Here is a 54,954-nt window from a genome sequence, read left to right as displayed (position 1 = left end):
AGGGCACATGCTATGCCTGAAGCATTATGGAAGATTGGAAGCACCAGCTTCTCCTGCTCTTAAATGCTGAGCAGGTTTCTAGTTCTCATGGGGAAGCTCCCAATTGGGGAATGGAAGCAAGAGTCCTGATTCCCCAGGTTTTGTGCCAGTCGTAATTCACTCCTTAGACCACCCTCGCTTGCCACCCTTAGTAAGTGGGAACTAAAGGTTACTTTGTCCGTCTGTTAGTTATCTGTTCCTTACAAAAGAAGAACCAATTTCTGGAAAGGAACCTCATATTTTGCATCCACAATAAAGTATTCAGGCTACATTTATGTGTGGTAGATAACATGTTTTAAAGGGTGGTTTGTGATGCTCTGATATTACTTGGGAAAGGTTTTCATATGGGAGACTTCTCCTTCCCACCGAATAATACTGGGCCCCTCTTTGGCCCCAGAAAGCATGGGAGAACCTCAGTGAAATAATCTCTTCCTCTGGCCTGAAATAGGATGAGGTTACTTGCACAGAGCTCTTAATTTAACTCGCAATTGCTGGGTCAAACCACGTGTCCACATAACACAGCATCTTGGTTTTTTTATATTATATGTGGCTGCCGAGACCACATAACACCGGTCTTGAAAGACCTACATTGGCTCCCAGTACGTTTCCAAGGACAATTCAAAGTGCTGGTGCTGACCTTTAAAGCCCTAAACAGTCTTTGCCCAGTATACCTGAAGGAGCGTCTCCACCCCCATCGTTCAGCCCGGACGCTGAGGTCCAGCACCGAGGGCCTTCTGGTGGTTCCCTCATTGCGAGAAGCAAAGCTGCAGGGAACCAGGCAGAGGGCCTTCTCGGTAGTGGCGCCCGCCCTGTGGAACGCCCACCAGATGTCAAAGAGAAAAACAATACAGTGGTACTTGGGGTTACATACGCTTCAGGTTACAGACTCCGCTAACCCAGAAATATTACCTCGGGTTAAGAACTTTGCTTCAGGATGAGAACAGAAATCACGCAGCAGTGCCACAGCGGCAGCAGGAGACCCCATTAGTTAAAGTGGTGCTTCAGGTTAAGAACAGTTTCAGGTTAAGAATGGACCTCCGGAACGAATTAAGTACGTAACCAGAGGTACCACTATACCAGACTTTTAGAAGATATCTGAAGGCAGCCCTGTTTAGGGAAGTTTTTAATGTGTGACATTTTAATGTATTTTTCATCTTTGTGGGAAGCCGCCCAGAGTGGCTGGGGAAACCCAGCCAGATGGGTGGGGTACAAATAATAAATTATTATTATTATTATTATTATTATTATTATTATTATTATTATTATTAATAATAATTATTATTGGCCAGCCACTTCTGGGAAGCACATAGGCAAGGTGGAAAGGAACAACACCCCGCCCCTCACAGCAGCTGACTTTCAGAGATACACTGCGGCTGCACATGGAAGTTCCATTCATGTACCTCGGCCGTTGAAAAACCTACCCTCCACAGGAATGAGGCCCTGCTGAGATGTTCCACAAGGGGGTGGGGAGTGGAGCACACTTCTGGTCTCATCTACCTGCCGCTGGTACTTTTGCTTTTCATTTTTTTGGTTTTGAAAAGCAGCGTGCAGTTGGGCGATGCGGGCAGGAAGCCGGCTCTGCCACAGGGCGCATGTGGCCTCCGCTCAGAGGCAGCCACCCACCCTGGGAAAGTCAGCCGTGCGACCGAGCTGCTTGCAGCCACCCAGAAAGCTGGGACCTGACCTTTTATTCTAGAAGACGGTGAGGCCAAGCCGAACGATCAAGGGATTCCGATCGCTGGGGCCTATTCAAGAGATGCCCTTTGCCCGCCTCTGTCCCCCCCACTGCTAAAGTAAGTAACCCGAACTGTGGCGGTTCTCCGCGCCTCTAAAAGTTGTCTTAAGGCTGTGATCCTGGGCACGCTTGGCTTGGGATGAGCATCCCAGGAGATTTATTTCCAAGGAAACGTGCTGAAATGCTGCTGCCCCCAGCACCCGTCCCGTTAGGGGCCAGGCAATGCATTGAGCACGTTCCGTTTTCAGAGGTGGCTCTCTGCCTCGTAAGCTGGACTTGGCAGCGGAGGGAGTGAAAGGCTCAGCCGATTCAGGAGAGCCAGTGTGGTGTATCAGAGTGCTGGTCTAGGACCTGGGAGACCAGGGTTCAAATTCCCACTCGGCCATGAAGCTCAGTGGGTGACCTTGGGGTGGGGGCTGGTCCCTTCCTCTCTGCCTAGCCTACCTCACAGGGTTGTTGTGGGGAGCAAATGAGGAGGGCAGGAGCTATGTTGCCATCTTACGTTCCTTGTTGGGGGGGATATAATTGCCATTGATGTATACGACATCGGTGGCAATGCTTTAGAGCATCCTCCAACATCCCCCAGATGTTTTGGGCTTTCAGTGCTCCCCAGCCATGACAACCCCGTGATTGAGGGTGACAGGAGTTGCAATCCAAAAACATCTGGAGGACACCAGGTTGGCGAGAGCTGCTTTAGAGTGAGAGAAGCGCCCTAAATTTATGCTCTTTGAAGCTTAAAATCCTGCTGTGAGACTAGAAGGAGGGGAAGAATCACATATGTCCCACTAGCTTTTTTATAAGAGGAGGGGTACCCTGGAACTATAGAATTATAGTTGGAAGGCTCAACTAGTCCAATCTGCTGCAATGCAGGAATCTTTCACCCAGTGCTGGGCTCGAACCCACAGCCTTGCGATTAAGCCCTAAACGGCCTTGGTCCAGTATACCTGAAGGAGCATCTCCACCCCCATCGTTCTGCCTGGACCTTGAGATCCAGCTCCGAGGGCCTTCTGGCGGTTCCCTCCCTGCGAGAAGCCAAGTTACAGGAAACCAGGCAGAGGGCCTTCTCGGTAGTGGCACCCACCCTGTGGAACGCCCTCCCACCAGATGTCAAAGAAAAGAACAACTACCAAACTTTTAGAAGACATCTGAAGGCAGCCCTGTTTAGGGAAGCTTTTAATATTTAATAGACTATTGTATTTTAATATTTTGTTAGAAGCTGCCCAGAGTGGCTGGGGAAACCCAGCCAGATGGGTGGGGTATAAATAATAAATTATTATTATTATTATAAGAGCCTTGTGCTCTACCGACTAAGCTATCACACAATTCCAATCAATAAATGTTTCTTGATCTTTAGTCTCTATGGACGAGAGGTTGGGTTATCCAGTCTGTTTTAATGTCAGAATTGTAGAGTTAGAAGGGATTCAATGAGTCATCTAGTCCAACCCCAGCATCTTCACGAGGGGCAGCGACTGTGACTTCGTTTAGTTAGGAGGAGATGAGTTGATGGGACCATGGGCTGCTTTAGGCATAAGCTTTGGGGCATCAATATCCTGCGATGCTAGCCCTCTAACTGCATTTTAAAAATTCATTTGACTTCATCTCCCTTTCCTTTTACAAAAGTAGTTTCTGAGCTGCTCACAGCAACAAAAAAACAAGGTCAAGAAAATAAAATATATGTGTTGTTCAGTTTAAAAAAAGGCTTCCCAGTAGTTTTCAAAGTGTAAAAACCAGTTGCACAAACATTAAATAGAAGCACCTGCAATTAGATCATACAGTAAGACAATCCCTTTAAAACACAGCAATTAAAACACGAGACTGGTTGAGAGAGCAAGGGAATTTCCATAAGCAGGTAAGTCTTCAAAACCCATCAAAACGCCCAAACCGATGGAGCAGGGATTGCATTTTGTAACGCTGGGGCAAACACTGAAAAATTCCGCCTCTGTGTCACCGCAAGCTGATAAGCATCAGGCTGTGGCGAGACTTGAGTGGGTTTGTTTTAGGTAACAGGGCCCAGGTTAGTTATGGCAGTGGTTTTCAACCCATGTACCATGGCACCTTGGGGTGCCTTGAAGGATGGTCAGGGGTGCTGTGGGCGACACTGGCCTCTGTCCCTCTTTCCTTCCCTCCTTCCTCTGATGTCCTCTCGCATCTCTGCCTCCCAAAGGCTTGCACAGCTGTTTGTTGCAGCAGTAGCCCTGACTGCAAACTCCCCAGGCGAATGGTGCCTTTGGGGTTGGCCAGGGAGTGCTGGTTGCCGGGTACTGAGGCAGCCTTGGAATAAGCAAGCAAGCAAGCAAGCAAGCGGGTGAGGGAGCCCAGCCGGCCAGCCCTTGCTGTTGGGAATGTACAAAACAGCAACAACAAAGCTCTGGTTACGTGAAACATATTCAATAAACACACAAGACGTAACCGGCTGTACGTTTGAAAAAAATAATATATACTATTCATTGTATTGAATTGTAGATTTCAACAAAAGTAGGTCATAAAGGTCAATGAAAAATGTAGAAGACCCAGTGGTTCATTCTCTAAGTTTATGCCTAAGGTCCATATATGTGAAAATGTCTATTCCACCTGTCTGTTCATAGAGTCCAACGATCCATGCGAAAGGTTGCAGTTCCACAGAATCCTTTCACAAAGACAAGGATTTCTGGAATACAGTGGTACCTCGGGTTACATGGCGCTTTAGGTTACATTCGCTTCAGGTTACAGACTCCGCTAACCCAGAAATAGTGCTTCAGGTTAAGAACTTTGCTTCAAGATGAGAACAGAAATCGTGCTCCAGCGGCGCAGCAGCAGCGGGAGGCCGCATTAGCTCAAGTGGTGCTTCAGGTTAAGAACAGTTTCAGGTTAAGAACGGACATCCGGAATGAATTAAGTACTTAACCCGAGGTACCACTGTATTAGCTTTGTTTTGCCGTCCTAGGCTTCATCAGTAGTACAAACTCATATATGATACAGGACAGTGGATCTTATAGCATAGTAGTAGCAAGAACTTTATGAACTTTATGAGCTACTTCTGTTGAAATTCTGTTGTTGTTGTGAATTTTATATTTATACCCTTCCTATCTTACTGGGTTGACCCAGACACTCTGGGAAGCTTCCAACATATATGAAAACATAATAAAAACATTAAACATTTTAAAACTTCCCCATAGAGGGCTACCTTCAGATGGCTTGTGGGGGTCAGATAACTCCATCCCCTCCAACATTTCTCCAATGAAAACACGGACGCCGTAAGGAAAAGGGGGACATTCAGGAATCAAATAAAAAACCGAGATGGATTCTGTGAATCCGGAACCGTCCCTGGAAAACAAGGGCACTTGGAGGGTCTGTAGACTAGGAGAAGAAAAGAGAAGGAAGAGGCGACATGCTAGAAATTTATGAGGTTATAAATGGCATAATCGAACTGGTACTTGTGGACAGTGAAGCTGAATGATGTAAGATCCAGGACAGATAAAATAAAGGCCTCCTTGCAGTGCATACAAAAAACCACACACATCTACAAATAAAACCATATCATCATTTTAATCTAGTCATTACATACATATACACATATTGACTTCCTTCCTTTGTTCTAAGACCTCAAAATTTTTACTCTTTCTAAGTTGTTGTGTCTAATGTAGATTACTTCTGTTACTTCTATCTTTATACTTTTTACACCATTTTTCTCTTTCTTTAACCCTGCAAAGCTTCGTTCATTACATACCGATATGCTTACTCCAGAACAATGTTTTTTCATATACTCTTTAGCACATCCCCATTCTTTTAATAATTTTTGGTCTGATTGTCCCCTTATGAATGTTGTGAGTCTTGCCAGATTTATATATTCACAAATTTTAATTTGCCATTCTTTCATGGATGGAATTTTTTTCCTTTCCAATTTTTTCTATGAGCGTCCTGGCTGTTAAATTGTGGGTGAATATATCAGACGACACAGCGATTCTTCAAACAGCTCTTGTTTATTCACAGGCCAGGACAGAACTGAACTGAAGAATTCTGACAGCCTGCTTATATAGAGCTCCAGTACAACGTAACTGTAACAACTTTTTAAAACTATCCAATCACTGAACGTCACTTTCGATCCCTTATTTGCATAACTATCTACAGTATCTGCTGGCCCAGGGTGAGAACTTCAGTACTTAAGACTGGCAGCTGTTGTCGCATAGAGGAATACTTTCCTTTGATTTCCAGGAATATCGTTTGTGATTTTAGGTATAATCACAAATGAGGCGGAGAGGGTTCTCGATGGCTCTCTTCTGCTTCCACAGTTGGAGGCAGCGATGCTTCTGAATATTGCTTTCTGGAAACGGCAGGAGGGGCAAGAGTGCTCCTGAGTTCGAATCCTGCTTGCGAATTTCCTACAGTCATCTGGTTGGCCTCTGTGAAAACAGGATGCTGGCCCATTGGCCTGATCCAGCCGGCTCCTTTTATGTTCTTATCAGGGGCAGAGCCTGGCAATATGGCGCCCTGTGCATATAAATTAATGATAAGAAATAAGGAAAGGATGATAAGGATAATACAGAATAAATGGGAGCGGGAAGGGCTGTTTCATTTGAATACGGTCCAAGAGATGATGAGGAGTACAGATAAAATAAAAATGGATAAATGTAAAGAATTAAGTAAGAAATTCCTATTGAAAAGGTATAGAACCCCGGCACAACTGGCATACATAGTTAAAGGATTGAGTCCTAAGTGCTGGCACTGCGGTCAAGAGTTAGGGGTATATGCACATATGTGGTGGGAGTGCATTTGGGTAAAGGAATATTGGCAAAAGATTATAAAGGTTATTTCTGATGTATTTCAGGTTAAGACAGAAGTCAATAGAGAAATGCTTATCTCAGGAATACTGGGGAATAGTAAAATAGAAAGAAAAGAGCAAGATTGGTATAAAATTATGATCTTAGCTGGTATGCTTGTTATTGCATCAGGATGGAAAGAAAAGGATAAATGGACAATAGAAAAATAGAACGACTATGTTTTTGAATATATACAATCTGATATATTTGAACGGGTAATGGCGGAAGATACATGGGAAAACAAATGTCAAAAGATTTTGAATAAATGGACAAGTTATAGGAATTGGATAGCACGGGGGGAAGCCAACCCAAGCATCCAAATTAGAATGAATAATCTGTGCACATGGTTAAAGATCAGAAGAGAGAACAATTTTTGGGGGGAGGGGTTAAAGGGGAGGGAGGGAGGGGGGAAAATTAGGATAAATGAGTAGGGACAAAAGTATACACTGTTATGTATAACTAATAGGATGATTTTGATGTATGTTATAGTTTTTTTAAAGAATACATTGACTTTTCCATAAGGCTCACCATCGCCATCTAGTGTCACATTGTATACTGCACTTAAAACACACTTAAAACCTTTTATTTGCAGCTGTATAGCCCAGGACTTAACTAGGCTTTGGGACGGAAGTGGGAAGGTGTGTCCTTGGCCCCCGCGATGCCCTAAATCTGCCTCTGTTCTTACGGTACTGGAAACAAAGAGAGTCACGTTAGGGAGAGCCTGACGGCGAATGTCACACTCAGCTTCCTGTGTGCCGTTTGACCTTTGAGCGCATGAACATAGCAGGTCGTCCTTGTTTGCAACACGGGGAGCAGCAGAGACCACAGCTCAGCGGTGGTTGACAGTTTGGCGATACAGCGACAGCTCCTTCGGGTTTGCAGGCCCTGTGGCTCAGAGGCACAGGAAACCCCTTGCCAACCAGAGTGCAACCTGCAAGAGGCCCGTGATATTTTGCATGCTTCGTTAAGAGCCTGCAAGAAGGAACCTTTCTTTTTATATATATATAAATTTTATTAGCTTTTTAACATATCATTTTCAACAGTAATTAAACACACTTTTACATCTTATACAATTTTTTTTACTTCCATCAATCCTGTCTGAAAATTTTCCAATCTAATCTCTTAATATACATTTCTTACTTTCCCTATTACACTTAAATCTCATAACTGATATCTCTTTTCTTTTTCTACTTTGCCACATTTCATATTTTTCTCTTTACATAACTTCCTGTAGTCCTACTAGTGTAATTTGTTGGTTACAATTGCCCTTCAAATAGTTCGCATACTTCTTCCAATCTTCTGTAAATCTCTAGTCCCGCATGTTTCGAATCCTTCCTGTCATTTTATCCAAATCTGCGTAGTCCGTTAATTTTATCTGCCATTCTACTTTCATCGGAATTTCTTCTTGCTTCCATTCCTGATCTAACAACACTTTTGCCACTGTTGTTGCATATAAAAACAATTTAACATCCTGCCTATTAATGTCCTGACCTATAATACCAAGTAAATCTAGCCCCCCGGAGGACCTTAAGGTCCACAAATGACAACACTTTGGAGATCCCGAGCCTCAAGGAGGTTAGATTGGTTTCAACTAGGGCCAGGGCCTTTTCAGTACTGGCCCCGACTTGGTGGAATGCTCTGTCACAAGAGACCAGGGCCCTGCGGGACTTGACATCTTTCCTCAGGGCCTGCAAGACAGAGCTGTTCCGCCTGGCCTTTGGTTTGGACTCAGTCTGACCCTTATGTTGCCCTCCCCTTATGGTCTTGATTTATTGGCTACTTTAAAACGAGGCTGCATTTTAAATTGCATTTTAACCTGTATTTTAAATTGGTTCCTCCTCCTTCTCTTTTCCCCCTATTATGTTTTTCCTTTGATTTTATTGGTGTTAGCCGCCGTGAGCCCGGCTCTGGCCAGGGAGGGCGAGGTATAAATAAAAATTTATTATTGTTGTTATTATTGCAGTACTGAGCCAGGTGGACCAATGGTCTGATTCTGTATAAGGCAGAATGAATGAATGAGGCAAACTGCAACCCGGGAGTCTGATGGTCCTTTTTGCATCCTCTCCTCCACAGCATCCTATGCCAAGTGCGTCTCGCAGGGGAATCCACTGATGGCTCCATCCCTGGAGGAAGCGGGCGCTGATGGCTTCTTCCCTTCGTTCCTTGTCATCTCCCTGGTTGGCCTAACCGCCTGTCTCTTGGCCCTCTGTGCACTCTGCAGGAGGTAAGCATCTGAGCTGCTCTCACCCTTAAGTGGCAAGCCTTCTCCAGACAGAGTGCCTGGGGCCTCCAGGTTCTGCAAAATCCCATTCATTTCGTTCATACAATTTACCTGCCTCTTGATTGGAAAATGAACAAACCTCAAAGCATATAAAAAAAAAAAAAAAAAATTGTCCAGTGGCACCTTAGAGACCAACTAAGTTTGTTCTTGGTATAAGCTTTTGTAACAAACTTAGTTGGTCTCATATATATATATATATATATATATATATGCTTTCGTAGATTTTCACGGGTATAGGTATGCAGGTTTTGGTGTCCTCGGGTGTCTTCCCGTGTAAAAGTTGGGGTGTCTAGGCGACGTTTCGACGAGGTCTCACTCGTCATCTTCAGGCTGGTGCTTTCGGCTTCTTGTTACTGGAACAGAGCAGGATCTCAGTGTTTGAGTTCCTATAAATACTGTTGAGGGGTGTGGTGTATAGCCTCCAATGTTCTGGGCCGAGAGGAAGTTCCCAGGCTAGTGTGCCTTTTCTTCTTTTGTTCCTTAGTTGCTTGAGGGATATCTTGAGTGATTTCTTGAGTGATATCCTGAGTACCACTTAGGTGGGTCATTAGGTGTGGATTAGTTGCTAAAGCCTTTGTGTCTTGACCTCTTGAACTTTGTGAAGAGTTTTTCTGAGAAGATGGCTGTAGTTGTGCTCTGGCTTGGCTTCGTGTATAGGGGCGAGCTGTGGTTTTGTGGCCTGTGCCAGCCAGATCTGTGTAGGGATTGCAGGGGGGTGCAGCATCCGGAGGTGCCATCATGGTTTGGCTACTGGATGGTGTCTGTAATTTATCTGTGGAGAGGGTCTGGGTTTGGGTCTGGTGTGGTTGATTGGTGATGGCGTTCTGTGTGCCTCTGGATCTGGTGTCAGTTTTTGTGGGGAGGGCTAATTTCCAGATGTCTGGCAAGCGGGATGTGTCGTCACGCTTGTTCATGTTGTGAGGGTGTTTCTCTATCTCGATGGCTTCCATGATTATTCTCTTGTGGTGATGTTCCATGTTAGAGAGCAATTTGGAATCTGCAAAATTAATTTCGTGTCCTGTTTCTTTCATGTGTTGGAAAAGAGAGGAAGTTTTTTCTTCTTTTTTGACGGCATTCTTGTGTTCTGCGATACGTGCATTTATTCGTCTGTTTGTTTGTCCAATGTACGTACATTGGACAAACAAACAGACGAATAAATGCACGTATCGCAGAACACAAGAATGCCGTCAAAAAAGAAGAAAAAACTTCCTCTCTTTTCCAACACATGAAAGAAACAGGACACGAAATTAATTTTGCAGATTCCAAATTGCTCTCTAACATGGAACATCACCACAAGAGAATAATCATGGAAGCCATCGAGATAGAGAAACACCCTCACAACATGAACAAGCGTGACGACACATCCCGCTTGCCAGACATCTGGAAATTAGCCCTCCCCACAAAAACTGACACCAGATCCAGAGGCACACAGAACGCCATCACCAATCAACCACACCAGACCCAAACCCAGACCCTCTCCACAGATAAATTACAGACACCATCCAGTAGCCAAACCATGATGGCACCTCCGGATGCTGCACCCCCCTGCAATCCCTACACAGATCTGGCTGGCACAGGCCACAAAACCACAGCTCGCCCCTATACACGAAGCCAAGCCAGAGCACAACTACAGCCATCTTCTCAGAAAAACTCTTCACAAAGTTCAAGAGGTCAAGACACAAAGGCTTTAGCAACTAATCCACACCTAATGACCCACCTAAGTGGTACTCAGGATATCACTCAAGAAATCACTCAAGATATCCCTCAAGCAACTAAGGAACAAAAGAAGAAAAGGCACACTAGCCTGGGAACTTCCTCTCGGCCCAGAACATTGGAGGCTATACACCACACCCCTCAACAGTATTTATAGGAACTCAAACACTGAGATCCTGCTCTGTTCCAGTAACAAGAAGCCGAAAGCACCAGCCTGAAGATGACGAGTGAGACCTCGTCGAAACGTCGCCTAGACACCCCAACTTTTACACGGGAAGACACCCGAGGACACCAAAACCTGCATATATATATATATATATATATATATATCTCAACTGGGACGCGGGTGGCGCTGTGGATTAAACCACAGAGCCTAGGACTTGCCAATCAGAAGGTCGGCGGTTCGAATCCCCGCGACAGGGTGAGCTCCCGTTGCTCGGTCCCTGCTCCTGCCAACCTAGCAGTTTGAAAGCACATCAAAGTGCAAGTAGATAAATAGGTACCGCTCCAGCGGGAAGGTAAACGGTGTTTCCGTGCGCTGCTCTGGTTCGCCAGAAGCGGCTTAGTCATGCTGGCCACATGACCCGGAAGCTGTACGCCAGCTCCCTCGGCCAACAAAGCGAGATGAGCGCCGCAACCCCAGAGTCTGGTGAACCAGAGCAGCTAATGGGGCCTCCCGCTGCCGCCGGAGCACGATTTCTGTTCTCATCCTGAAGCAAAGTTCTTAACTCAAGGTACTATTTCTGGATTAGCGGAGTCTGTAACCTGAAGCATATGTAACCTGAGGTACCACTGTACTGTGGCTTCCCACGCAGCGAGGCGCCCAATGTCATTGCACCAGTTGTGCACCCTGAAAACCGCCTCTGAGCTGTAGTGCCAAGGGGAGCTCCACGCAGAATGCATTGCAGTAATCCAATCTATAGAATCACATTGGACCAGTTGGGTTCATAGCTGGGCCAAATAGGGTCCTGGTCCCGTCCCCGTCCCCCCAAAATGCCCGTGCAAAGCCCTCTCTGCCAAACGGCACTTTGCAGGCTCCAACTTCTGGCAGAGGCAGCTCTTATCTGGTGAATTTTTTAACGGTTCATCCTTCAGGGTCTGGACGGCTTGGTACGTTGAACAGTTACTTCTTGTTCTTTAGTCGTTTAGTCGTGTCTGACTCTTCGTGACCTCCTGGACCAGAGCACGCCAGGCACTCCTCTCTTCCACTGCCTCCTGCAGTTTGGTCAAACTCATGCTGGTAACCTCGAAAACACTGTCCCACCATCTCATCCTCTGTCGTCCCCTTCTTCTTGTGCCCTCCATCTTTCCCAGCATCAGGGTCTTTTCCAGGGAGTCTTCTCTTCTCATGAGGTGGCCAAAGTATTGGAGCCTCAGCTTCAGGATCTGTCCTTCCAGTGAGCACTCAGGGCTGATTTCCTTCAGAATGGAGAGGTTTGATCTTCTTGCAGTCCATGGGACTCTCAAGAGTCTCCTCCAGCACCAGAATTCAAAAGCATCAATTCTTCAGCGATCAGCCTTCCTTATGGTCCAGCTCTCACTTCCATACATCACTGCTGGAAAACCATAGCTTTAACTATACAGACCTTTGTTGGCAAGGTGATGTCTCTGCTTTTTAAGATGCTGTCTAGGTTACTACTAGTTATTACTAGTTGCTACTAGTTACTAGAGGGACGTGGGTGGCGCTGTGGGTAAAAGCCTCAGCGCCTAGGGCTTGCCGATCGCTGTGGATTAAACCACAGAGCCTAGGACTTGCCGATCAGAAGGTCGGCGGTTCGAATCCCCACGGCGGGGTGTGCTCCCGTTGCTCGGTCCCCGCGCCTGCCAACCTAGCAGTTCGAAAGCACGTCAAAGTGCAAGTAGATAAATAGGTACCACTCCGGTGGGAAGGAAAACGGCGTTTCCGTGTGCGGCTCTGGCTCGCCAGATGCAGCTTTGTCACGCTGGCCACGTGACCCGGAAGTGTCTCCGGACAGCGCTGGCTCCCGGCCTCTAGAGTGAGATGAGCGCACAACCCTAGAGTCTGTCAAGACTGGCCCGTACGGGCAGGGGTACCTTTACCTTTACCTTTACTAGTTACTAGTTACAGTTACTACTAGTTGCTAAAGGAGAAGAGCGAGGAAGAAAAATTAATGCCTTCGGAGGCAAGGAGCCCCTTTGCTGGACGGAACACGTGACAGGAAGGAAGCAAGCAGTTTCCCCAGCCGCTCTGGGCGGCTTCCAACAAAACACTAAAATACAATAACCTATTAGACATTAAAAGTTTCCCTAAAGAGGGCTGCCTTCAGATGTCTTATAAAAGGTTGGTAGTTATTTTTCTTTTTGGCATCTGGTGGGTGGGCGTTCCACAGGGCGGGTGCCACTACAGAGAAGGCCCTCTGCCTGGTTCCCTGTAACTTGGCTTCTCGTAGTGAGGGAACCACCAGAAGGCCCTCGGCGCTGGACCTCAGTGTCCGGGCAGAACAATGGAGGTGGAGGTTTAGTGCACAGGAGCCAACTCACAGCAGCCAAGAGGTCTGGCCCTCCCAAAATTTGATGGGCATTGTCATAAATGATGTCCATTCACTGCGTCATGTGATCAGTTATGCAGAGTAGGGCTTACTTGGCCCCCTCCCCCAAAATTTTATTCAATTTGTCACCCCTGGTTTAGTGTGCATGGAAATGGAAGGTATATAATGTGTCTGTACTATATACTGTGAAGCATGGTTGGGAATTTCTTGCCAATTATGTAATTTTTTATTCATTTCCCACATTCATAAAACATCTGTGCCAAATTAAAACAAATTCAATACAAGTTCCCCTCCAAAACTCAATATTTTATTCAAGTTGTCGCCCCTGGTTTTAATGTGCATTTAAATGGAAGGTATATAATGTGTCTATATACTATATACTGTGAAGCATGCTTGGAAATTTCTTGCCAATTAGTTTTTATTCATTTCCCACATTTATAACACAATAGTGCCAAATTAAAACTAATTCAGCACATTTTTTTCCAAAAACTGGCTCCACACTCTCTCAGATATTTCCATTTCTTCCCCTATTACATGCTGCTTGTATTACAAGTTTGTTTCCAATTAACATCTAGTTTCATGAAGTTAGAGAAAAGCCTACATTAAGCATTTGAGGGGCTGTATTTCTGTGGCTTAGTCACAGGATGAGCTCATAGTTGCAGAAAAACAGAGCATTTCCAGTCTATGCATGTGCTAATCTGCAGGCATGTTGGGTGTGGTGCCTTTTTGTTCTAAGGCACTGAAGAGAATGGATGTGTTTGTCTCTCTCTCCAGCAAAAAGCTAAAAGAGGCTGCAGCGGAGAAGGGTTTTTAGCTCAGAATGCAAGTTATGTTCAGTTTCTGTTAATTGGTTCTCGTGGGAAACTTGCAGATTCTAGCTTCTCACAATTAACTCAAGCTGGTGTCAATTTACTCTTGGCAGAAAGCCCAGGTCTGCTTGACCTAGAAACTACTTACTCTGATTGGTTAACGACCAGCACTCAACTCTGTTATCAAGGGTTTGCTAGCTCAGTTTGATGTGAGGTGTTGTTAGGAGTAGAAGTGCTGTGTATGGTTTTGAGAGAGAGAAAGAGAGGATTTATTTTGCTTTGTTTTGTATGCAGAAACTCTGCTGGTTTTATTTTCTCCTTTTAATAAATCCTGTAAATAGTTATTCTGAGTCTAGCTGACTTGTCATTACTGCCGCAACTAGCTTCTTCGCTGTGCAGGAAAACTCTGCTACGTTTGGGCTAAAGCCAATAGGGCTATGCCTGACACTACAAAGTTCCATGAGGTTATGGGCATTGTGCTGCCAGCCTGAGTTGCGGTGGTGTCAGCATCAACGGCGTTGGTTCCAGTAGTTCCAGAGGTTGTTGTCTCTGGCTGGTTCCTGACCGTGGTGAGCTGGTGACGCAGCGGACACAAGGACAACAGCTGCAGCGTGTGAGTGCTGGGTGCTGTGGTTCCTGTTTTCTCTCTCGGTGGTCGTGAGTAGCTGGTTCCGGGTTCCAGGGACATCGCTCTCAAGATGGCCTCACAACCAGGTCAGATGGCTTTTGAGCGTCTGAATGACTCCAATTACTTGCTGTGGTCGGAACGCATGCAGGCAGTGCTGCAGAGGGATCGTCTCTGGCAAGTGGTGAGTAAGTTTCCTGCGAAGCCTGATGATGAAGACCTCGATAAAGACCAAAGAGCAAGGGCCACAATTGTCTTGGGGCTGGAAGATTCCCAGTTGCCGTATGTGAGGGGAATCAAGACAGCTAGAGGTGTGTGGCAAGCACTTAAAGAACTCCATGTGCGTGAGACAGCGGTTTCCAAGCTGTTCATTCGCAAGGCATTGTACAAGGCAATGTTACAGCCTGGGGTTACAATGCAGGAACACCTACACAGTTTACAGTTAAAGTTTACTGCGCTACAGGAAAGAGACTGTGCGTTAGACCAGCAGGAGAAGGTGGCTATTATTTTGAGTTCTCTCCCGGAAAGCTGGGATAATTTAGTTTTGTCTCTAGAAGGCATGCAGGAGCATGATTTATCAGTCAGTTACGTTACTGGGCGTTTGATTGAAGAATGGCAGAAGAGGCAAGAAAGGTCGTTGGCTGCAGAGGCTTCTACAGGCGGGCGGTTTGGAAGGAGTTCTCATGCCGTGCCAGAGGTGATGCAAAAGCAGCGTACCGGTGAGGAGTCAGCGTTTGTTGTTAGGCGTTGTTTCCGATGTGGGTCTTCAGCGCATCTAAAACGACAATGTCCGGAGTTGGTCAAGTCTCAGTTGCCGGTGCAGGAGCAGAGACGAGATCAGCAGCAGCAGCAGCGTAAAAAGAAATTCTTCAAACGAAAACAGTCGGCTCAGCTGGTGACCGGCGAGGTCAAGATTGCTGATGAGAAACAAGCGGTCTGGGTGGTCGATTCGGGAGCGTCTCGCCACATCGTAAATACAGATGAATTGTTTGTTTCCAAGAACTCAGCACAACGCAGCCAGGTGGCTCTAGCAGACGGAAGTACTTCCGAAGTGATTTCAGGGGGTGCAGTTTTTGTTCCTTGTCTTCGTGAATGTCTGCAAAATGTACTGTGTGTGCCTTCATTAAGGAGCAATCTGATGTCTGTAGATTGTTTGCTAAAAGCTGGGTTTAAAGTGTATTTTGAAGGAGACAGTTGCATTATTAAGAAGGCTGGTGAGATTTTAGGCACTGCTAAGTCAGAGGGAGGCTTGTTTTGGCTTAAAGCAGGATCTCAAGTTGCAGCAGTAGTCAGTAAATCTCAGCCTGCAGTGAATAACAAAGCTATACATGACAACTGTGTGCACTTATTGCATAGGAAAATGGGGCATGCTTGCTGGAAAAGTGTACTAAAAATGTCTGAATTGGCTGATGGGGGTAATTTAAAGCGTTGTAACAAGTACCTTGATTGCAATGTTTGTAAAAAGGTTAAAACCCACAGAGTCTCTTACCCCAGAAGTGACAGAGTTAGTGAGTCACCGCTACAGCTGGTTCACATGGACGTAATTGGTCCATTTGCTGTAAGCAGGGGTGGATCGCGCTTTTCACTAACAATCGTGGATGACGCCACGCGTTACTCCTGGGTTTTTCCCATGAAGAATAAGGGTGACGTGTTCACTAAGTTTAAAGGCTGGGTGGCATCTGTGGAAAGATTTCTGTCCATTAAACTCAAAAGGATTCAGACGGACAGAGGTGGCGAATTTATGTCAAATGCTTTTAAAGATTGGTTACAAAAGCGTGGCATTGGGCATAGAAAAACGAACGTTTTTTCCCCAGAGGAGAATGGCGTTGCAGAGCGAAAAAACAGATCTTTACAAGATATGATGTTTGCCATGCTTGATGATGCTGATTTGCCCATGTCTTATTGGGGGGAGAGCATGCTCACCGCGTGTTATCTCCAAAACAGGCTCTTTCATCAAACAATAGGTACAACCCCGTACTTTAAATTGTTTCAGAAAAAACCCAAAATTGACCATTTGCATGTGTTTGGATCAAAAGCCTGGGTATTAATTCCAAAACAAATGAGGAAGAAGGGAGATCCTAAGACCAAACAGTTAGTGTTTGTGGGTTACCAGGAGCTGGGAAAAGGTTTCCGTTTTGCTGAAGGGACAAATGGCATTGTGATCTCCAGGAATGCCAGTTTTTGTGAACATAGTGGCTGGGAGAGACTACATGCCAATACTGAGGTTTGGTTTGAACCTTCCCAGGAGCTTCATGACTCTGAAAGTAGACACAGAGAATCAGAGTCTGAGGGGGAGGAAAGTTCAGATAAGAGCTCTCAAGAAAGTGGAGTTAGCCAAAGACCAGTTGCTAAGCAACAAAAGAGAGGTCGTAGTTCTGAGGAGGAAAGTGGGTCAGAAGAAAAATTTTCTCCCAGAAGATCTAAAAGACAAAACAAAGGAGTGCCTCCGGTGCGTTTTTCTCCAGATACTGCAAATGTGTTTAGTGTAAGTGCAGAACCCAAGAGTTTTCAGGAGGTGTTAAAGTTACCAAAAGAGGAGGCAGAGCGCTGGAAACAGGCAATGGAGGAAGAGATGTCCTCTCTGAATGAGCACAAGGTCTTTACACCAGTAGCAGCGCCTGAGGGGGCAAAGATTGTAGGCTGCAGGTGGGTAAACAAACTAAAAGGTTTGCCAAACGATTGTCCAGTAAGTTCAAAGTGAAAGACTTAGGCCCGGTTAGGACATATCTAGGGTTGGAAGTGTGCTGGGCCCAAGATGGCAGCTGCTTAATTAGTCAGCAGAACAAAGTTAAACAACTACTGACTACATACAGGATGCAGGATTGCAAAGGGGCAGTGGTGCCTATGGATCCAGGTTTCATAAAAACACTTCATATAGATGAGAGTCCTGAATTTGAACATCCTGATGTATATCACTCTGTAATTGGAAGTTTATTGTATATAGCACAGTGGTCCAGACCTGATATTAGCTATGCAGTAGGCATATTAAGTAGATTGGTCTCAAAACCTACACTAAATGCCTGGAAAGGGGTAAAACAAGTTCTGAGGTACCTGAAACAGACAATTGGCTATATGTTACAATTAAATTCTTCAGAGGATGAAATGTTGAGTTGCTACTGTGATAGTGACTGGGGAAATTTGCCGGATAGAAAATCTGTCACAGGACTAGTCATAATGGTCGGTGGAGCTTTAATCAGCTGGCGGTCACGCAAGCAAGACGTTGTAAGTGTGTCATCAACGGAATCAGAGTACGCCGCATTGAGTGAATTGTGCAACGAGGTGATTTATTTCAAGCATTTGTTAGCAGATTTAAATGTAAATTGTGGAGAACCAGTACAAGTTTACATTGATAATCAAGCTTGTATAACATTAAGTAAAACAGAGGGTTTCAAATCGCGTTCCAAACATATCTCTGTAAAATACCAAAATGTACGTTGCTGTGTACAAGACAATGTAATCACCTGTACTTATGTATCAAGTGAAGAAAATGTAGCAGATGTATTAACTAAACCACTGGCAAAGATAAAGAACAAGCGAATGTGCAAGGGTTTAGGTTTGCTGGAAAAATGATCTCCTACATAGGTGTATTTGGTGTTAATTGTTCAGCAGAATCTGTGAGGGGGTGTTCAGTTTCTGTTAATTGGTTCTCGTGGGAAACTTGCAGATTCTAGCTTCTCACAATTAACTCAAGCTGGTGTCAATTTACTCTTGGCAGAAAGCCCAGGTCTGCTTGACCTAGAAACTACTTACTCTGATTGGTTAACGACCAGCACTCAACTCTGTTATCAAGGGTTTGCTAGCTCAGTTTGATGTGAGGTGTTGTTAGGAGTAGAAGTGCTGTGTATGGTTTTGAGAGAGAGAAAGAGAGGATTTATTTTGCTTTGTTTTGTATGCAGAAACTCTGCTGGTTTTATTTTCTCCTTTTAATAAATCCTGTAAATAGTTATTCTGAGTCTAGCTGACTTGTCATTACTGCCGCAACTAGCTTCTTCGCTGTGCAGGAAAACTCTGCTACGTTTGGGCTAAAGCCAATAGGGCTATGCCTGACACTACAAAGTTCCATGAAGTTATTTGTAAACTAAGTTCAATCAATCAATCATTTATTGTATTTGACTAAAACCATTACCAATTCAGTTACAAAACCAGCATATCCAACAAAACCTATGAAGAAAAATCCAGAAACAAGCAGCCATTTACAATAAATCAAATTAACTGAGTCCTCTGCATAATCTGCAGCGTTGTCTTTTATGTGACTAGCACAAATACTTTTAGCGGCTTTTGCAAATAAAGCTCTTTTATATGTGACAATATGTAAGCTAAGTTTAGATACCTTATGCTGGGAGCAGTATTTGAAATGTGCAACTGAGTGAATGTAATTTTATTTGTTTTTCAGCTGAGTTCTGTAAGTGAAGCTTTTTGAACCATATTTTGGGACTGGAGAATTTTGATTTCAATACAAGCGTTTTGTTCACCCAGAAGCTTTCACATGTGCAAAATTAACCATCTCAATATTGGTTGCTTGGAGAAGAGTGTGCTTAGAAACTAGCCTGCTATAGAAAGCCAAGATTCACATCTGTTGCTTCTGTTTCACGCAATTACCTCTGCCCCAACCCCTATTCGCATGTGGCCCTCAGAAAGTTGCCCAAAAGAGAAGGTGGCCCCCGGGTTGGGTTCCCCACTCCTGCACAAAAGCATTTGAGGATTCCGAGTTCAGAAAAAGATTATTATTATTATTATTATTATTATTATTATTATTTATTATTTATACCCCGCCCATCTGGCTGAGTTTCCCCAGCCGCTCTGGGCGGCTTCCAGTCAAGTGTTAAAAACAATACAGCATTAAATATTGAAAACTTCCCTAAACAGGGCTGCCTTCAGATGTCTTTTAAAAAGAAGATAGCTGCTTATTTCCTTGACATCTGATGGGAGGGCATTCCAGAGGGAGGGCGCCACTACCGAGGAGGCCCTCTGCCTGGTTCCCTGTAACCTCACTTCTCGCAATGAGGGAACCGCCAGAAGGCCCTCTGTGCTGGACCTCAGTGTCCCGGCAGAACGATGGGGGTGGAGACGCTCCTTCAGGTATACAGGACTGAAGCCATTTAGGGCTTTAAAGGTCAGCACCAAGACTTTGAATTGTGCTCGGAAACGTACTGGGAGCCAGTGAGACCACTCCCAGTCACCAGTCTAGCTGCCGCATTCTGGATTAATTGCAGTTTCCGAGTCACCTTCAAAGGTAGCCCCACGTAGAGCGCATTGCAGTAGTCCAAGCGGGAGATAACTAGAGCATGCACCACTCTGGCAAGATGCTATTGGGGGGGGGGAGGTGTAATGCGGAGACATGAAAATGACAGAAGTTTGCCGAGATGGCAAAAATGATTGCAGCAATCAGGGGCTGCTCCAATCAAAAATTCTATACAGAATGGGAATGTGTAGGGGAATACATGAAGAAATATGGTGTCAAAGCAGAACCCTTAATAGGCAATTGTTAAGCGTGTAAGGACAAAAGAAGTAATTATAATTTAACAGTGTTCATGTTACTCTATTTTATCAAAGCAACTAGAAAAAATATATATTATGATGAGAAGATCTCACACAGGTGAAGGGAAGCAGCGGGGAGGAGGGGAGGGTTAGGTTGAATTTGGGAAATAAAATAATATATGGGACCTCAAAGGATATAATAGATTCTTATAGAATAGTAGTATATTGCAACCAGAATATAAGTTTAAAATTGCAGATGGGTAGCCGTGTTGGTCTGCCATAGTCAAAACAAAAAAAATTCCTTCCAGTAGCACCTTAAAGACCAACTAAGTTAGTTCTTGGTATGAGCTTTCGTGTGCATGCACACTTCTTCAGATACACAGTGTATCTGAAGAAGTGTGCATGCACACGAAAGCTCATACCAAGAACTAACTTAGTTGGTCTTTAAGGTGCTACTGGAAGGAATAAGTTTAAAAGGGGAAGTAAATGTACTTTTAGTATTTTCATTATTGTAATAGTTGTTATTATTATTTCTTATTGGTAGAAGGCAATGTTAATTTAGGCTTCTTTGTTTTGCTGTCTGTATAAAAAAAAAAATTAAGCCAATAAAAAAAGAAAAAGAAAAAAAAAGACAGAAGTTTGTATGGCTAGCCAAAAAAGGGAGGGTTTTTTTAGCAGGTAACGAAAAGGGGATAGAGAGCATAGCATCTGTGTGGTGTTTAAATGGAGAGGGTTCGAAAGAATCGGTGCCACCACAGAAAAGGCCTGATTCCTACATTGTGTGGAATGGGCCTCCTGATCAGATGACTATCTAGTCCAGCAAAAATACGTGGACCTTCTGTACTCCCACCAGCTGACCAGGGTGCTAAACTGCCCCGTGAATGATTTGTTCCATCTCTTTTTCTGCCATTCAGGAAAGAGAAGAACAGAGTAATTCCACAAGATGGAGCGATGCTGGAGGAAGCAGTGAGTGGACCTCTTTCCTTTCTACATTTGTTTTCCCGATAACAAGTACATTCTTTGTGCACATGGATGTAGCCAGGATATTTGGAGGGGGAGGGGCAGCCAGGACCGAGCAACTCCTATGCGATTGGCTGGTTGGCAGAAACCATTGCTCAGTTGGGTTGCCAGTTGCGTCGCTAGAATGCGCCACAACGTCAAACCAAGTGACCTCAACGAGCATGAAAACATTCTGATCACTTCTACTTTTAGTTAAGTATTTTTATTTATTTACTTGATTGGGTGTGCGTGCACCATTTGCTGCAATTCCAGGGATGCGGACCGCTGCCCACTCAGTGGCGTAGCTAGTTGCTGGGGTGCCCGGGGCAGTGCGCATGCCCTGCAGCCAAGGGCGGAGCAAGCCACCCATGGGGGTGGGGCCAACTGCCTATGGGGCGGGGCGAGCCAAGGCAGGGCGCGCTGCGTGGAGTCTCTCTGCAGCCTCCACCTCAGCTGTAGGGCGGCTGAGGCAGTGGGCAGACGCATACCCAGCACGGATCTTGCAGGCAATCTGCCCAGGAGAGACGTGTGGCTCAGGCATGCTGCAGGCCCCGCAGTGTGGCACCCAGTGGCCTCCGCCTCACCTAGCTATACCTCTGGATTAGGCAGATTCATGGGGGAGAGGGCTGAATAAATGAATTTTATTATTATGGTCACAGACCAGTTCCGGCTCACTTATAATATCAGGAAAATCATAAAACACAACAGGAATACATTGAATTGCAATTGGGTATAACAGAGACAAGGGTCGTAGGTGGCGCTGTGGTCTAAACCACAGAGCCTAGGGCTTGCCGATCAGAAGGTTGGCAGTTTGAATCCCCGCGACAGGGTGAGCTCCCGTTGCTCAGTCCCTGCTCCTGACAACCTAGCAGTTCGAAAGCACCTCAAAGTGCAAGTAGATAAATAGGTACCGCTCTGGCGGGAAGGTAAACGGTATTTCCGTGTGCTGCTCTGCTTTCGCCAGAAGCGGCTTAGTCATGCTGGCCACATGACCCAGAAGCAGTACACCGGCTCCCTCGGCCAGTAAAGCGAGATGAGCACCGCAACCCCAGAGTCGTCTGCGACTGGACCTAATGGTCCTAATGCTTTTTTATGAAGCATTTCTGTATCCTCCTTCTGTGCTGAAGAAGAATCCCACGAAACAGTGGGTATATCCGGAATCACTGTTCACTACGTCTGTTTTTGGACCACTTTGGCAGTGTTGGACATCATAAAACAAAGCTTTACAGCTTGTTTTCATCAGATAAGAATCTGACCCATTGCTTCTTTCAGAGACTTGCATAGCCCACAAAGACTTTCAGAGACCTATAAGACTTATGTTTATTTGGTTCTATGTTTTCAAGAGAATCCATCAAGAGTGCACATTTAGTGACTTTCAGAGGTTTATAAGATTTCTGTTTATTTGGTTTCTCATATTGTTCTATGTCCCGTATTGACTATATAAAGAGTTTATGTTGATATTGCATCGTTGTACTCGGTCATTGTGTTGCCTTGGATATTACTGATAATTGTTTGCAACACAGGGGGTTAATTGTTTGGTTACGCCTCTGGATTAGGCAGATTCATGGAGGAGAGGGCTGTCGAAGGCTACTAGCCATAAAGGCTGTGCTCTGCCTGCAAAGTTGGAGACAGAAATGCTTCTGGTTTCTGGAAATTACTCAAGGGAAGAGTGTTTCTGAAGTCGCGTAGCAAGGGGCATGCGATGGGTGCGGGAGTGATGACACCCAGGGCAACCCGTACCCACCGCACCCCCCTTCCTACGCCACTGTGCCCACCGCCCAGACACAACTTCTTGTTTTGCAGGCGGAGCTCTTGACGGTCATCAACTCGCACCAGCTGAACAGGACAAATTCAAAGGCAAAAAGTAAGTGTCGCACGTTTCCCAAAGACTCTGGTATTCAGTTCAAATCTCAGGATTCCAAGTCGAAAAGCAATAAAGGCTGGAGGCAAAGGAGCACTTGCCCTTGCTACTGCAAATTGCAAATAATATGTGAGTCGCAAATAATATACAAGTTTGCTGACCCCTGAATTAGAGCATGGGTAGGTAAACTAAGGCCCAGGGGCCAAATGCGGCCCAATCGCCTTCTCAATCCGGCTCACAGACGGTCTGGGAATCAGTGTGTTTTTACATGAGTAGAATGTGTGCTTTTGTTTAAAATGCATCTCTGGGTTATTTGTGGGGCATTGGAATTTGTTCACTTTTTTTCCAAAATATAGTCCGGCCCCCCACAATGTCTGAGGGACAGTGGACCAGCCCCCTGCTGAAAAGGTTTGCTGACCCCTGATCAAGACCCTTTAGATCCTTTTCACATGCACTGCTAGTAAGCCAGCTGTCCCCCATCCTATAATTCAGTGTTTCCCAACCGGTGTTCCGCGGCACACTAGTGTGCCGCGAGACGTTGCCTGGTGTGCCCCGAGATGTTGCCTGGAGGGAGTCGGGAGAGGCGGGCGGCGAGAGGCGGGGCGGCGGGCAGCTCGTAGAGGAAGCGCGATGCCCCGGGAGCAGCCATGGCCCCCCGGCCCCGACTGCCACTCTCCGCGCCCTCCGCGCCCCGGGCCAGGCCATAGGAGAGCCGAGCGCCGACGACGGAGGAGGCCGGCCGTGGGAAAGGGGCCACTTCCCCTTTAAATGCCGCTCCAGGCGGGGGAGGGAAGCGGCCCTCCGCCGCGCCGCTCTGCGCCTGCGCCACAGGCCCCGGGGAAGAGCGCTTTGCAGGACTCGCGGGCCAGGCAGAGCCACCTCAAGCGCCACCCAAGCGGGCGTCTCTATAGCGACGGACCCGCCCTTTCCGCTGCCCTCCTGCGCTGCTCTGGCTCCGCCTAGCGGCCCGAGGAGGAGCTGCGCAGCCTGTCGCTGCCGCCCCCGCGGAGCCTGAGGCGAAACACGCAGGGGCCGCCGCCGCGCCGAAGCCTCCCTTCCGAGGTCCCCTCGGGGCCATTGGGTGGGGCTGTCGCCTCCTGGACGCCGCAGCCCCGAGCTCGTGGATGTAAACCGAGAGATGGACTTGCTTGGGAGGAAGTTCCGTTGTACCAGCGGGAGTTATTTCCTAGTAAATATGAAACACTTGGGGATATTAGGTTGAGACTGAGGGGAGCGTGGCTGGTAGCCCGAAACATCCGGAGGGCGCAGGGCTGGCGAAGGCTGGGGGAGCACGAGACTTCGACAGTCTTTTCAGTATGTTACAACATAAAACTGCTGGAGCAAGTTAACATATTTTGTTACCTTGTGCATTAAAAGGACCGTATGTAAGAATATAAGTGGGTTTGCTTCGTTCCATAGGATTCACACCTCAGAGTGCAATGGCAGGCAGATCTTAGAGCCAGCTTCTGTCTATGTATCTGAAACCTGTTCTGCCCCCTCCCCCACACTTGGTGCCATTTTCATCTACACATGCAGCAGAGTAAGTTGACCCAGAATAGTACCAATTCAGATGGCAGATGGGAGAATGACAGTGCTGAATGCTTTCCCATGTAGAACAGTCCCTGCAAATAAAAACCTAGCATATTTGGAAGAGGGATGCTAGCCTAACCATTACCTTCTATGCTGTTACTATTTTTTTATTTTTTTTTACATAAGTAAAAAGTGACCTTTCCCCATCTGGCATGGTGGTGTGCCTCGAGATTTTTTTCATGAAACAAGTGTGCCTTTGCCCAAAAAAGGTTGGGAAACACTGCTATAATTGTGCCTCTGGCTCTTCCTGCCTAAGTGCAGAACCTTACATTTGTCCCTATTGAAATTCATTTTGCTAACTTGTGCCCAGTTCTCCAATCTGTTAAGGTCATTTTGAATTCTGATTCTGGAGTCTCCTCCTCCTCTTATGCTTCTCTTTTTTCCAAAAAAAAATTATTGGTTTTCCAAATTTATAACAAACATAAAAGAAAAACATTACAATATTGAAAACAAACAAACAAACAAACAAACATCTACCCTAACTGTTAAAATCCCAATTTAATTGTCATTGTTGAATGACTTCCTCGAATCCCCCCTGAGTTTCCATAAAACTCATTGTAGCAGTTTTCTAATATCCACTTTCAAATAAAATTGACTTATTCAATTAACATCTTTCTTTCTTTTCATAATATTTTCAATCCATAATGTTATGCAATTCAACATATTTAACTCCTAGACCTATTTGGTACTTACAAGTAGTTCTACTTATATTAGAATATCTAGCTAGATGGTCCTTAAATTTATTCCATTCTTCTTGATGCTGCTCCTCTTTCTGTTTGTGGATTCTTCCAGTCAGGTCGGCCAGCTCCAAAAAGTCCATCATCTTCATCTACCATTCCTCCACTGTTGGTATTTCTTGTAGTTTCCAGCTTTGGGCTAACAAAATTCTTGCTGCAGTTGTGGCATACAAAAACAATCTAACATCTTTTGGGGGCAATTCCAAACCTATTATTCCAAGTAGAAAGGCCTCTGGCATTTTGATAAATGTATATTTCAACATTTTTTTCAACTCATTATAAATCTTTTCCCAGAAGTCTTTCACCTTGGGGCAGGTCCACCACATATGAAAAAAGGTACCTTCCTTTTCTTTACATTTACAACATAAATTTTCACTCACATAATAAATATTTGCTAGTTTTACTGGGGTTAAGTACCATCTATACATCATTTTCATGATATTTTCTTTTAATACAGTACATGCAGTAAACTTAACCCCTTTCTTCCACAACCTTTCCCAATCTTCCAACATTATATTGTGTCCGACATCTCTTGCCCAATCTATCATCACAGATTTAACTTGTTCATCCTTTGTATGCCACTCCAACAATACCTCCTCTTGTGCTTCTTGCATCCTCCTCCTCCTCCTCTAGATCCGAGGTCAACCGGTGGCAACATCCCTTACGCACTGAGCGAAGACGATGGGACGATATCCAGCTGCAGCTTCATCATCCTGCCCCCGAGGCGGCTTCCCCGCACGCCCCCAGAGGACCTGCTGTCTCCAGACCAGACTTACTCAAATCTGAGCTTCCAAAACCGAGTCGAGGATGTGCTGTATGAATCCATGTCGGTGTCGGAGGAAGCGACGGAGGAACCGAGCCCTGTCACGAAGGAGGAGGAGGAGGATGCTATTGGGCAACAGGACCCAGCAACAGGACCCGAGTACGCCTGTGTTCTGAAAGGGAAGAAGATGAAGGACCACCAGCACGCAGGGATGGAGGCAGGGGCCACTGAAGCATCACAGCAGGGATCTCTAGCAACGACACTTAACGCTGCTCAAGCAGTACAGGTATATATAATCATAATAATTTATTATTTATACCCCGCCCACCTGGCTGAGTTTCCCCAGCCACTCTGGGCGGCTTCCGATCAAGTGTTAAAAACAATACAGCATTAAATATTAAAAACTTCCCTAAACAGGGCTGCCTTCAGATGTCTCTTAAAGATAAGAAAGCAGGAAAATAAATAATAATAATAATAATAATAATAATAATAATAATAATAATAATTTATTTATACCCCACCCATCTGACCGGGTTTCCCCAGTCACTGTGGGTGGCTTCTAACAAAATATTAAAAATACAATAAAACATTGCACATTAAAAATTTCCCTAAACAGGGCTGCCTTCAGATGTCTTCTAAAAGTCAGATAGTTGTTTATCTCCTTGACATCTGGTGGGAGGGCGTTCCACAGGGCAGGCGCCACCACCGAGAAGTTCCTATGCCTGGTTCCCTGTAGCCTCACTTCTCACAATGAGGGAACCGCCAGAAGGCCCTTGGAGCGGGACCTCAGTGTCCGGGTAGAACGATGGGGGTGGAGACACTCCTTCAGGTATACAGGACCGAGGCCGTTTAGGGCTTTAAAGGTCAGCACCAACACTTTGAATTGTGCTCGGAAACGTACTGGGAGCCAATGCAGATCTCTCAGGACCGGTGTTATGTGGTCCCAACGGCCGCTGCCAGTCATCAGTATAAGAGACCTCCAAATTTCTGTACAATTGAAGTAACCCGCCCCCCCCCATGGAGGTTCATTGCTCATAATTATACTGGGGTTGCACCCACCCCCCTCACACAAGAAAACAAAGACCACCACAGCCAATCACAAACAGACAACCACACCCTTGGCCAACCCCAACCTCTCTCACCACCAAAGGAACACAAGTGAACAGCAGAGAACCTGCACAAGCGACGCTGACACAAAACCCCACTTATATTACGTAAAACAGAAACATCGCCACCCGACCCCACCCCCACCCATCTTCCGCCCCCCTCCACCTCTTTCCCCCTATTCTTCCTAATGTATCAACAAATGACACCGATTTGTAAAAAAAAAAAAAAAATACATGGGGGGGGGGAATACGAGAGAGAGACATTGCACATACCTTTGTAAATCAAGAAAATCTTTAATAAAAATACATTTTAAAAATTATACCGGGGTTGGAAGAGGGAAGTGCGAATCTGTCAATTAATGGCTGGATCTACACTGATCTGTAAAATCGCTGTTAAAAGCTATAAAAAAACATAATAAAGCTCTCAATGCAATTTCCTATTCTCAGGATATCGCTGCTCTGCAGCGCCCTCCAGTGTCACATCTTTATAACGCATTTTAACGTTAAAAACGACCAGTGTAGATTCGTCCCATGTCTCTTTTTCCAGTTTGCAATTTATTTGTGTGTTTTTAATGAAAGTCCTTGTGAAAATCTGTCAGCATTTTTGTATTATTATTATTATTATTATTATTATTATTATTATTATTATTATTATATATTGAATTCACCAGCGCACTGGGGTATCCCTTGTGCAGAATGGCAAGAGAAAAGCTGTCCTGCCTCAAGGGCTTTCATAGGATCAAAGGTGCACGAAACCGACCCCCAAAGCCATTTTATTAACGCTCCCCTAATGTCTGCTTCTCTCGTAGTTTGAAGAAATGTATTCAGTGGTGCGCAAGGAGAGGAAGAAGGAGGAGAAGAAGAAAACCGAGGGCTCTGGCGGGCACAGTGAAGAGAGACCATCCCAAGGGGAGATGAGCCTAGGAAATGCCCTGGTGGCATCTGTCCATCAGGAAAAAGATGGCAGGCCAGGGCACCCGCCCTCCTTGTTCCAGCCTCCCGCTATTGAACCCTGCTATGAGTCTGTCGGCTGTGAATCGTGGGTGGGCAACGGCAGGAAGCCAAGCACAGAGCCAGCTTATGAGGCTGTAGATACTTACTGGAAGAACTCGAGGAGGAAAAGAAAGCCGGACAGGAACGCCCCAGCAGAAAACCTCTACGAAAGCATCGAAAACCTGGCATTTCAGTTTCAGAACCAAAACATGTTAGCCCATTTTGAAATCTGACTCTTTGGTTTGGTTTACCTATTCAAGCGGATGCAAATGAATTAAGTGGACATAGTTCAAATGTTACTAAGTGCCGTTGCATGTCAGCCCTCGGAAACCAAACGCTGACTGCGGTTGCATGTTAACTGGCAGATGCCCCCAAAACGCCAGACACCTCCAGACGACATGTTTTATTGACCATTCCTCTATCTGCTTGCACAAAGCTTGCACAGAGGTTAGACTCTTTGCTGAGCGTTTCTTTTCATTTGTTTGCAGGGAGCTTATATGACAACCGGCATCAATTAATCTGGCAGAATGACAAAGAACAATAAAAAAAAGCCTTAAAATATCATGGTGGGGTGAGGAGAGGAAGGTGAGCTGTTAGCCTTAGGAACTGCCAGAGACAGTGCTGGGTGACATTTCGCACTCGGATAATCTTTGCAGATAATCACTTTGCTCCACTAGGAACTTTATGAAGAGCATCAACGTGTCTGGCTGCAACCCTGCATCTGCTTACTCGCGAGTAAGCTCTGAGAGCCTCAATGGAACTTCCCCTTCTGATCTGAGTTGTCATGGATTGAAAGGGCTGATGGATTGATGAGAGCTGAGTCCAACATCCAGGGAGCGGCCATTTCCCTACTTATTGCTGCAAAGCATTTACAGTTGTTGTTTTTCAGAAGGGGTGGGGGGTGGGAAATGAATAATTTGTTGTTGTTGTTTAGTCGTGTCCGACTCTTTGTGACCCATGGACCAGAGCACGCCAGGCACTCCTGTCTTCCACTGCATCCCGCAGTTTGGTCAGACTCATGCTGGTAGCTTCGAGAACACTGTCCCACCATCTTGTCCTCTGCCGTCCCCTTCTCCTTGTGCCCTCCATCTTTCCCAACATCAGGGTCTTTTCCAGGGAGTCTTCTCTTCTCATGAGGGGGCCAAAGTCTTGGCGCCTCAGCTTCAGGATCTGTCCTTCCAGTGAGCACTCAGGGCTGGTTTCCTTCAGAATGGAGAGGTCTGATCTTCTTGCAGTCCATGGGACTCTCAAGAGTCTCCTCCAGCACCAGAATTCAAAAGCATCAATTCTTCAGTGATCAGCCTTCTTTATGGTCCAGCTCTCACTTCCATACATCACTACTGGGAAAACCATAGCTTTAACTATATGGACCTTTGTTGGCAAGGTGATGTCTCTGCTTTTTAAGATGCTGTCTGTCATCGCTGAAATGAATAATAGAGGTTCGTAAAATTTTGAAGAGAGAACAGAGTCCTCATCCTCCCTCCCCTCTTTTAAGCACTGCTAAGTTTTCTTCGGGGGGGGGATATCCCCCCTCCTTTCCCCAAGTGGGCAATTCCATAATTGCAATTCCATAATTGCAATGAGGGTACCTGCTCATTGTCTGGGGCGAAGGAAGAAAGAATTTGGGAAAATACATATACAGTCATGCCTCGTGTTGCATTAGGTTCCTGTTGCATCTTTTCAGCTTGCAAACACGGCAAACCTGGAAGCGTATAATTCCGGGTTTCGTCGTGTGTGCATGCGCAGAAGCATTCTGCGCGCTTTGCACATGCACAGAAGTGCTCTGTCAAACTCTGCACTTGCGCAGAAGCATGGCTCTAGTTGTGGACTTTTTGTGGTGTGAATAGCACCCCGGAACGGATCGTATCTACAACTAGAGGTGCCACTGCATGTAGTTAAGTGAAGGGAGCCTCTGATTCTATCTTCCCCAGCCTGGTGCCCTCCAGATGAAGAAGAAGAAGAAGAGGAGGAGGAGGAGTTTGGATTTGATATCCCGCCTTTCACTCCCTTTAAGGAGTCTCAAAGCGGCTAACATTCTCCTTTCCCTTCCTGCCCCACAACAAACACTCTGTGAGGTGAGTGGGGCTGAGAGACTTCAAAGAAGTGTGACTGGCCCAAGGTCACCCAGCAGCTGCATGTGGAGGAGCGGAGACGCGAACCCAGTTCCCCAGATTACGAGACTACCACTCTTAACCACTACACCACACTGGCTCTATGTTTTGAACTATGACTCCCATCAGCCCCAGCCAGCACAGCTGGGCATCAGCTTGGAGACGGCTGCTACAGTTTTAATGAGCGGCGAGGGGGGACTGCACCCCGTCAAAACTTTGAGAAACAAAGCTTCTGTAGCACTTCAGGCTAGGCACCACCAGAGGGTGCTGTGGCATCGGAATCCTGAGAACACCTTTGCTATCCTTGAGCTGTCCCTGTACGTAATATTAACTCTAATAATAGCAATGATAATGCAATTATTAATTAGCATTTATATAAGTGGCCATTGAACTTCTTCTTTTTAATTGAGTTTTTGTGCAGATACAAACAAATCTACAGAAAACAAAGAAACAAAGCAAAGAACAGAAACAATAAGGGAAAAAAGAGGAAAAAAATCAGGAACAAAAATGAAGTGAAATTAACTATACAATGCTATCCCAAAACATCAGTTCTCAAACAAAGTACTTTCCCTTTTGGAATAGATCTCTTTTGTTATTCTATTTCTTTTCGACTTCCATCTATCTCACCATGTTTCATTCTGTCTATCTAATACAGTTTCCTCCTATATTTCAATTCATGTCCCCATCTTGTTATAAGCAAAAGGGAACAGATCCCTATTAGAGAAGAATGGGAATTAAAGTTAAGGGAGTACTTGGAACTCGCAAAAATGACCCAATCTATAAGGAATAAACCAATCGATGTAGTCCAAAAGGAGTGGGAATGCTTTAACACTTATCTAATGAGACAAGGTTCAACAAGAAAAAATTGGTTGTGCCTAGAATAAACCCATAAATAGGAAAAAGTGGCCATTGAACTTCATGTATGTATATTGTGTTCCTCAATCAGATATTCTGTAAGGCAACTGGCGCTACCCTGGCACCCTCCAGATGGGAGTTGTAGTTCAGCAACACTCAGAGGGTGCCAGGGTGCTGAAAGGTGTGTTCGTGGAACACTTGGCACTCCACGTATTGCTGAACTACAACTCCCGTATTCCTGGGCATGGGCCATGCCCGCAGGGGCTGATGGGAACTGTAGTTCAGTAACATTTAGGTGGGCCCAAGGCTCCCCACACCTGCCATAAAGTGTATGAGTTTTGCTGGTGGGGGAGCAATGCTGAGAATGAGAACTTGCTTGGCATCACCTCCTACTGAGTTATAGCAGAATTGTCCAGAATCTCAGTTCTGTGCCCCTTAAACTCTATGCCCATCCTTCCAGCGTTTCATTGGCGGCTGCGATTTATTGGGGTGGGGTTAGGAGTGTGATGCCTTCAGCCGCAATGTTTGTTTTTAATAAGCAGTGTTTAAAATTCTGGGTGTTTGTTAAAATATATACATTCTGTGTTTCTAGCGCTTCTGTGTCAAAAATGCTCAGTCAAAGATGCTCAGTCAATAAATGACTACATAATCGCATGAGCACTGTTCCAGAGTATTTTTCATTCTCATGTATATTATATCGATTCAAAAAAAAGATTGGTTAATGAAGAAATTACTCCCAGTCACCAGTGTAGCTGCCGCATTCTGGATTAATTGCAGTTGCCTGATCACCTTCAAAGGTAGCCCCACATAGAGTGCACTGCAGTAGTCCAAGTGGGAAATAACTAGGGCATGCACCACTCTGGTGAGACAGCCACTCTGCTGAGGCAGGGAGGGTCTCAGCCTGTGTATCAGATGGAGCTGGTAGACAGCTGCCCTGGACACAGAATTGACCTGTGCCTCCATGGACAGCTGTGAGTCCAGAATGACTCCCAGGCTGTGCACCGGGTCCTTCAGGGGCACAGTGACCCCATTCAGGACCAGGGAATCCTCCACACCTGCCTGCTCCCTGTCTCCCCAAAACAGTACTTCTGTCTTGTCAGGATTCAACCCCAAACTGTTAGCCGCCATCCATCCTCCAACCGCCTCCAGGCACTCACACAGGACCTTCACCGCCTTCACTGGTTCTGATTTAAAAGAGAGGTAGAGCTGGGTGTCATCTGCATACTGATGAACACCCAGCCCAAACCCCCTGATGATTATACACAGCTTCACAGCTTGCTCTCCACCGGGTAAAGTCTGACACCGTAATTCATTTAAGGACTTTCAGAGACTTCAGTTTGTTAGTTTTGATGTTTTGAATTATTCCATAAAGTTTTTCACCTTGAAATTGTTTCTGGCCATCGTGTTGATATTGTTTTGATATTGCGGACTCACATTTTGCAACACAGGGGTTTGTTTACTCAATAAATGCAGTCCTACAAGGGCCTGTTGCTCAGGTGGCTGCACTTAACCTGCAGGTACGTGAACAGTTGCATCGATTATCTCGCATCAAACTCTTTGGTTATGATGGTACACCTGTGAAGTTGCAAAATAGTAAATAAAGAAAGAAGGTAGGGGAAATGGTGTTCCTTTTGTCTCCACTCACTCTGTTTCAAAGGAAATGGAGAATGTCATTCTATTCCAATATCCTAACTTCCTGGCGGCTGCCACCTTTTTAGTAAGCAGGGCTCCTGTGTCTTTAACAACTACCTGATAGACAGCAATTCATCACATGCAACTGTCCCAGAACCAAGAAAAAACTTCACTGAATGAATTTCTGCTGGTTGTGCAACTGTTAAAGGCATTGTGACTGTTAAGTTGTGAGTGAACCATATCAGACGACACAGCAATTCTTCAAACAGCTCTTGTTTATTCACAGGCCCAGAACAGAACTGGGCTGAAGGGTTCAGCCAGCCTGCTTATATAGCGTTCAACTACAAAGCAACAGTAACAACTTTCTGTATCTATCCAATCACTGAACGTCACTTTCAATTCCTTATTTGCATATGTGGACCTGAATGAAAACTATCTACAGTATCCCCCTGCTGGCCCAGGGTGAGAACTTCAGTACATAACAGTGACACTGCCAGGGAAAGAGTTGGCAACCATGGCCTGCCAGTAGAAATAGCAATATTTCTGGTCTTCATATTTTCACATAGGTATATGGGGAAAATAACAGTCCTGGTACAATAGACTGGATTCACACCTTTTCTTCGAATGCTGAATGCAGCCCTAGAGCGATGACACCTTTGTAGCTGAAACAGGGCCACTGGTCAACAAGAGGGGAAGTCCCAGCACAACTGGGGGGAAACCAAGAGATATACAGAAATAATTTAAAATGAAATTGAAAGGCTTTCCTCCCTTGCAAAACAGCCTGTTAAGAAATGAGCAGGCTCAACAGCTGCAGGATATTTTGGGAATGAAAACCGGTGGGATGGAGATGGATGGATGGACGGAAGGGTCCTGGAGGGCTTCAAAATGCCACTCTGTCTAAAGAGTGAGGAAACCGCACTGGGTGGCAGATGCTGGAAGTGTGGCGACAGCAATCGTGGTGGCAGCTGCCTTGTCCAGTCCTCCTGAGTTTCGCCAGCCGCTGTTGGAAGGCAGCAAATAATGCCTGTGCCATCTGCGCTGGCCTGCCTTGCCCCTGGGCGTGTTGGAGGATGCAGCCAGGTCACCTGTGATTGACACGCGGAGGGGAGGAGGGTCTGCAGGAGAGGTGAGCCAAGAAGCAGAGGATGGAGGATGTAGAAAGGTTAGAGAGAAACCTCTCGTTGCCTGGAGAGGTCATTTCCTGGTTCCCATGGAAAAGCTATTTTGAAACATCCACAGGGGCAGTGGTTCTCAACCTGTGGGTCCCCAGATGTTGTTGGACTACAACTCCCATGATCCCTGAGCTCTGGCCTTGCTAGCTAGGGGTGATGGGAGTTGTAGTTCAACAACATCTGGGGACCCACAGGTTGAGAAAGGCTGGATTAGAGGATCATCCTAGACCCTGAGGTTTTAGAGCCCAAATCTGAGACCTAGGGATGCCACAGGGGCAGGTCCTGGAGACAGAGGTTAATTGGGAGAGGAGGACAGACACCCATCAGAGTGTTTACCTGCAGCCAGCTCCTGCAGGCTTGCAAGCTGCATGAAGGCATTAATGGCCACCGAGCTACGGGTCTAAAAAAAGAGGATTGGGCAAATTGAAGGACAAGAAATCTGGAAATCACAGGAGGGGAGAATTTCTCTTGTCTTTGAGTCCTGTTTGCAGGTATCCCACAGGCACCCGGTCAACCACTGTGAGAACAGGACGCCGGACTCACTGGCGGAGGAAGAGGAGTGCGGGGGGAGCGCACCGCCCCCGGCAGCGCAATCCCAGCAGGGTGCCATCGTGGCTGGCCCCCCCCCCCCGCTCGTGCTGGGCGCCCCGCCCCCAGGACACACGCCCCACCCCCCCAGGATGCGTGCCAGCCCTGCCCCCACCTGCTCTCCACATCTCCCCCCCCCCCGGTGCCGGAGCATGAAGCTCCGCCATTGGCTGAACTAGATATAATAATAATAATAATAATAATAATAATAATAATAATAATAATAATAATATTTTATTTATATCCCACCCTCCCCAGCTGAAGCCGGGCTCAGAGCAGCTCACAACAATAAAAGTAACACAGCACTCTAAAATCAATTCATTCTAAAATCAATTCAAAATCAAATTAATGGCAACCATTGGGCTAGAGTTCTGTGAGGAGTGCCAAAGGAGGGGTCAGGCTGTGCCTTGGTCAAAGGCCTGGTGCAACAGCTCTGTCTTGCAGGCCCTGCGGAAAGATGTCAAGTCCCTCAGGGCCCTAGTCTCTTGTGACAGAGCGTTCCACCAGATCGGGGCCACAGCAGAAAAAGCCCTGGCTCTGGTTGAGGCCAGCCTAACCTCCCTGTGGCCTGGGACCTCCAAGATGTTTTTATTTGCAGACCATAAGGTCCTCCGTGGGACATACCAGGAGAGGCGGTCCCGTAGGTACGAGGGTCCTAGGCCGTATAGGGCTTTAAAGGTTAAAACCAGCACCTTAAACCTGATCCTGTACTCCACCGGGAGCCAGTGCAGCTGGTATAGCACCGGGTGAATGTTATCCCATGGCAAGGACCCCATAATGAGTCTCGCTGTGGCATTCTGCACCCGCTGGAGTTTCTGGGTCAGTCTCAAGGGCAGCCCCACGTAGAGTGAGTTACAATAATCAAGTCTGGAGGTGACAGTTGCGTGGATCACAGTGGCTAGGTCAGGGCGTGAGAGGTAAGGAGCCAACTGCTTAGCTTGGCGGAGATGAAAAAATGCCGCCTTTGTTATAGCTGCAATCTGCGCCTCCATGGAAAGGGAGGTGTCGAAGATGGGCAAGTGGCCTGATCCAGCTCCACTGCAGGAGAGGAGAATTCTGCGGATTTACCATTGCAGGGTTTGCAAAACGTGGGTCTTTGGCTCTTTTTGCATCGCAGCTCTCATCATCCCTGACCACTGGTCCTGCTAGCTAGGGATGATGGGAATTGTAGTTCAAAAACGGCCAGGATGCAAATCCTGCATCAGGGCATCTAGCTGGCCATTTTGAAAACAGGGCATTGGACCGGATGGTCCATCGGCCTGACTGAGCAGCTAGGCTCTTCTTGCAGAGATCAGGTTGGCTGGTGTGCTGGTCCCGGGGGTAAGGTACCGTGGGTGTAGCAGAGTCCACACGAAGAGGGGCGAGGTCCGAGGCGGAGAGCCGGGCGGGGAACAGGAACGCTGGAACAGGAGGCAGAGCAGGGAACAGGAACACCGGATGGTCGGGAACAGGAGGCCGAGCAGGGAACAGGAGTACCGGATAGTCAGGAACAGGAAGCCGAGCAGGGAACAGGAGTACCGGATAGTCAGGAACAGGAGGCCGAGCAGGAATCAGGAACACAGGAAAGTCCGAAGCCAACAACGACGTTGCTCCCGCAACCTGGGGCCGGGCTGACTGGGCTTTTATCCTCTTCTAAGGCCAGGGGCGGTCCCGGCCCCCAGGAGCCCCGCCTCCTCTGGCCTTAAGGCGAGCACTCCTCCTGGGGGCAACCAGTTCCCTTCGCCTCTCTGCCCTAAGCCTCTGCAGATCAGGAGAGGCCGAAGGGTTACTGGGCCCTGGAGGAGGCTCACCTGTGGCCACTGAGTCGTCAAGCCCCTCTGGGGCCAGAAGGGCTTCACCTGGGGCCAGCTCCTGATGCACTGCCACAGGTGCAGGCTCTTCAGCATCTAGGCCTTGCCCCAGTTCAGCCGGCCCTGGAGGCGGGGACTCCTGTGCAGGCTGGGATTCCTCTGTTTCATCCTCCGAATCAGAATCCCAGGCCATCACAGCTGGGCACCCAGCAAGGAGAAGCAACTTCTCTTTTATGCCCTCGTTGTAATCCACCGAGTCACCGCATGGATGGAAGTTGAGCGGGAGAAGTGCTAGCCGGGTGACTGGAACAAATTGGTCTTGTGCCGAACAACAACCGGGCTTGTGTGTCCCGGAGAGCTGCTGGAACGGAGTTTGAGTCAACCCCTCGTCTTGTGACTCTGAATAACATCTGACATCGTGAACCACAAAAGGTCAATGAGGAGGGCATCTCGGCCCATCACTCGAGCCAGGATGAGGAAGGACCAGGAGGCTTTGAGACAGGGAGAGGGGAGGGCAGGGCAGCCAAGAACGCGGGCAAGGAGATTTCAGATACGTCTGGGAAATAGTGGGGAATGGGTGCCACCGCCAACCGCCAACATGCAATAGCTTAAAGGAAGGGATGGACACATAAAGCGGCGTTAGGAACATCTGCAGCTGCCTTAATCTGAGCCAGATCATTAGTCTCTCAAGCCATATTGTCTACGCCTACTATGCTGCCCTACGCGACTCCAAGGTTTCTGAGCTTTTCCCAGATCCACCTGGAGATAACGGTGTGTCGATCATGTTATGTAGTGTAGTTTCACCCTGGGCCAACAGGGGGATACTTAGGCGGGAACTCTGGGCTGTTGTGGTTACAATGTGACAGCCGGCTGCCTATAAATACAGGCCGGCTGAGCTGTTCACTGTCAGTTCTATTCCAGCTTACCATAATAAAGAGCTACTTGAAGAGATCGCTGTGCCGGCTGCTATGTCAACCCACGACTTAACACTGGCGACGAGGATGGGATGGATGGACATCAGAGCACAGCCAGGTGCGGCCAGCCTCTGAACTGAGCTGAATCACTGAGCTGAATCACAGAGCGAAATCACTGAGCGAAATCACTGGGCAGAACCAGTTCAGAGCTGACTGTTCTGGCTAGAGCACTGTGTTCCATCCATCGCCCTTCACGCCGGCATCGGAATCATGGCTTCACTTGTGCCTCTACCGCCGTTTGCGCCAGCCTCTGAATCATGGGACTCCTACCTCGCTCGGTTCGACTGCTACCTCCAAGCCAACGAACTGACAGCAGTATCACAGGATCGGAAGCGGGGCCTATTCCTCAGCCTCTGTGGGCCTGAGGTGTTTGAGACGGCCCGAGCGTTGGTTGCGCCTGAAGCAGTCCAGGCATCACCATGGGACACGATCCAAGAGAAGCTCCGCAACCACTACGCACCAAAGCCGTCCAAGATTGCTGCCCGCCATGCGTTCTACCACCGGAACCAGGCAGAGGGGGAGTCAATCAACAACTACACCACCGCCCTGCGACAGGCTGCAATGCACTGTGAGTTCCGAGACTTAGACGATGCCCTGATGGATCGAATCGTCTGCGGGGTCCGGGACATCCATCTGCAACGGCGTCTCCTAGCCAAGCCAGACCTCACGCTACAGAAAGCCATTGAGGAGGCTGTGGCCTCAGAAGCTGCTGAACGCTCCGCTCAGGAGATCCGCAAGTCCAGCAGCCTGCGTCTTGCTAGGGAGCCCGTTCCGGTGCATCATGAAGAGGCCAGCAGTGAGGAGGCATCCTCCAGTGAAGACGATGATGTGCACCAGACAAAGCGGGAGCGCAGGAAGTTCCAACAGAAGTCCAAGGGCCAACCGGAATGTGCTGGCTGCGGAGGCAACCATTCCCGTGCCAAGTGTCGATTCAGAGACGCCATCTGTAGGAGGTGTTCCAGAAGGGGCCACATCGCTAAGGTCTGCCGATCGGCTCCGTCTGACACCCCCCCTTCATCGACTCGCAAGTCCAAGTCTTCACTCCAGTCTGCCAAGGAAAGTTGTTTCGCTCTCACCAACTGCCGCTGCCCGTCTGGAACCACGATTGGCCAAACCGACTCGCCTACGAGACGCAAGCTGAACGTCACGGTGCTCATTGAAGGAGCTCCATGTGACATGGAGATCGACACCGGGTCTGCCCTGTCCATCGTGTCATGGAGCACCATCAAAAGACTGGTACCCAGAGTGTCCAAAAGGCAACTCGACTCTCACCGCGTACACCTGAGAGACTACCAGGGAAACGACGTTCCCGTGGTAGGCGTTGGCCGGTTCCGGATCGCCTTCAAGGATTTTTCGGGCCTGCTCCGGTTGGTGGTGGTCGAAGGTCAGCGGCCAAGTCTCCTAGGGCTAGACTGGTTTGATGCCCTCGGCCTGGAAGTCACCGGCATCAACTGCATCTCTAACGCAGAGACTGAGGGTCTGGTCAAAGACTTTGCCGAGGTTTTTGACGGCACCTTGGGCCAATATACAGGTACGCCCATCTCCTTTAGCCTGGATCCACAAGTCGCCCCCATCAAGCTAAAGCCACGCCGGGTTCCCTTTGCTCTCAAGGCTAAGGTGGACGAACAACTGGACAAACTGATCGCCCAAGGAGTTTTGGAGCCGGTTGACCACGCAAAGTGGGAAACCCCCATCGTCACGCCTGTCAAGCCAGATGGGTCGGTGAGAATCTGCGCTGACTACAAGTGCACGATCAACAAGGCACTTCAGCAGCACGCTTATCCGGTTCCTGTTGTCCAACACCTGCTGCATTCCCTGGGTGAGGGTAAGGTCTTCGCTAAGCTGGACCTTGCCCAAGCCTATCAACAACTGCCAGTCGATGATGCCACTGCTGAAGCCCAGACGATCGTCACCCACCGGGGGGCATTCCGTTGCCGCCGGTTGCAGTTCGGGGTGAGTGTGGCTCCTGGCATCTTCCAAGGCCTTATGGAGCGTCTCCTGCAAGGGCTTCCGGGCGTGGTACCATATTTTGATGACGTCTTGGTGTCTGCAGACTCACACCAGCAGCTGTTCGAGCGCCTCCGTGCCGTGCTGACCAGGTTCCAGGAGGCCGGGCTCAAGGTAAAAAGGGAGAAGTGCCAGATCGCCGTTCCACAGGTAGAGTTCCTGGGCTATCTTATCGATGCCTCCGGTCTTCATCCAACCACATCCAAGATCCGCGCTATCCAGCAGGCCCCCACTCCAAAGAACAAAACGGAGTTGCAGGCGTTCCTGGGGCTGCTGAACTTTTATAACATGTTCCTGCCCCACAAAGCCACTGTGGCTGAGCCTCTTCACCGACTCCTTAGCACTAAGACGCCTTGGGCCTGGGGTCATCGGGAGACGGCGGCCTTCAACGCGGTCAAGGCTCTCCTTTCTTCGGACAGTGTGCTGGTACAGTACAGTGAATCCAGGCCGCTGGTCCTTGCCTGCGACGCCTCACCTTTTGGCATCGGGGCTGTCCTTAGTCACCGTTTTCCAGATGGAAGAGAAGCACCGCTCGCCTACTTTTCCAGGACACTATCTCCGACGGAACGGAATTACAGCCAGCTCGACAAGGAGGCATTGGCACTTGTGGCTGGAGTGAAGAGGTTTCATGAATACCTCTATGGCAGGACTTTTGACCTCATCACTGACCACAAGCCACTCCTGGGCCTCCTCGCCGGTGATCGTCCAACTCCACCGGTCCTCTCACCACGCATGCTGCGATGGACTGTTTTCCTGGCTGCCTACCACTACCGGCTCATCCACCGCCCGGGGAAATCGATGGGCCATGCCGACGCCCTCAGCCGTTGCCCTCTTCCAGCATTTGTGGAAGACCCGGCTCCAGCTTCATCGCTCCTTCTGATTGAGGATCTTCCGGCAGTGCCTGTGTCGGCTGCCACTGTGGCCTCCGCATCTGCCCAGGATCGCACCATCAGCCGGGTGCTCAACTGGGTGTGGAGGGGGTGGCCACAAGGGCCCTTTGCATCGGAGTTCCAGCCCTTCGCAACCAGACAACATGAACTCTCAGCTCATCGCGGCTGTCTGCTGTGGGGAGACCGCGTCGTGATTCCCCAGGGACTCCGTCAGCGCGTCCTGGAGGCTCTGCACGTTGGCCACCCGGGAATTGTCAAAATGAAGGCGTTGGCTCGGTGTTACGTCTGGTGGCCTAATATGGACGATGCCATCACTGCCTGGGTGTCCGCCTGTCAAGCGTGCCAGGAGTCGAGGCCTGCACCACCGGCAGCTAAGGGATACACGTGGGAGACGCCAAAGACACCCTGGTCGAGGGTGCACATCGATCTGGCTGGCCCCTTTCACGGCCGGACCTTTATGGTAGTGGTGGACGCCTATTCCAAATGGCTGGAGGTCGCCCTGATGCCCTCCACCACTACCGAAGCTGTCATCCGGGTGCTGCGAGGCCTGTTTGCAACGCATGGGTGTCCTGATGTCCTTGTCTCTGACAACGGACCGCAGTTCACATCAGGCACGTTTGAGCGGTATCTTTTGGGACTGGGCATCCGCCATGCCCTAACGGCACCCTTTCATCCATCCAGCAACGGGCAAGCGGAAAGAATGGTGCGCTCGACAAAAGAGGCACTGGCGCGCCTGGACCGGGGAGACTGGCAGGAGCGGGTCGCCGAATACTTGTTCGCGCAACACATCACCCCTCATGCGGCCACAGGGAGGAGTCCTGCGGAACTGCTTATGGGCCGCCGCCTCAGGTCACCGCTCGACCGGCTACACCCAGACTTTGCCGTGGCTGAACCCCCAGGCTGTGCCAACGCACCACGGTCATTTGTCCCAGGAAACCAGGTCTTTGCCCGGAACTATGTGGGGGACATCCCTTGGGTGCCAGCCACAGTAGTGGGAGTCACTGGACCTCGCTCGTACCAGGTGGCACTCGAAGACGGGCGCTTGTGGCGACGGCACATAGACCAACTTAGGTGCAGGGTTGGGGACTTGGACACTACCGAGGTGCCCCCAACTGCGCTTGCGGCTCCAGAAGAGACACGTACAGATGGCGAGGCCCCACCTACACCTCCCTCGCAAACTGCCAGCGTGGAGCCAAACCAAGCCGTCTCAGAACAGACTCAGACCACTCCACTTGCGGAGGCTCCACTCACAGCAGCGGATCCAGGGGAGTTGGTTCCAACGCCACCTAGGGTCGCACCACAGCCTCAGCGAGAACTGTGTGGCCCTCCGGACTTGGCTACCAGTCCCCGGCGGTCTGGCAGAGTTTCCAAGCGCCCAACTCATTTAAAGGACTATGTTGTTGGACAGGTATCACTGTTGGTCTAAGTATGGAAAATGTAACCGATATGCTTTTGTGCCTAATTGAACCATTACGCGTAGTGCTGTATATAAGGAAACCATTACGATTGTAACTAACGCCTTATCTCGGTGGGGAGGGGTGTTATGTAGTGTAGTTTCACCCTGGGCCAACAGGGGGATACTTAGGCGGGAACTCTGGGCTGTTGTGGTTACAATGTGACAGCCGGCTGCCTATAAATACAGGCCGGCTGAGCTGTTCACTGTCAGTTCTATTCCAGCTTACCATAATAAAGAGCTACTTGAAGAGATCGCTGTGCCGGCTGCTATGTCAACCCACGACTTAACAGATCACACAGGGTCCCTGGATGTTTAACGGTCTATTGATCCCTGTGCCACCGCTGTGATCGCTTCCCTGCTGCCACCAACCAGTTACTCTCTGGTAAAACACTGAGTCCAGTCAGCTGTTAAAAGTAAACCAAAAAAAAAACAAGTTTATTTTACAAACAATAACAAGTTTATGGTTTCTCAGATAATATTCCTGTCAGTATCTTAACTTTAGTTTCTTTACTGGTCTACACCTTCCTGATACCTACTGACTGATTGTCTCAACTGTTTGACTGACTCCTCTTAACAAATTCTCTCCCTCTCTCACACCAGACTAGCCCAACCCACAGACTTATCTTCCCTCTCTAGCAGTGGCGTAGCGTGGGGGGTGCAGGGGGCAACATCTGGGGTTAGGGCAAATCCACGGCTTAGGGGGCGCAAATCCACGGCTTAGGGGGCGCAAATTACTTGCCTTGCTCCGGGTGCTGACAACCCACGCTACGCCGCTGCTCTCTAGTCTAACTCCACACTGTCTTCTCAACCACCCTAACTCTTAATGTAAAGGTAAAGGGACCCCTGACTATTAGGTCTAGTCGTGGCCGACTCTGGGGTTGTGGCGCTCATCTCGCTTTATTGGCCGAGGGAGCCGGCGTACAGCTTCCAGGTCATGTGGCCAGCATGACTAAGCCGCTTCTGGTGAACCAGAGCAGCGCATGGAAATGCCGTTTACCTTCCCGCCGGAGCTGTACCTATTGATCTACTTGCACTTTGATGTGCTTTCGAACTGCTAGGTTGGCAGGAGCAGGGACCGAGCAACGGGAGCTCACCCTGTCGCGGGGATTCGAACCGCCGACCTTCTGATCAGCAAGTCCTAGGCTCTGTGGTTTCACCCACAGCACCACCCGCGTCCCTACTCTACGGGAGCTCACCCCGTCACAGGGATTCGAACTGCCGACCTTCTGATCGGCAAGTCCTAGGCTCTGTGGTTTAGACCACAGCGCCACCCGCGTCCCTACTCTAGCTCTTAACTCCCCCCAAAACCCTCTGTGCTTAAAACTTATACACAGTTAACCCCACCCCTTGGGTTCCCATTGGTTAGTCATTTTACAATTAGTTAACCCTTTCCGTATGAACCCAGTATGATGTCACACACCTAGGAGGGCAAACGCCATAGCTGGGTATTGAGCCTAGGACATAAGAAGAGCCTGCAGGATCAGGCCAGTGGCCCATCTTGTCTCACAGGGGCTAACCAGATACCCATGGGAAATCTGCAGGCAAGATTCACATTGTTCCCCACTAGGTGGACCATGACTGTTTGATTCAGATCAGGGCTGCCCAATTCATTCTGCTGCCTGAGGCAAGGGACAAGAGGCCCATAATCCCATGTACAGAAGCGGATCAGTGCAGCAACTGGATCTTCTGTCTGCAGAAGTGATGGGAGTTTAGCCAGCTAGCAAGGCAAGCTGGACGGCCTGCCAAATTCTGTCCTCCGATCCGTCCCTGCCACTCTGTGCCTGCCTCCCAGCACCTGCCACCTGAGTTGGCCATCTCCCTCTGCCCAACAGCAGGGCCGGCCCTGCATGAAAGACCTACATTGGCTCCCAGTTCGTTTCCGAGCACAATTCAAAGTGTTGGTGCTGACCTTGAAAGCCCTAAACAGCTTCAGTCCTGTATACTGGAAGGAGCGTCTCCACCCCCATCGTTGAGCCCAGACACTGAGGTCCAGTGCCGAGGGCCTTTTGGCGGTTCCCTCACTGCAAAAAGTGAGGTTCCAGGGAACCAGGCAGAGGGCCTTCTCGGTAGTGGCACCCGCCCTGTGGAACGCCCTCCCACCAGATGTCAAAGAGAAGAACAACTACCAGATTTTTAGAAGACATCTGAAGGCAGCCCTGTTTAGGGAAGCTTTTAATGTTTGATGTATTACGGTATTTTAATATGTTGTTGGAAGCTGCCCAGAGTGGCTGGGGAAGCCCAGCCAGATGGGTGGGGTAAATATAATAAATGATGATGATGATGATGACACCAACAACTGTGGCTTGGCAGCACTGTGGGACGAGCGCAGATGAGGCCACAAAGGGCCGCTGCGTGGCTCCAGTGTTTGAAGCTCGTGAAGGATTTGCAATGGAGAAAAATACAGGACCTGCCAGACACACAGAATGACGGAGGCGGGGTGGGAATCTGCCAATTTCATTTTCTCCTTGTTTCTCGCTTTCCCAGTCTTCATTTCAGTTCTCCATCGGCTTGCAATTTTTCCACAGAAATTTGTCAGAATTCTGATGAACACATTTCTGCAGGCAATTTCACCCATCGAACACATTTATTTTCATTGACGTGTGCATTTTCAGCCCTGTTATTCGGTTGGATAAGCGTGAATTTTGAAGAGTAGCTGTGTTTTTGCTCTAGAAACTGCAAATCGGATAGTTTCCATTAAAAAGCCTGCTGAAAGATTTCAAAAGGAAGTTTTAGAAGAAGAAGGGAAGCTGCTGAAGAAAGCATATAGTATTCTGTTAGAATGGGAAACAAAAGACGAGGAGGTCAAATCGGTCGTGATCAAATGGGCACAAGATATAGGACATAACATACAATTTGAGGACTGGGAAAAATTGTGGAAAGTAGACCTGAAATTTACAGATTGTTCTCTTTTGAAAGAAAACTATATGAAAATGATGTATAGATATCACACCAGTACAAACAGCAAAAATGTACAAAACTGGGTCAAACATATGTTGGAAATGTAAAGAAAAAGAAAAAGAAAAAGAAGGGACTTTTGATCATATGTGGTGTGAATGTAGAGAAGCTAAAAAAATTTGGGAAATGATATATAATGAATTGAAAAAAATGTTTAAAATGACATTTGTAAAAAAAACCCAGAAGCATTTTTGTTAGGGATTGTAGGACAAGACCTGCCAAGGAAAACAAAAATCTTATTCATATATGCTACAACAGCGGCAAGGGTCTTGATAGCTCAAGGATGGAAGAATGAGGAAATCCCAACAGTGGCAAGAAAAACTGATGAGTTATACGGAATTGGCTAAATTGACATACAAACTGCCTGATAAGGACAACTGCGACTTTAAGGAAGAATGGGAACTTTTTACAAAGTTCCTAAAAATACAACAAAATGAACTGGACTCCTTGGCAGGTTTTGAATAAACATCCACAAATTTATTGGTTGAATACATGATAGATAAGGGAAGGATATGTACAATTTTATAACATGCAGAGAACAATTATGTGCAGAGAAATCAGAGAGGGGAGCTGAGGGAAGTTCTTGTTAGTGTGGGGGGGGGAGGGAGGGAAATGGGGGGAAATAATGTATTTGACTATATGGATTGATAATTTGTTATGTTGAAACTGTTTAATAAAAAAATACTTTAAAAATAGAAAGGGGAAAAAGGGAGGAAAGCCTGCAGAAAGGGGACACACACACACACACACACACACACACACACTCTTCCATACTCGGTTTTGTCAGGCATGGGTTTGGGGGTGAAAGGGGGGGGGGAGAATGGGGAGTGTAGAAATCTCCTGGGCCAGAATGTGGGGAGAACAACGGCCAGCAAGGTCCAATGCCGGGGTTTTGGGTTTTTTTTGCACTCTCTTGCAAAATGTCTTTATTTGCTGTGATTGCATAATATGTAAATTGATCTTTAAATAAGAATTTATTTATTTATTTTTTTAAAAAAGGCCAGATCAGCATTTTTGGAGTTAAAGATTAAACACGGTTTGGAAGAAAGAAAGAAAGAAAGAAAGAAAGAGAAGGAGGGAAGGAAGGAAAGGAAGAGCTAGGAGCCTGCAAGTTGACACTCTGAGCTGGCTCAAGAACAGCCCAGACTTGTTAGCCTGATAATAATTTAAGGGAAAGGGGAAGAGGAGGTGGAAGGAGAGCGGGGGGGGGGGGGGATAAGCCAGGATCCCAAAGAGGCGGTTGCTTTGCTGGCCAATAACATACCACTGTCCTGTTAACTCTTTCCAGCATAAGCCAGTTAGTGATTCCTTGCAGCCTGTTCATCCTTCTCTTCTTCTCCCTCCCACCCCAAGTCTTTGTTTCGTAATATTAAAAGCTTTTTGATCAGAGCCAGCTGGCAAAAGGGAATGAATGAAGCAAAACTTTACGAAGAGTTGTACAGGCTGCGGGAGGTGGGGGAAAAAACTTGGACTGCACAGAAACCAGAACCCAGCAGCCACAGGGGATGAGAAGATGCAACAGGAGGAGATCTGCCGCAGTGGGACCTTAAAAAGTTGTCAGACAACAGGGATTTTTTTGTTGCAGTTGGCACTGTTTTTACCACCTTTTCTGCTCCTGGCGCTCTTAACAGGAATGGGCAAATCTGTTCATTTCAGTTTCTCATTTCCCCAGTCTTCAGTTCTCTATATTTCCACACCCATCTGCAAATCTTAAAGCAGTCCTTATGAAATCCATCTTCATGCAAACTTATCCTTATGCACATTTTTGTATGCAATTGTGCGCAGCAAGCACATTTCCGCAAACCCATTCCCCCTAATGTGATGTGTTTTAGTATGCTGTGCCCGCTATTATATGTGCTTTTATGCACACTTTACCTCGGCATGTGCTTTTTCGTGCACGTTACTTGGCTGGAGAAACGCTGTGCAAAAGCCATATAAGTGCAAATTTTGAAATATATCTGTGCTTTGGATTGCACATGGTTTCATGAAGTGCATAATATATGTGTTTGCCTTTAAATGCAAACTGAATCGTGTTTGTCCCCCATCCCTACTCTTGCAGCAAGGTTGCTGCAAAAGGCAGGAGAGACTCTGTTAATCATCATCATCATCATCTATTATTTGTACCCCGCCCATCTGGCTGGGTTTCCCCAGCCAGTGTGGGCGGCTTCCACAAAGACCAAAAATACACTAAGATGTCACACATTAAAAAATTCCCTGAACAGGGCTGCCTTAAGATGTCTTCTGAATGTCTGGTAGTTGTTTATCTCTTTGACATCTGATGGGAGGGTGTTCCACAGGGCGGGTGCCACTACCGAGAAGGCCCTCTGCCTGGTTCCCTGTAGCTTTGCTTCTCACAATGAGGGAACCGCCAGAAGGCCCTCAGCGTCCGGGCAGAACGATGGGGGTGGAGACGCTCCTTCAGGTATACTGGACCGAGGCTGTTTAGGGCTTTAAAGGTCAGCACCGACACTCTGAATTGTGCTCGGAAACGTACTGGGAGCCAATGTAGCTCATCAAGACCGGTGTTATGTGGTCTCGGTGGCTGCCCCCAGTCACCAGTCTAGCTGCCGCATTCTGGATTAATTGCAGTTTCCAGGTCACCTTCAAAGGTAGCCCCACATAGAGCACATTGGGAGATAACTAGAGCATGCAACACTCTGGCGAGACAATCTGTTTAATTCTTATGTTGTCAGCAATGTGCTGATGACACGCAACTCTGCTTCTCCTTTAAATCTGCAGGTATGGCGGTAGATATGCCAGATCAATGTCTTGCCTCGGTAATTGGATGAATGCCAACAAACTGAAACTTAATCTAGGCAAGACTGGGCAAGACTGAGACCCGATTAGTGGGTGGTTCCCTCAACCCGATGAATGGGTTGTGCCTTGCTCTGGGTAAGGTTACACTCTCTAGGAAGGAGCAGGTACGTAGCTTTGGGGTACACTGGTACCTCAGGTTAAGAACTTAATTCGTTCTGGAGTTCTACTTCTGGGTTCCTTAGTGTCACTTGAGACTCAAAGTGCCTTCCATCAGCTTTGACTGGTGGCCCAGCTGTGCAGGGATCTACTAAATTATGTTGTCTATGCAACATAATTACAACATAAGAGATTTTACTTTCTTGGGCTCCATGATCCCTGCAGATGGTGACAGCAGTCACGAAATTAAAAGACACCTGCTTCTTGGGAGAAAAGCAATGACAAACCTAGACAGCATCTTAAAAAGCAGAGACACCACCTTGCCGACAAAGGTCCGTATAGTCAAAGCCATGGTTTTCCCAGTAGTGATGTATGGAAGTGAGAGCTGGACCATCAAGAAGGCTGATCACCGAAGAATTGATGCTTTTGAATTATGGTGCTGGAGAAGACTCTTGAGAGTCCCATGGACTGCAAGAAGAACAAACCTATCCATTCTTAAGGAAATCAGCCCTGAGTGCTCACTGGAAGGACAGATCGTGAAGCTGAGGCTCCAATACTTTGGCCACCTCATGAGAAGAGAAGACTCCCTGGAAAAGACCCTGATGTTGGGAAAGATGGAGGGCACAAGGAGAAGGGGACAACAGAGGACGAGATGGTTGGACAGTGTTCTCGAAGCTATGAACATGAGTTTGACCAAACTGCGGGAGGCAGTGGAAGACAGGAGTGCCTGGCGTGCTCTGGTCCATGGGGTCACGAAGAGTCGGACACGACTAAACAACTAAACAACATGCACTGTTAACCTCTAGGTTGGATTGGCGCAATGTGTTGCACAGTGCCGGATTTACGTATAAGCTAAACAAGCTATAGCTTAGGGCCCCACTCTCTTGGGGACCCCCCAAAAAATTAAAGGGGGGGAAACTGGATGTGCATTTCCAAAATAGAAGATAAAAAACAAATAAAATAAAACCTACATACAGATCCATCTGGTACGCAGGATTTGACCCTACCTGCCCACAGACTGTCTCGCCAGAGTGCTGCATGCTCTAGCTATCTCTCACTTGGACTACTGCAGTGCGCTCTATGTGGGGCTACCTTTGAAGGTGGCCCGGAAACTACAACTAATCCAGAATGCGGCAGCTAGACTGGTGGCTGGGAGCGGCCGCCGAGACCACATAACACCGGTCTTGAAAGACCTCCATTGGCTCCCAGTACGTTTTCAAGCACAATTCAAAGTGTTGGTGCTGACCTTTAAAGCCCTAAACAGCCTCAATCCAGTATACCTGAAGGAGCGTCTCCACCCCCATCGTTCTGCCCGGACACTGAGGTCCAGCTCCGAGGGCCTTCTGGCGGTTCCCTCATTGTGAGAAGTGAGGTTACAGGGAACCAGGCAGAGGGGCTTCTTGGTAGTGGCCCCTGCCCTGTGGAACGCCCTCCCATCAGATGTCAAAGAGACAAACAACTACCAGACTTTTAGAAGACAACTGAAGGCAGCCCTGTTCAGGGAAGCTTTGAATGTGTGACATTTTAATGTATTTTTGGTCTTTGTGGAAGCCGCCCAGAGTGGCTTGGGAAACCCAGCCAGATGGCAGGGTACAAATAAATTATTATTATTATTATTATTATTATTATTATTATTATTATTATTTTATTATGTGAGAGGTGTGGCTTGGGAAAGACTGGAGGGTTGAAATAAAGGTTGCATTTGGCCCCTGGGTTTGGGTTTTCACCTCCTTAAGCAAAATGGAGCCTCCAGGTTCAGAGGTAGTCTACCTTTGAAGGCCAGCTGCTGATGGTACGCTGGTGGAACGCTCTGTCTCATGAGACCAGGGCCCTGCAGGATCTGATTTCTTTCCGCAGGGCCTGTAAGACAGAATTGTTCCGCCTGGCCTTTGGCTTGGAGCCAATTTGATTCCCTCCCCCTCTTTCTTTTTTCCTTTCTCCTCCTGTGATAAGGCTGCATTTTAATATTTTAATGTTTCAGTATTTTAATGTTGTATTTTAATCTTGTTTTTAAGTTGTATTCATTCAACTTGTTTTTATTATTGCTTGTTAGCTGCCCTGAGCCCGGCCTTGGCTGGGGAGGGCGGGGTATAAATAATAATAATAATAATAATAATACAGTAATTATTGGCAAGCCTTGTGGGAGGGCTGCGGCTTTTGGTGCCCTGCCTGCAGAGAGCACTGCTGTTGCCCTTTTGACCTGGGGAATCTGGTTTGCCACCATGAGAGCAGGATCATAGTATAATTGGAAGGGACCCCAAGGGTCATCTAGTCCAACCTGCTTCAAGGATGTTGGGCTGGATGAGCCACTGGCATCCAGACTCTTCTGAAATTAAGCATTTGGCTTGCCACGAATGGAACCAGGGTGCTGGGTGGCTTGTTGGAGCCGCTTTTTTGGCGTGATCCCTGAGGATCCATCCTATGGGAGACAGCGTTGTCGAAGGTTGCAGCATTCTGGCTAAAGCAATAAACACAAAATATTCAAATAAATCCCCTGGCTGCAACCTGCAGTTCTTGTACATATATTCTGCTAAGTCTCTTGATTTTAAAAGAATTCCCTTTCCTTTTTCTTTTTTTACCAGAAGCAGAATCACAAACCAACGCAGTTAACTGGAGTTTTAACAGGAAGCCGGTACTGCCTTTAAACACAATCATTTTTAGCTCCGGTCTCAGCAGAATTTGTATAATAGGAAGTCAGAGAGACCAAAAAGAACATACAGTATTTAGATGTTGGGGCACGTGCCCTGCAGTGATGCTGTTCAACAAACGGGTACATTTAGGTGGTTTTTTTAGTGTGGTTTTTAAGTGTCAGTTTTTGATCTGAAGGGTGAGCTTGGGCAAGATCTTGCCTATGGTTTTCCAGGTATCGTTGGACTCCAATTCTAAACCAGCATGGCCACTGATTCCCGTCCCCCCGGATTTAATTCCATATTTGATGACCAAATATGGGATGCACCACTAACTACCTAGAATGGACCACTTTAAATTGCCAATGGGACTTCACATGATGGAATGCTCCTCCATGTACTAAACATTCCCTGCATGTAGAAAGCTAGGGTGTCAGGGAGATTGTTTTCTCTAGCACGCTTGCTTCCTAGGGATTATCCGTGGGTTCGTCCACATTCCTGTTTGTCCTGTACTTAGAAAGCAAGGGCCCAAGCAGTTTCCCACTTGCCCTGGGCTTTCTAGGTATGAGCCCAAGCCGTTTTACCTTTGCACCGCCTCTTTCCCCCTGGAAAACCCGCTCCTTAGAGGTACCATATTTTTTGTTCCTATAGGGCGCACCGGCCCATAGGATGCACCTCGTTTTTTGGGGGGGGAAATGAATAAAAAAAAATTATTTCCCCCCCAGCCGTGGCTGCTGCCCCAAGCCTTGCGCACACCTGCCCGAAGCACGGGGTGCCCCGTGCTTTGAGCTGCAGGCTGCCGCCCCAAGCCTCGCGCGCCCGGCGGAACCTCCCGCCGGGTGCGCGAGGCTTGCAGACACCCGCCCGAAGTACAGGGCGCCCTCCGGAGGGCTCCCCGTGCTTTGGGCTGCAGGCTGCTGCCCGCAAGCCTTGTGAGCCCGTGGGAGCTCCCGCCGGGCTTGCAAGGCTTGCGGATAGCTTCCTGAAGCCTGGAGAGCGAGAGGGGTTGGTGCATACCGATGCCTCTCGCTCTCCAGGCTTCAGCAAAAGCCTACATTCACCCCATAGGACGCACACACATTTCCCCTTCATTTTTGGAGGGGGAAAAGTGCATCCTATGGGGCGAAAAATACGATAAATCAAAACAAATGGCAAACTGCGTAAAACTCAGTTGCTGTTTGTTCCCATTCGGCGTTAAAACAAGTGTGTTTCCCCAGGGGAAAGCAACGTGGCAAATGGAAGTGTGGATAAGCATTCACTTAGATCAGCCTTTGCCAACCGGGCGTCCTCCAGATTTTGGGACTACAACTCCCATCAGCCCTAGCCAACATGTGTTGTACAGTGGTACCTCTGGTTGTGAACGGGATCCGTTCTGGAGCCCCGTTCGCAACATGAGCAGAAAGCAACCAGTGTCTGCGCGTGCGCGGGTCATGATTCGCCGCTTCTGCACATGCGCTTGACCTCATTTTGCACGTCTGCGCATGCACGAGCTGCGAAACCTGAAAGTAACCCTTTCCAGTACTTCCAGGTCGCTGTGGGACGTATCCTGAAGGTAAATAATGGTTATAGGTTTGCAGCGTTCGTGGTGCAGCCAAGTCCTCCAGGCGATGACTGTTGGTGGGTGATCGGAACTGTAGTCTGGCGACTACAGCCTCAGTTTCCCCCCTGTGTACGAAGCAAACCATTAAGAACATAAGAAGGGCCTGCTGGATGAGGGATCCTGTTATTACAGTGGCCAGTGAGATGCTGTTCCCTTGGCAAGTGTTACCCTCTTGGCTTGGAGTCCCGAAACTGGGTTTCTGGCACTCCACTGCAGAGATGAAGGAAACCGAGATGCACTCCGTTTACCTCCGTTTAGCTGCTGGTGGGTTGATACTGATTGGCTCCCAGGTAAGGTATTGATGGGGTCTCTTCATCTACATGAAAGCAGTGTTTCCCGCCTTGAATCTGAATGCCACTGGGGGCGAAGAGGGAATGCACAAGTTGCTCAAACAAGACAAGCCGCCAACTTTGGTCTCCACACGAAGGAACTACCGGCAGTACCTAGATAACGATTCTTAATTATTAACCCACTTGATCATGAAGGAACTGTGGCCTCCAGCCTCTTAGCTGGAATGTGATGCTAGGAATCATGTGTGTAGCAGTGTGTGTGTGTGTGTGTGTGTGTGTGTGTGTGTGTGTGTGTTGAAAACAACAGCAGCAACCCATGCCAAGCGTTTCCTGATCTTTTTCATTGCAACAGTCTTGGGAAGTAGGTCAGCAATTTGTCCCTTGTGGGGCTATGTTGTAAACAAAAATGGCCCTTTTCCCTTATGGGGTATCCAAGAGCCCATATAGAGTCCTTATGTAGGTTCCCTATTGGTAGGAGAGAATAACAGAGGCCAACCAGAGAATATTGAGAAGCAAAGCAGCTAGTAAGCTTGATCTTTATGGAACTGTTGCAACAGGGTGCTCCCCTCACCTGCAGGAGAGGAGGAGGAACCCAGAAAAATGGCGCGGAAGGCCTTATAAAGACTTTTGAAATTGCCACCCTGTAGATCAAGACCGGAAGTGAGAGCTGGACCATAAAGAAGGCACATCACCAAAGAATTGATGCTTTTGAATTATGGTGCTGGAGAAGACTCTTGAGAGTCCCATGGACTGCAAGAAGATCAAACGCATCCATTCTTAAGGAAATCAGCCCTGAGTGCTCACTGGAAGGACAGATCGTGAAGCTGAGGCTCCAGTACTTTGGCCACCTCATGAGAAGAGAAGACCCCCTGGAAAAGACCCTAATGATGGGAAAGATGGAGGGCACAAGGAGAAGGGGGCGACAGAGGACGAGATGGTTGGATAGTGTTTTCGAGGTTACCAGCATGAGTTTGACCAAACTGCGGGAGGTAGTGGAGGACAGAGGTGCCTGGCGTGGTCTGTTCCATGGGGTCACGAAGAGTCGGACACGACTAAACAACTAAACAACAACAACAGATCAAGACCACCCCTCAGATACATCATACCTACATCACAGAAAAGGCGGTCTTAAAACAGGTTGTTTATCTCCTGTTTGTCAGGTTACTTGATTGGATTGCCTGGGGAGCCTGGTCAGTCTTTTGTAATGATAAATACCTAGTTCCTGGGCTTGGTTGGTACACTTATGAACATTACCATATATCTAAGACCATAAAAATCCTATCACAGCTACCAGGGCCAGATCCTGATCTTTTGCTTTTAAAAGCATGCAGGTATGAGAATGTGGTCAGAGGCCAGAGAAGGTGTGTAGGAGCTGTCTCTCGCCCTCTCCTCCCGTCCCTCGCCAGCAATTATGGGATATTTTGGCAACGGGTCCTTGCACATGTTCAGATATGTCTGTGGTGGCTCTGGTGAGAGGTAGAAATCTGATTTATTTATTTTTTTACAGTGATCTTTTAAAGTTTTTACTAAGTTTCACAAACAAACAATAATAACAACGGCACAGTTACAAGCAATTAACGCGAGGTCAAGAGCACGGGGTGAAGATATCATCCGGATATCAGTGACAACGAAGGGAAAATCAAAGAAACAAGACATTCGGACTCAAATAAGAAATGAAGAGAATAAGCCAAGGTCAGTTATCCACAAATCACCACAACTTTGAGGTGGAATAAACTTGCTTTCTTTGTTAGTAGTGAATTTAATAAAACGATACCACATTTCTCCAAATTTGTCTGACTCTTTTGCTTACCTTAAGGCTTTTAGGATTTGATTTGTGTAAAATAATAATAATAATAATAATAATGCTTTATATACTGCTTAGTCATAAAAAAAACTTCTAAGTGGCTTATGCACAACAAGGACATATTTTCAAATTATTGACAAACCTATCAGCTGATTAGATGTTTGGCTTTAATGAATTAAGAGTAAAATCTACCACCATTTTCCCACACACCATTCATTTGTGGAGCTTTGCAGAACCACAGTGGAAGGGTGCTGCATTCCATTTATTTTATTTAAAAATAGTTGTTGAATTTTGTTGCATTTTCATTGTTTTTTTATGCAAACCACTTGAGATATATTATATCTCTATCTCTATCTCTATATCTAACTTGTAAGAGTCACATCCCTTGCTCGGCTTACTTTTACCCCTGGCCCTGCCTGCCCTTGGCATGTGGCCCCAGAAAGCTTCCCACGAGGGAATGTGGCCCTCAGCTGCCAGATCTTCAGTACACGACCGTGTTGTCACTTAATAGAGTCACAATCCCTCTTCCTCTCTGAGAGCTACAACTCTCAAGAGGGATTAAGGGTTAATCCACTCTGTGCAGGGACTAGGGTCATTGCTTTCAACCAGTGTGCCGTGGCCCCTGGGGTGCCTTGAATGATGGTCAGGGGTCCCGTGGGCAACACAGACATCTGTCCCTCTTTCCTTCCCTCCCTCCTCTGATGCCCTCTTGCATCTCTGCCTCCCAAAGGCTTGCCACAGCTGTTTGTTGCAGCAGCCCTGGCTATAAGCTCCCCTTGCGAATGGTGCGAATGGTGCGTCTGGGGCTGGCTAGGGGGTGCTTCCCAGGCCCCTATGGGGCAGTGGGAGGAGACACCTCTCTTTGGGGTGGGGGGAGGCAGCTCAGAGACCAGGGGCGGCAGTAGCAGCTGCCCGAAGGACCCCCAAGTCGAGGGGAGGAGGCTGAGGGAACCCTCCACAAGGGAGGGTGTTCAAAAAAGGGTGAGGGGCTGCCAGCTCTGCAGGCAAGGGGGGTACATAACTGGGCTCCTGAGCCCCACAGGGATGCCCCAGAAAGGATGTAGTTGGTCAAGGGAGCCATGGACTCAATAAGGTTGAAAACATCTGGAACAGGAGTTCTCCTAACAACTCTCAGCACCCTGAACAAACTACACCTCCCATGATTCTTTGGGGGGAAGCCGTGACTCTTTAAAGTTGTATCCGAGTGCTTTAAATGTAAGGTGGCTTTCAGGTCTACAGCAACAGTTTGTGTTCC

General features: G+C 47.6%; 1 protein-coding gene across 2 annotated transcripts; it reads left to right on the top strand.

Moving 5' to 3' along the window:
• Positions 1-440: 440 nt before the first annotated feature.
• Positions 441-31,655, top strand: LOC114599785 (uncharacterized). Of its 2 annotated transcripts, XM_028735497.2 has the most exons (6): positions 441-1,832; positions 8,644-8,794; positions 20,901-20,952; positions 22,789-22,849; positions 25,807-26,222; positions 27,852-31,655. In XM_028735497.2, exons 2-6 carry the CDS (start codon positions 8,682-8,684, stop codon positions 28,266-28,268), a joined length of 1,059 nt encoding a protein of 352 aa, XP_028591330.2. In that variant the 5' UTR covers positions 441-1,832; positions 8,644-8,681; the 3' UTR covers positions 28,269-31,655. The 2 variants fall into 2 exon arrangements, with proteins under 2 accessions (XP_028591330.2, XP_077785519.1); XM_077929393.1 differs by lacking the exon at positions 441-1,832 and having other exon boundaries at positions 6,995-8,794.
• Positions 31,656-54,954: the final 23,299 nt, after the last annotated feature.

The sequence above is a fragment of the Podarcis muralis genome, chromosome 5 (genome assembly GCF_964188315.1).
Source record: "Podarcis muralis chromosome 5, rPodMur119.hap1.1, whole genome shotgun sequence".
Lineage (NCBI taxonomy): Eukaryota > Metazoa > Chordata > Lepidosauria > Squamata > Lacertidae > Podarcis > Podarcis muralis.
This window is presented reverse-complemented; position numbering and strand designations above follow the sequence as displayed.

Excerpts from the sequence above, each read along its gene's own strand:
- LOC114599785 (XM_077929393.1), top strand. The coding sequence starts at position 8,586 with ATGAGGCAAACTGCAACCCGGGAGTCTGATGGTCCTTTTTGCATCCTC. Across the intron at positions 20,953-22,788 it reads GAGCGATGCTGGAGGAAGCA|GCGGAGCTCTTGACGGTCAT; the intron begins GTGAGTGGACCT and ends CTTGTTTTGCAG. Across the intron at positions 26,223-27,851 it reads ACGCTGCTCAAGCAGTACAG|TTTGAAGAAATGTATTCAGT; the intron begins GTATATATAATC and ends CTTCTCTCGTAG.